This window comes from Babylonia areolata, chromosome 25 (assembly GCF_041734735.1).
Source record: "Babylonia areolata isolate BAREFJ2019XMU chromosome 25, ASM4173473v1, whole genome shotgun sequence".
Classification (NCBI taxonomy): domain Eukaryota; kingdom Metazoa; phylum Mollusca; class Gastropoda; order Neogastropoda; family Buccinidae; genus Babylonia; species Babylonia areolata.
Genome location: NC_134900.1, coordinates 17,424,344 through 17,496,432, shown reverse-complemented (window position 1 = coordinate 17,496,432; position 72,089 = coordinate 17,424,344). Strand labels below are relative to the sequence as shown.

The 72,089-nt window shown below is 41.4% G+C and overlaps 2 protein-coding genes, 1 long non-coding RNA gene and 1 pseudogene across 4 annotated transcripts; 2 read left to right on the top strand and 2 right to left on the bottom strand.

Annotated features, from left to right (window-relative positions):
* Positions 1 to 11,550: 11,550 nt before the first annotated feature.
* Positions 11,551 to 22,641, top strand: LOC143300061 (uncharacterized; annotated as a pseudogene). Its single transcript, XR_013057597.1, has 9 exons — positions 11,551 to 12,094; positions 12,184 to 12,745; positions 12,944 to 13,030; positions 13,373 to 13,510; positions 13,711 to 13,780; positions 14,745 to 14,997; positions 15,917 to 16,097; positions 18,191 to 18,410; positions 19,012 to 22,641. The product of XR_013057597.1 is annotated as an uncharacterized LOC143300061 (transcript).
* Positions 22,642 to 25,655: 3,014 nt separating this feature from the next.
* On the bottom strand, positions 25,656 to 47,595 carry LOC143299495 (mitochondrial carnitine/acylcarnitine carrier protein-like). Its single transcript, XM_076612736.1, has 8 exons — positions 47,500 to 47,595; positions 46,575 to 46,667; positions 43,312 to 43,439; positions 41,327 to 41,417; positions 37,095 to 37,291; positions 36,216 to 36,325; positions 32,701 to 32,825; positions 25,656 to 29,929 (listed from the first exon to the last, which is right to left on the bottom strand). Exons 1-8 carry the CDS (start codon positions 47,593 to 47,595, stop codon positions 29,867 to 29,869), a joined length of 903 nt encoding a protein of 300 aa, XP_076468851.1. The 3' UTR covers positions 25,656 to 29,866.
* A 1,204-nt stretch (positions 47,596 to 48,799) lies between these two features.
* LOC143299382 (mitochondrial ribonuclease P protein 1 homolog) lies at positions 48,800 to 62,846 on the top strand. The gene is made up of 6 exons (XM_076612554.1): positions 48,800 to 48,836; positions 50,323 to 50,785; positions 52,673 to 52,912; positions 55,128 to 55,585; positions 58,384 to 58,518; positions 60,281 to 62,846. The coding sequence occupies exons 2-5, from the start codon at positions 50,369 to 50,371 to the stop codon at positions 58,511 to 58,513; spliced, it is 1,245 nt and encodes a 414-aa protein (XP_076468669.1). The 5' UTR covers positions 48,800 to 48,836; positions 50,323 to 50,368; the 3' UTR covers positions 58,514 to 58,518; positions 60,281 to 62,846.
* On the bottom strand, positions 62,240 to 68,098 carry LOC143299383 (uncharacterized). The gene is made up of 4 exons (XR_013057524.1): positions 67,912 to 68,098; positions 67,150 to 67,229; positions 65,298 to 65,384; positions 62,240 to 63,529 (listed from the first exon to the last, which is right to left on the bottom strand). It is a non-coding gene; the product is annotated as an uncharacterized LOC143299383 (long non-coding RNA).
* Positions 68,099 to 72,089: the final 3,991 nt, after the last annotated feature.

The following is a 72,089-nucleotide window of genomic DNA, read 5'->3' as shown; positions in this document are numbered from 1 at the left end:
CGTCGGCGAAGGTTATGTCTGATCTTTCTATCAGGAATCTTTTCAGGTCCTGTCTGAGTGAGGGAGGATGCAGGCCATTGACAAACATGTTGCGCAGCATGACAGGTGAGAGGGTGTCGCTGCTGGCAGTTCGTCTTAGTCCAGAGGACGCGCAGGGCTGTAGCTTACTCTCCCACTGACTCCGCTAGGCCCTGCTGCCTTCTAAAGAAGACCCCAGCAAGAGTGGAGGAGTCATGCTGCTCCCCCCAGTGTTGCTCCAATATGGAGAAAATTTTCGTCAGGGTGTCGACGTCCCCTGCTTCCATGGAGAGGACCTCCTGTCGTGCCCTGCCCTCCAGTGCACTGATGATCCAGCCAGCAGCTGTGGAGTCTGTCATGGGCTGGAGCTGTAGCATCAGGGTGGCTTCCCTTATAAATTCCTCTGCACCCTCATCCCCAGAGAATCTCCGGAGCTTGTGAGGGCGCAGAGTCTGGAGAGGACGATCGCTGGGTCCTGAGTCCATCATTCTTTCCAGGCTGTTTTTTTTCTTTTCTTTCTTCTTCCTAGGCTGAGGCTCCCTTCTGGATCGTCTTCAATCCTGCTCGCAAGCGCCAGTTGTGACGGGGTGGTAAGGTGGAGTTAGAGAAGGTGAAGACAGGTAGGTGTTAGCAGAAGAGAGCTGCAGCCAGGCAAGGTAGACTCGGGAAGGCGGTGCGCCGGTTTTTCTTCTTTTATTCTCTCATTCTTCCAGACCAGGAGAGTTCTCTATTTGTCTGGCACTCGCTCACTCCTTATATTCTGTTCCGCTGAACCGCAAAGCCAGCGCCGCGAAGCGACTCACGAAACCGGCCCTCCGCAAGCCTTGAGGGGCCAAGCTTGTGTTTGTTTGACCAAATTTAGCAGCTTCTGACTTTCAGCTCGGGGAACGAACACAGACATATTTGATATTATATATAACACAAAACTACAAGAGACGACTGACGAGCATTTTCTTAAGCCAAACCATTTTCTACAAAAATAATGTAGTTAAAAACTGTAAACAAAAAGAGTCACTGAATGAACGAGCTTTTAACGAGTTCATGTATCATTTTTGTACATTACAACAATTAATACGTCGCGATATGTAATACATGATAATTGCAACAATTAAGTAACTGAACATCCTGAATTTCCAACTATATAAAAATCATCTATAGAATCTGCTTCTGGAGTAAAGATTTTTTATGTAAAAATTCGAGAGAAAACTCAGTGGACAGCTCCCGTGTCGGCACCGCTTAGCGGTGCTTTTGGCACTTGTGATCGACAATGAAATACTTCGTTTAAACCAACTACAACACAATTATACATGCACAATACTAATCTGATTGATAACAGAAATGCAAACATCTGCAAGACATGCTATAAAAATGTCTAGGTATTGTAAAAACATATTTTGCTCAAATCGGCACTGACGAATTCCAATGGCTTGAAGAAGAGATAGTTTTGTGGGGCCGAAATGCCGTCAGACATTTCGTACCATCGCATGCCTATAACTTAGGTGTACACGGAAAGCAGTACACGAAAAGAAGCTTAATCATTTACATTTTAATGCACAATCTAAATTCCACGGCAACTATACCGAGTTACAGAAAACGAAGGTATTTTGTATGTTTCAACTGAGTGGATTTCGAAGATCGCGCCAAAACTCTTTCACATACATATTAGTTTAAAAAAAGTTATAGGCTTCCTGGTCAAATGATATCATTACATTTGAGAAGTATGATCGTTCTGAAGTCCCATAACATAAAACTATAATCTCATCTATAAGGAAGTGTTTATAATTTAACAAATTGATGAAAATCATCATACGGTTCCCTGTAAAGGGAGATAACTTGTGACCGATTTACAACTTCCTTCCTCTTCTTATGTTGTGTAGCCACAATCAACTCGTTGATTATTTTGCTACATTTTGGGGGTGGTTCCGCAGACCGGTTGCAGCAAAAAAAAAAAAAGGTTTGCTCCAATCACATTCACTCTCCCTCCTGCCCACTAACTGGATCAGAGGGGGCGAGAAGTGACAGGCAGGCATCCTATTGATGGCCCCTGGCACCCCCTGCCGCAGCGCCCTCCCTCCAGCACTCCCCCTACCCACTACTTACCTAAACATTCACTCTCACATTCATACCCAACAATTGCTGTAATTTATCCTGTGGTTTTGCCTACTCTTAGAGTTTCGCAGCAGCGAGACTGTCAAGAGTGGCGACCTTGAGGTGAGAGGTGACTCTGCTTTTGAAGCTGCTGGGGGAGTCTGCCTCAACAGTGTTTGCTTGGAGTTCATTCCACTCACGAATGGCACATGGAAAGAAAGAAGAGAGCCAATACTGCTGTTTATGATTCACAAGCCGTTGGAACTGTTGGTCATGCGATCTTCTGTCTCTTGTAACTGGTTTTTGGAGGACACTTTTGTTGACTTGCACCAGGTCGTTGTGTATTTTATACAACATTGTGACCCTTGCTGCTTGACGTCGTTTCAGGAGGGGCGGCCACTTGAGCTTTTCAAGCATGTCTGTTACACTTGCACGCCGGTGGTAACGGTTGAGGACGAATCGAGCTGCTCTTCTTTGGATGTTCTCTAATTTCTTTATACATCCTGTCTTGTGTGGGTCCCAAACTGAGCTGGAGTATTCTAACAATGGTCTTACGAAGGTTAGATATGCTTTTTCTCTCAGCTCGTTGGAGGCAACTTTCAGGTTTCGTCTCAAGAATCCTAGAACTTTGCTTGCTTTCTTTGTAATGTTGTTATGTTCCTCCCACTCCAGATCTTTCTTCAAGGTGACTCCCAAGTATGGCGTTGACTGTACTATTGATAGCTCGTGTCCGTGCATTTAGTACCTGTCGTTGATTGTACTTTTACAGCGAGTGATTCTGAGCGTAGCACATTTGCCCAGGTTGAAGGCCATCTCCCATTTCCGTTCCCAGATTTGGAGACGTTCAAGATCCTCTTGCAGGTGGGCATGATCTTCTGTTGATGATATTGTGCGGTAGATGGCAGTGTCATCTGCGAACATTCTTGTCTTTGAGGTCAGGTTCTCTGGGAGGTCGTTGATGAAAACCAGGAAGAGGCATGGTCCAAGGACTGATCCCTGTGGAACGCCTGATTTGACGTCAATGAAGTTTGACTGGGCCCCCTTGACTACAACTGCCTGGCATCTGTTGGCAAGGAAGTCAGAGATCCATTTGTTGATCTTGGCTCTTACACTGTAGTTATGCAGTTTGTGCAGTAGTAGTGAGTGATTCACCTTGTCAAATGCCTTCGCAAAGTCTAGCACAAGGACGTCTGTTCTTCGCCCTGATGCCATGCTTGAGGTGAGCTCTTCCACTAACTCGATGAGCTGTGTTTCGCAGGACCTCTGCTGTCTGAAGCCATGTTGCTGGGGACACAGGATTTTACTCTGTTCCAGGTGCTTCATGGTGGCATGTACTATGATGTGCTCCAGCACTTTGCAGGCAATGCAGGTCAGTGAGACTGGGCGGTAATTTGCCGGGTTGTAGTGTTCGCCTTTTTTGTAGATAGGCGTCACCAGGGCTTTTTTCCAATCTGCGGGGACGCAACCAGTGTCCAGGGAGGATCTGTAGATGGTGGTAAGGATGGGGGCAATCTCACCAGACAGCTCTTTCAAGAGCCTGGCGCTGATGTTGTCAGGTCCACTCGCTTTTGCTGGGTCTAGTTTCATCAGCAATCACCTAACGCCCTCTTCCGTAATGTCTACAGAGTTCAGCACTGGGTAGTCTCCCTCAGTCATCTCGCACTTCTCTTGGAATTCTTCCTGCGAGTAGGTTTTTCCCTCGCTGAATGCGGACTGGAACTGGTTGTTAAGTACGTCTGCTTTTTCTCTGGGCTCCATTTTCAGTTGTCTGTTCACTTTCAGAGGGGCCACACCGACGTTGGCAGCTTTCTGGTTCTTAATATAGCTCCAGAATCGCTTGTGCTTAGGTGCATGTTCTGTGGGCTCCTCTGTCAGAGTGGCGTTGATGTAGTCCCAGTAAGCTCGGCGCAGATGTCGTTGGGCTTCGCGCCTTCTTGCTTTAGCCTCAGCTTTGAGATCTTCACCTCCTCCGTTTTTCCACTTTTTGTATGCTCGGTTGCGGCGGATGATCAGACGGCGGAGCTCAGGGGTGATCCAAGGTTGGCTGTAGTTGGGTCTGGATTTCTTGGAGGGTATGTGGGTCTGGACTGCTTCAAGTAGCTCTGTTTTAAAGTGAGTCCATAGGCTCTCAGTTCTCGCAGTGTCCTTCATCCCATCAACTTCTTCCCTTATTTTCTCTACAGCTTCCTTCATGCTGTTCCAGTCTGCCTGTCACAAACAGTCTGCGAGTCACAAACGTCGTCTGCTAAGATGGCCCAACGAAGATCGTAGCCAACCCGGCTACACCTCCAACTGTCTTGCTTGCACTCATTTTTCCAGCTGAGGATGAACCGAGAGTTGGTAGTTTCGTGGCAACAGGTAAGCCTGTATTGCTGAGCTAAAAATAGATCGGCAAGACCAAGTCTGCTTCGTACTTGTCCTTGGTCTTAATACGAAAGAAAAAAGTCACTCACCGACCAGATGATGCTTTGGATGTTAGTAATCTGCTCAAGGGATGTGGAATGGATCGAAAAGCAGGAAAAATAAATCAACAAACAAATTTGCTTAGGCCGGAAGTGGTAGCTAAAGCTGGGTGGGAGATCTGTCTTCAGCGGGTCCACCTCGGCGTCGATATTTGCTTTACAGTGTCAATCACCACAATTAACTTGTTTTTCCAGCTCCGGAGGCACTTTATACACTTTGCCAAATGACCTGATATTGTTTTCACAAAACTTATTTTACTAAATCGATTTAATTTGTGGTCTCGAGTTTACTGTCTCCCATCTTACACCACTGGCACGCATGCGCACACACTACTCGGAATTAAAACCGGGAACGTCTTCGATCACAAGATTGATGGTAACTTTGCGCAACCTTTCGTCATACTTGGACCGGTGAGGTAAGTGCTGCTGTCTTAAAGTTTTATGTTTGTAGGTCGGGCGTTGCTTACCACAGTGCATTATTTAATTGTACCTGAACTGGAAATAATATAGTGAAAAAGGGATATCAAATTTCTGGTCTTCTTGTGAGAACTATAACTAATAAATCTCCCGAAATTATGATTCCATTGTTCAAAGCTCTGGTTAGACCCATTATTGAATATGGAAACTCAGTATGGTGCCCTTACCTTAAAAAGCACATAAATATGATTGAAGGAGTTCAACGCAGAATTACCAAGTGTATAACTAGTAATACTAATAGTACTCGTGATCTTAGTTATGAGGAGCGCCTGGCTCTTTTTAATATGCCTAGCCTAGAGTTTAGAAGATTAAGAGGTGATCTCATTGAAGTTGACAAGATCATGCACAATATTTGTGATCCTTGTGTTAAAGGGGTAGTAGTGGTAGGGGTTGAGTAGGGGTAGGAGGTGAAGAGGTAGAGTAGGACAACAGGCAGAGGATAGGTGCACAATCCACTCTCTCCTCGTACCACAGCAGGGTCTTTTAGAAAGATGAATTGAGGTGTTTATTTCTCTAACTTAACAGCACACCTGGAACACACACAATATTAAAACCCAGGTTAAATCAGTACCAAAACATATGCTAGACATAATTGCACTGATGTAACAGAAACATCATTATGTTGTCTGGACAAGTAAACAATTCCACAGATAACCTTTCTCCATTCTGACACTTGATGTCTAGCCGTACACTCTCTTCTCAAAGAGATCTATGTAAAAATGTAAAACAAGCTTCATATAGCTTACCATCAACAATCAGTGGCACATAGGTTAATGTGCACCAAATATATGACGAACAAATACTAACTCCCAGTGTTTAAATCCTGTTAAACCACCATAGAATAATAGCTGTGGCACCAAGTATGTGGCAGACAATTACAAACTCCCAGTGTTTAACTCCAGTTAAATCACCATACAGTAATAGCTGTTTCCATTAAGACTGAACAAATCTGTACTTTGTCTCTGCAAAGTATCTCATTGGTAAATTTTTTACATGGGAATCATATTGTTACCAAGTAATTTGGTAAATATATAGCAGCCTGTGTGCACCAACATAGGACTGCCTGTCAGTGGTCTCAAATCTTATTGAACACATACAGCTATGTGTTACCCCACTGGCATATAACATATGACTACAGCACATGGTAATCACAACTACCAAGTCACACATGTTCCCCATGTTGCATTATCACTCATGTGCACACACACATGGAAACACATGAACATACAGTTAGCCTGTAGATTTGTTCACCTTGAATATAACCATCACCACCTAACATACAAAATAGGTATGTCAAACCTCAAAATAACTCCATCTGTTACAACCAAAACATTCTACACAGATGCAACCCACACATGATCTCTGTGTTTCTTTGTGACTGAATGCTTACATTGTTCCCACGGTATGTCAACAATTGACACACCACTGACATGTTACTGAACATTATCATTTATGTAAGCCAAGATGCACAACCTGTAAACCCAAACATGATGTCCAAGCATCATACCATAATATCAACCTGTAGGAAACAGGAAAGGGGGGGGGGGGATACCCAAATACCCTAAACCAGTACTCCATTTAGTCATGTATTGGCTACATTGTGTATTTTAACCACTTTTCCCTCAGTCACTAGCCTCAAATACATACACATGCTGGCTATGCTCTCTCACAAGTCATGGTATCTGCATCAACACATTCCAGTTACATTAACTGTGAAATACCACATCAGCTAAAAAGGATCTCTCAATGCTCTTGTGACACAACATCACAATTCTACAAACTCCAAACTGTTTCCAAAAACCAGAAAGTAAATTGCCAACAAAGCAAATTACCAGTACAAGCATTACTCACAGCCCCAAAGTTTCAGGGTTCACTTTATACTCATGTAGCAAAACACAGTCCCACTGAGCCAGTGTGTTAGTCACAGAATCCAAGTATACCATAAATCAACATTATCAAGCATTCGAATCAAGTCCGAAAAATAGATGCTAGTTTGACACTCACAGCCCCCATGGTACTGTCTTGACCGTCTGGCGCTCCTGGCCTGCTCCAAGCAAGGAAAAGAAAGAAACCCCACTTGCCTATTCATTTTATCCTCTTCACAAGCTGGCGCTGTATGCAAACTATCTTCCAAACCAGAACGTTTCCAATTCGCTGAAGTTAACAGACCAATCTGGGACCAGCAGTGCTAGACTTGCACATCAGCACTTTTCTCACAGAACCCAGCATTGTCAAGGAGAAGGGGAGGGGAGGGGGGTGTGATGAAAAGAGAGGGTATGGGGAGGGGCGTTGGTGGGGACAGATGCCATGGAATGTGTGGGGGGGTGGGGGGGAGAAGAGTAGGGAGGTAGGAAGGAGGGGTCCATCAGTGAGTAGTGTGTCTGAGAAAATCCCACGCTTCCACCATAGGCGCCTGACACACTGTAACACTTGCACCACCTCTTCCTTGTTTACTATGGCTAATTACGATAAAACTCGAGGGCACAACTTCAAAATAAACGAAACTAATTTCGTAACTAACCAGTTCCGCAAGTTCTTTACTAACCGTATCATAAATCTGTGGAATAACCTTTCCTATGACACCATCAATGCACCATCGGTAAACGCCTTCAAAAATCACATTGACAAAAAGTTTAAGAACCATGTATTTTCCACAGAGTTAAATCTTTATTGAGCTGTAGATAAATGTAGTATACACTATGCCAGATTTAAACAAGGGTCTGTTCGTGACAAGTGATCCAAAAGCACATAAATGGACACTGATTATGAGGGCAAAAGGCTTTTAGCTTATAGCCAAACATTTCTGTGATTCTGTGATTGTGAATGGAACATGAACTTGCAAACAGGAAAACAGAACAAAGAACAAAACAAGCAAAAAAGATGGACACCGGTGGTGGGGTGGGTTTACATTCTGAAATAATGAAAATGTTGATAGTCATATATTTATAATAGGGGAAGGGAATGAAATTTCATGTTCCAACAACAACAAAAATGTCCAAGTTATTAGTTTTATAATCCACATTATAAGTGTTATATGAATGGTACGGACTTGCAGGAGACTTCATCGGAGAGAGATCTTGGAGTCATTGTCGACTCTGATCTCTCTTTTGATGTTCATGTTAATGAAACCATTAAAAAAGCCAATAGATTGACCGGAATGTTAGTTGGAAATATACAGTGTAAAAGTAAAGACATAATGGTGCCATTATTTAAGTCATTAGTCAGGCCAGTCTTAGAATATGGGAATGTTGTTTGGAATATGGGTTTAGTGAAACATATAGACAGTATTGAAAATGTTCAACGAAGATTTACTAAAAGAATCATTGGCTTTGCTGATATGGACTATGCAAGTAGGTTGCAAGCACTTAAGTTACCTAGTTTAGAATATAGAAGACTGCGTGGTGATTTAATAGAGATGTATAAAATGACACATGGATTATATGACAGCATAACTATAAACTCTTTGTTTACATTGAATGAGAACAGTGCCACTAGAGGCCATTCCTACAAACTATTAAAAGTTTCAGCTAAAACTTCCAGATTTGCACATTTCTTTACTAACAGAGTAACAAATGTTTGGAACAATTTGTCACAAGATGTTGTTTCCGCAGGAACAGTGAATACATTTAAAAATTATCTTGATATTCATTTAAAAAATTTTAAATACAAAACTCATTTACATATTTATTGATTTTTCAAGCATTGCGCACTCAGTGTTGAAAAATGCATCAGACATATGTGGGGACTCGCTTTTTCTTCCCCACTTCAAGCGGGCCTTGATATTGATATATGATATGATATGATAATATTAATTTGAAAGGTGACATATGTTTTCAGTTTCAGTTTCTCAAGGAAATATAATAATATGATAAAAATGCACATTTATATAGCACCCTTTCTTCAAAGAGCTCAGTGCCTTTACATGAAAGAAAAATATTATAAGTTACATAAAACATTCATGACCACTCTTTCTCAACACCCCTCCCCCTGACCCCCCTCCAGTCACACTCTCCCTTTCCCACTATACATACATCCAAAGTGAGCTGACATGGGTGGTGTTGGAGAACAAGGAAGCTGAGAATACTTATAGGGAGGTTTTTAAAACGATGAGTTTTTAGTGATGAGCGAAAAGCAGAAATAGAATCAGATGCACTGATATGATGAGGAAGGTTGTTCCAGATGTGAGGAGCTGCAAAGAACAAACGTTCACCATAGGTTCTTGTATTGACACAAGGAAGTTTTACAAGGGAACAGTCAGAGGAAGAGCAGAGATTTTTTGTGGGAGTGTAAACACTGATAAGGTCAAGAAAGATATGTAGGTCCTGCGAAGTGGAAAGCAGAATAGCAGACACGCAACTTGAAATTTAATTCTCGCTTCAATGGGGAGCCAATATAGAGTGCAGAGGTGAGGAGAAATGTGATCAGTATGTAGGACTGTGAGAGTCAGACGGGCGTATGTTGCCATGGATTCTTTTTCAAAGTGCCAAGTGCATACTGCACAAGGGACCTTGGTTTATCATCTCATCTGAATGACTAGACACTCAGTTTGAATTTCCAGTCTAACTTATTAGAAAAGGTGAGACCATGAATTGAACCCAGACCCTTATAGACCCTGTGTAGGCAGATAAGCCCTTAAATAACCATTCTACTACCTCTTTTTGATAGTTGTTATATGATATGCAATTAACTGGTATTATATTAATAATGATTTAATAATGATATTGATAATGATGATAGCAATAACAATAATAATAAACCACAGGATGGTGGCTGGGAGAAAACAGAAAATGTCTCTGCATTTGTTGAATGCCTGAATTATGTATACTGAACACCAGATGGCTTTGTGTATGCTTTAAAAGGGTAGGGAGATGAGGGTAGATAAGAATGAGTGCAGGTGGGTGTGTGCCCTATGGCAATTTGAAATTAATGAAGTTCAGTGATAAATAAAAAGAAGCCCCTTTTCAGAAATGATTTTTTCAAAATGCATTTAAATATCTGAATGTGGGGTGGGGTGGGATTGGGGATAACCCGGATATATAGCGAATTATGTAATGAGTAAAGGTAACTTTCACACACAGACAGACAGACACACACACACACACAACACACACACACACACACACACACACACACACACACACACACACAACCCATTTGCAGAGACAGGAAGAGGAATAGAGATTTTTGTATAAAGCAGATCTAGGTCTGTATTAGATCTGGACCTTACATCTAATTCTGGATGCTTTGATTGCAAGGTCCATGTCTAATCCAGACCCCAGATCTGGGTGTATGTTGTTTTTTTTCTTATAGGAGACTTCTTTAAAAGTGAGACTACTTTTCTTCAAAGAATGCCATTTGGACAGCACAGTGCTGTAACCTGTGCATGCATTTATGAAAATGACTTGACCTTTCTAGATTATTATTAATATTAACCTTGACATACAGAAAGACAAGACCACAGGAACAATGCTGATGATGAATTATGTGCACTTGAGAAGGGAGGGGGTGAGAGTGTGTCTTCAACCCGTTTCATATGAAATATAGAAATCACCATCTTGTTCTTGTCTGTCTTTCTTCAGCTGGTTCCAGATCTAGTGAGCATTGAATCAACATGTCTAAGCTGTTTCACAACTAATGCTGCCTGGAGACCAGTGGTAGGGACACCAGTCAAAAGAAACAGACATTAAATAGATAACAGGGTGAAAGAAGCAACAAGAATGTGACATTTGGCAATGTTTTTATCCTTGAAAGTGATTGTATCAAACATTTACTCTGATACAAAGTATTTGTGTCCATCTGCTGATGAACGGCAGATATGGAGGATCCAGATCACTCTGACCCTGAATGGCCGCAGAGAAGAGCCAGCAAATAATCCAACAGAAGTCGTGTACGCCCCTTCCAGAAGGCCTGAGTACTTACATGAAAGGAAAATGTCAACCAACAATGTTTATGTGAGAATTCATGATGTCATCCAAGACATTAATTTGCTTGCGGAGTGCTGACCTCAAAGGTCAACGTACCAGGGTTAAAACTAATCCCCACTGAGACCTGTGTCCGAAGGAATGATCGCTACACCTTCTGCAGTCTCACATGTGAAAGCAAGTCAGATGCGGAGAAACTGAAGAATCTGATCAATGAAGGACAGGTCTCTGTTCAAGCCATTGATAGACTGCAGCTTCCGTGATTTTGTTTCAGCTGAAGTACAACGCCAGTTTCTTATTAAGACCAAGCTGATTTACAAAAGAAAGTGAAAATTGAATTTTACACCTTGTCAGAACCAGGTCTTAAAACAACACAATGACAAGCTTCCTGATACTCAGAAAGAATTCATGAAGCAATCAGTAAATTACATAATCTTTATACTGCTAAAAAGGCTCGTGAAGAGATCGAAGCTCTTGAACACAAGCAGGAGGAAACTTGAGCTCCAGCAAAAGGAGTTCATCACAGCTACAAGACGGTTTCAACAAAAGGTCGTTTCATTGCTGAAGGAAGACAGCTTACCATCATGAGAGTTCAGGAGTTACGGAAACAGTTTGGTGTGGAGTGTTGCCCGCCCTTGAGAAAGCTCTTGCCATGTACGCCCGTCGACAGGACATCATACACCTTGTTGAGCAGAACCCAGTTTCCATTCTGTTGGCAGAGACACGGATGGCAAAAGTACACAGGTGGTCCAGTACCTTTTAGACACAGCTCTGGCAGATCAAGGGACAATTGTCTGCACTCAACCTCGAAAATAGCTGCCGTGTCCCTGGCAACACATGTTGCACAAGAGTTGGCCCAGCAGTGTTGGGGAAAGAAGTTGGTTACAAGGCAGGGATGAGAGTGAAGACATCGTCCTTCACTATGGTGGTTTATATGGACAGATCACGCCCTTGTTGACATGAGTGTCTCACAGACCCTGATCTCAAAGCCTACTCCTGTGTGGTGGTGGATGAAGCCATGAGAGAAGTCTCTTCACAGACCTGCTGATGTCCATGGTGAAGCGCTCATGTGTGAGGGAAACGATCAGATCTCAGGGTTATCATCACTTCAGCCACCATAGATCACAGGTGTTTGTGGACTATTTTGGTGCTGCCCCCCATCATGAAAGTAAGTGGCAGGGCTTTCTCCTGTCTGATTGTCTATGTCGTTCTGGCAGGACTCCTCCACCACTGAGGAGAATGACTTTGGAAAGCTACATGGATCAGGCGGTCAATAAAGCCGTAGACATTCATGTCAACCCAGCCTTCCTGGAGACTTCTGGTTTTCCTCACATCAGCTGCGGAATCCAAAAGTGCTGTGACACGTTCCAGCAGAAGATGAAGGACCGAACTGACATCAGGTGTTTCCAGCTTCACGGTCAACAACTGCCGGCAGCTGAACAGCAGAAAGTGTTTGAACCCCTGGACAGAAACAAACGTAAGATTGTTTTTGCTACGAACTGTGCAGAAACTTCAATCACCATTGATGGCATCAACTATGTGGTGGACACAGGAGTTGCCAAAGAGATGCGCTACGATCCCAAGAGGAACATTCGATCCCTTGAGGTGACAGTCATCAGCCAGAGTTCAGCAGAACAGCGGAAAGGGCTGGGCTGGACGCACAGCTTCAGGAACATGTTACCGTTCTCTCGCAGCGCAGCTTTCGTCCATGCCCCCTCGTTGCCAGAGTTTCTCAAGACTCACCTTGGTCACGCTCTTTTAAAGCTGGCTGAACTGGGAGTCAGGCCTGCCGTTGATTTGTTCAATCCCAGTCCAAAAACCAAACAATGCAGCATGCGGTTTTGGCCCCAGCTTGGAGCGATAAAAAAGTGGATCTTCTGATTTTGGAAGGGGGTAGAAAAGTTGCCATTTCCCCAAAATTTGGGACTATGCATTGTATGGCCTCAAAAGCAATTGCGTTTGAACATTGTTTTGCAGCCTCATCGGTGGTACACCCTGTTTTATCGGGGGCCAAAAATGAAGAAGAGAAGAGAATTGAACAAGTCCAAGCTGAAGTTCTCCCAGGTGGGGTGACTTTTTTCACTTCTCTTCAGTGTAAAAGCATGGAGACGGGGTGAGAGCAGAAGAAAAAATGGTGTGCAACAAACTCTGCATCCCAAAAAGCCATGCGTGGTGTCAGAGATACTGTCAGTGAAGTCTGCAAGGTACTCCAAAATGACAAAGACTTGAAGATTGTGCATCAGTTTTCTGAAGCTAAAGACACTCATGACAATCTGAGAAAGATTCTGTTCAAGTGCAATGCCTCCAACCTTTGCCATTACCTGGGTCACCCAGAAAGTGGGTACTTTGCAGCGCAGGCTCCAGACAAGTGCATTTTCACCCTTCTTCGGCTCCTCTGCTTCCTAGCAACAGTCCAGAGAGTGGGTGGTGTCTGATCAGCTGCTGCACACATCACGCCACTTCATCACAGGCATCACGCCTGTTGACAATGAATGGGTAAAGGATCTAAGCAAAGGACACTGTGGATTTGATGTGGATCTTATCGTCAGAAAAGCTGAAGAACGTCTTCACCCCAGCCAGCTGGCTCTCACACATATTTTGCTATGGTGGGAACAAAACTACACAAACCTTTGGCAGCTACAAGTACAAGAAAAATGGGGAGCTGTGGAGTCTCACGTGGTGGTCCATTGATGCCAGCCAAGAGACAAGAGAGGTGAAGGTTTTCTGCACTGGGATGGCTGCAGGACTTGATGAAACTGACAGAAGAGCTGAGGCAGGTTGCTCAGAATGCCATCAAAGAAAGTGCAGCAAGAGGTGTGGGAGGTTCCCATTGGAGAGGAGCAGTCAGGACTTAGAGTACTGTTGGGTCAGGGGCTTCCATCAATGATATCCTCATGCCACATGAAACGAGGAAAGTCTTCATTCTCAAGCCTTCAGATGTGGCCTCTGAAGAAGTGATGAGACAGAAGTTCGAACAGTTTGGGAAGATTGTTCAAATTCGCCAGTTTACTGACAGCAACAAGTGGGGCTTTCTGATGATGTTTCAACTGCAGGACACGCAAAAGCTGCGGTGGAAGCCACCAGTGAAGATGAGAATGATGTGCTGCACAGCTTGAGCACCGTCGTCATACCAAACACAATGCTGTGTTCAGAGCACGCTTGTCCTGGATTCGTCGAGTGCTAAGGGAATTGGATTTGTCAGCATATCTCCAGTTTATATGGCAAAATGTCTGGCAATGTCCAGCTTGTATATTGGACAAAGCCTTGTTACTATGAAAGCGGCAGGAATAACCCATAACAGTTTATTCTTGACAAGGCTTCCTACAGATGTGACAGAAGACTTGATCAAGAGATCCATTCTGCATGCACTTGGGCAAAGAGAAGATGCAAAAGACATTATTGAAAGTGTCGGTGTTCCCAGAGAGCCTGTTAAAAGAACAGATGAACAGGAGCTGAACCGACTAAGAATGAAATCCAAAGAAAGATTGATTCATTGCTGACACACTCGAGGGCACAGGTTACAGTTTACCGACCAAAATCTGACAAAGACAGCTGAATTCAAAGCGGAGGCTAGTTTCAGTGACCCCACTGAAGGATTAGCTGCTTGTAAAAACAAGTGTGTGGACTTCAGCCTTGATGGAGCCAAAGTGTCTGTGGAACCAGTGTTTTCTGCATCACTGCGAGTATCCCGACTGGTTCATGATGTTTGTAGGACAGAACAGAATGAAGTGAAAAGCAGACTGGACAAGGAAGTAGAGGTCACAATCAAACCCACAAGGGTCAGACCACTACATGATTTTCATCAAAGCCAATGACATGGAAGACCTCATCAAGGCCAGGACCTGTCTGAATGATGGTCATCAGTGGTGAGGGTCTTGGAATGCAATGATGCTCCTGCCATTTCCCATCTGCTGTCTTCCTCAGGACGTCAGATGCTGAAGGAAGCAGAGAGAGAAACATTGCTCACATCATTGTGGACAATCGCCAGAGGACTGTGTCGATCCATGGGAGTCCTGAAGACTGCAGAAAAGGTCAGTGCGTTTGATTCAGTTCTTGGGTCATTGTAATGATTTATTGAGTTTAGATCAGCCCTTGTTTCAGAAGTGTCCTGTATATTATTTTTGCTTCTCACTTTGTTTTGTTGAAATTGAAAAGGTCATAAAACTGTATATCATACATGTGTGTGTGTGTGCGCGCACATGAGATTGGATAGTGTGCGTAGGGGGATGGGGGGTTGGGGGTGATAGGTAGCATTTAGCCACAACTCGGTATCCATATTTTGATGTGGCTCGCACTGATGCATGCATCATTTTAAGGTCAATGGAAAACGATTTATCAGGCTGACATTGGCCTTTATTCTATGTAACAGAAATGGTAAAATATATGTGTTTTCTTTTCTGCAGAACTATTTAATTTAATTTAACTTAGATCAACACCGTAATAGGAAATATATGATTCATATTTAACCTTTACCTGTGGTCCAGGAGACAGAATGCTTGATGGTGCATGAGCAGTTAATGACTTATGTCCCTTTTGTAATGGGGTGGTGTAAGGGATTGTTTTGCACCTCCAGTTTTAAACCCTCCTGCATATGTCTGCAACATTCAAGCAAACTTATCTTTTAAAACATTACTGAAAGAACATTTGTAAAGTTTCACAATCAGTTCCTTCAGTGGATGGATAGAGTAGCTCATGCTGGACTTGGAAGTCAGAAAGTGCTGGGTTCAGTCCTGTTATCACACCTTGTTAATGAAGGATGGGCATTTTTCTAGTCTCCCTGCAGTCATACAGTTTTACTTTTGTTTCTTAAGAAATAGGTTTTGGACATTGAATTTTTTTTTTTAAAGCAAAAAAAAAAAAGAAAAAAGCAGACTCTGTTTCTTTGTAGGAATGGTTCTGTTACTGAAAAGGCTGTTTCCAAACATGGTTTTCTCTGCTGGCATCACACAGTTCGCCAGAAGATTGATGACTACCTTCAGGAAGTGAGGAGGGGGACGGAGACAGAGGTGTTGCTGTGTGGACATGGCAAGCCCCCGGGACTGCTCAAAGCGCTGTATGAAAAGCATGGTGAGGATCTGGATCTACTGCGTCAGGAAACAGATCTTCACAGCATCAGCGTGGACTACCGCAGGTACCACATACAACAATGCTAATAATGGTCATTTTCTTCCTTCCTTTCTCTCCCCCCCCCCCCCCCCCCCCCCCCCGCAACCCCCCGTCCCTACACCATATTCATTTGTTGTTTATTTACAGAAAAGCTGATGATAGTGAAGGGAAAGGTGAATTTAATGACCAGTTGGTTTGTGCCCTTTAAGATAAAGTTATTCAATGCTGGGGTCTTGCATTGTTGGGATTCTGGATCAGAAAATTTAGTTCTTAGAGAGAAAAAAAAAGAGAAAACAAATCCAAAAAATGCATCTGTGCTGTTCACATCTCTTAAATGTGTAACCGTCCTCAGTTTGAGTGTGGGTTTGTATGGAATTATTTATAATAATGGTGGAATGATGGCCTAGAGTAATGCGTTCGCCGAGGAAATGAGAGAATCTGGTTCGAATCACAGCTCAGCCGCCGATATTTTCTCCCCCTCCCACCAGACCTTGAGTGGTGGTCTGGACGCTAGGTCATTCGGATGAGATGGTAAACCGAGGTCCCGTTTGCAGCATGCACTTAGCGCATGTAAGAACCCATAGCAACAAAGGGTTGTTCCTGGCAAAATTCTGCAGAAAATACCACTTTGATAGGAAAAACAAATAAAACTGCACGCAAGAAAAATGCAAAAAATGGGTGGCGCTTTCCCTGGGGTAAGCAGCCTGAATTTCACACAGAGAAATCTGTTGTGATAAAAGAAATACAAATACAAATGCAAATGTTTTCTCGTAAAAACCAGCAAATCAGAGCAATGGTTATTTCAACACTTTATTTAAAATCCAATTTAACAGTGAAGTGTGAAAATGAGATGTGAAAGCAAAGTCATTGTGAAAATGCGGGCCTGGTTTAGGACAATGTTACACACAACAAGTTGACACAACAGTGTGGCCTGGTTTAGGACAATGTTACACACAACAAGTTGACACAACAGTGTGACCTAGTTTAGGACAATGTTACACACAACAAGTTGACACAACAGTGTGGCCTGGTTTAGGACAATGTTACACACAACAAGTTGACACAACAGTGTGGCCTGGTTTAGGACAATGTTACACACAACAAGTTGACACAACAGTGTGGCCTAGTTTAGGACAATGTTACACACAACAAGTTGACACAACAGTGTGACCTGGTTTAGGACAATGTTACACACAACAAGTTGACACAACAGTGTGGCCTGGTTTAGGACAATGTTACACACAACAAGTTGACACAACAGTGTGGCCTAGTTTAGGACAATGTTACACACAACAAGTTGACACAACAGTGTGGCTGCTAACCATTCGGTTCTCCCACCAGAAATACACAGGTCTTATCAAAAATAGGAATTGAGGTGAAAAACATTGCTTGCAAAATCTGTCCACAGATTCACAGAGTAGTTTCCTAATAAATGATATTTTGTACTGAAAGAGTTTATGTTATAAGTAATTTTATACATAATAAAGTATTTATTATCTTACAGTTGAAATATGAAGTATCAAAAGTAAAAGCCATGAAAACTGAGATCAGACAAGTTCAGGACCAGATCATATTAACGGTTTCTTCACTTACCAATACTAAATCTTTTCTGCTGATTACTGTTTTCAAAACAGCATGCCTTAGAAATCAAAATTTAGTAATGAGATTTAACCAAAGAACCTGAACACTGTATAAAATATAATAATAAACAATGACAGATTTTGTGAAGGACTATGACTCTCAAACTAGGAGGCAAAATTGCACTGGCTCTTAGTGCTGCAGCCTTGGGGGCTAGCTGGCCTTTGGGAACCATCCCAGTGTCGACTGTCTAAAAACCTTTTTGGCTGAGAGAGTGGGGATGTACTTGGGCAAGACATTCTCCACTATAAACAAATTCTAGTCCAGATAGTTGGGACAGCAGTTGCCTCCTCTGCTGTTCTGATGATCATAGCTGGACGTGACTATCAAAAATACAAGCAACTAAATCGGTAAAGAAGAGTTAATGAATATCGATTCCCTATGACCACAAACAAAACACAGTTAGTTTAAAGTCTGGTAACCCAGGATTACTAACACATGTGCAGGCAGCTCTTTATTTTGTGATGATGATTGTTCCAGACATAGCCTGAAGCTGAGGGGGCCGGTGGCCAGTGTGCAGAAAGCCCAGCAAGCTGTGGAGAGTGTGGAGCAGTGTGTGGCAGCAGCCTGCAGCTCTGGGACAGCTGACGACAGTGATGGCGTTGACTGCGCCGCCTGTCTCTGCCCCATAGACCAGGGCCAGCTCTATCGTCTGGAGGCCTGCGCTCACCCTTTCTGCAAAGACTGCGTCGCTCGACAGGTTTGCTCAGAAATGAAGCGAGCATTTCTTTTTCTGTCTGTTAGAAAAACATGGACACATCAGCAATCTGATTATAACAAGGAAAGGACTATTTATGACTGTTTCTCATGACATGGCGTTTGATGGTCAGATTTTCATCAGGGGTTTATTTGGTAATTCAAAGGTGCATCTTTCAGAAATAATTCTTTGTGATCAGTATGTATAATTGTGGATTGAAACTATTGTGAATCCTTTTGAAGTGGCAACAAGATTCTTATGGCAGTTTCAGCTAACTCTTTTCATTGTCTAAGCATTTTCTTTACACCCCAACAAAGCATTCTTCTGCTTTGCAGTCATGTACCAGATTCCAAAATGTGTACATAATAATCTGCATTGGAAAATATATTAAATCCCCAAGTTAGATTGTGGATTTTGTGAATGACCTTAAAAACCTTGAAAATTAAACATAATTAGCTCTTAATTCCAGGTGAAAAACTTTGTTTCCAGATAGTGCTGGAACACTAAGTAGTCCATTTCATTCAAAGATAATAAAATGTTGGCAATGTAGGTTTTGCATTATCACCCATGAACCCTCACGGCCTGACTTCTCTTTGTTTAACAGGTCATTGTTGCCATCAAGGACCACCAGTTCCCTGTCCTCTGCTGCCAAGATGGTTGTAATCTCCCTTTGGCGTGGCGAGACTTCCGGTATCTGTCAGGTCAGGGACACATCAAGATTCCGGAACTGGCCTCCAACTCACTGTCTGCTTTTGTGCTGGCCAATCGGGACAAAGCTCAGTTCTGCAACACGCCCGACTGTCCAATGGTGTACCGTGTGACAAGCGAGGACAAAGGAGAGATTTTCCTCTGCCCTGTATGTAACGTGCGTACTTGCACTGCGTGTCACCAGCATGCCCATGACGGCATGACCTGCGCGATGCTTCGCAGCTGTAAGGATGTGGGTAAAGGAGTGGAAGACTGGGTGAGGCAGGACCCCAAAAACCGCAAGGCGTGCCCAGGGTGCAAGAGTCCCATTCAGAAAACAGGGGGCTGCAACAAAATGCACTGCACTGCCTGTGGTTCCATCTTCTGTTGGCTCTGCACTCAGAAGTTCAGCTCGGATGGCCAGTGCTATGATCATCTGACTGAAAATCACAATGGCATTTTTGCTGAGGCAGATTTGCTGTACTTGTAGTGTTCTTGGTGTGATGAAAGCAGTTACCAGCAATGCGTAGAGGGACAAAGCACAGGAAGTCTTTTGTATGCTTGTGTCATATAGCTACTTTTGTAATGACATATAACAGAATTTCTTCTCTCCTTTTTTTCTAGTTCGAAGGACAAGATGCAGTCTAAATGTTCATGTATTATGCAGTGCATAGAGCTTAGGATAAAGTATTATTTCAAGTGGAAATGTAACATGCTGTGTGCATGAATACTTTACACGTATTCCAGTGAACAGTGACAATTAAAGTGTATTTTGTTCAACTTTGTTAGTACAGGTAAATGATGCCATTAACTGTGTGGAAGGATTTAAAAGTACAGTTGGTAAGAGAATGAAAGAATGAAAAGAGATGAGAAAAAGTTCAGGATCAGTAGAGAAGTGTGTGAAGGAGATGTTAAGGATGGCGGTGTACATTCTGTCCGCCAAAATGAATCCACTTCAGCTGTGTCAGTGTGAGATGAAAGCTAGGCAGAGAAGAAGAAAGTTCTTGCATTTGTATCATCATATGCTAAAAACTTACTTCTAAATGGCCATTTTGGTGGGGTTTGATGTCATATTTTTTACTGTATATTTGTTATGACCCTCTATTCCATTGTTGTGTTTGTTGAATGCTTTCAGGGCATTTTATCAGTGTTATAATGTCAGGTTATGGTTGGGTTGTGGCATCCCCAAGCCACAATACACTACACCTTGTTTACCACCTCCCCCCTACAACCCCCCCCCCTTCCCCACTCCTTCCCCACTTGAGACCTGGTCACAGGAAGCCCCTTCCTTCTCCACCCTCCCTCTCTCCCAGCCCTCTCCTCCCTTGCTGAGCCCACTTGCCTGCTCTGTTGCTAAGCCACTTGCAGGCACCTCACAGTCTAACATAACCAGAACAGTTAGCCTCTCAGACTGTTTCAACTCCCTCCTCCCCCACTCTCCTCATCCCTCCCCCCACCTTTCCCTGCTGAAGTGTTTGTCGGGATTAGGACAGTGTGTGTGTGTGTGTGTTGTATCCCTGCCATCAGTCATCTTCTTGTGACCAACCAGAGGTGTTCGTTTGCAACATTTTATACACATGGTGTGTTTACAACTAGTCAGGTGATGTGTCTCTAATTCGTAGACACAGACTAGAGTGTGTTTGGACCATTGGTCCCTTGGTTCGTACCAGTTGGGAAAGCATGAATATAAACAGCAAGCTCACATGGCTACATCCTTTTTCCCTGCTGTAAGCAACTAGGGAGCCAGAGCGAGAGACAGAGGCTCCACTGAGAAAGACATCTGTTGACCAAGAGGGCTTAAGTAGTGAACTAGGATCTATTTTTTGGACTTGGTTGAATGTTTGATTTCAAGTATTGGGTTCTGTGACTAACACACTGCCCCAGTGGGGTTGTGTTCTGTCACAAGAACATGAAGTAAACTGTGATGTTTATCACATAAACACTGAGAGACCATTGAGCTGATGCGGTATTGCACGCAATTATAAGTGTAACAAACGTGTGTTTGATTCAGAAACCATGAGTTGTGTCAGAGTACATCCGGTATGTGTGTGACTTGTTGAGTGAAAGAAAAGTAGTTAAGGTATAACATGTAGCCAATACTTTGCTAAATGGAAGTACTGGTTTGAGTCTTTGAGTATCCCCTCCCCTCCCTTGTCATGCTATTTTGCTATAGGTATTATGTATGATGTTTTGAAATCATGTTTGGGTTTAATTGGTGTTGTATCTTGGCTCGCATAAATAACAATGTTCAGTGACACATCGGTTGTGTGTCAGTGATGTTTAGCATATGTTTTGGTTTTGTTTTGACCTGGGTTTTGGTATTGTGTGTGTTCCAGGTGTGCTGCTAACTGCAAAGTTAGGATGTGCTGATAAGTGCTGTTTTAGTTAGATAAAACACCTCAATAATCTTTCTAAAAGACCCTGCTTGTGGTACGAGGAGAGAGTGAAGTGTGCACCTGTCCTCTACCTGCAATCCTACCATTCTGATACCCTACCCCTACTTCCTTCTATCTTTAATCCCTCCACCCCTTTTTACATTATTTTCTATTAAGAAAAAAAAGATTAAAAAAGAAAGGAAAAAAGGGGAAAAAACAACAAAAAACTGACGTTTAATGTTAATTTTGATTTGTTTGATGTTGTGCCATATTTTTGCTGGATGTCACTGGAATGTCTTTTACAGAGATGTGAGGTAGTGCAGATTGGTTTGCTCTTCAAACCGCTGTCAATAACAAATGCAGTTATGTCCTGAATGTCTAAATTCATGAAGAATTGATTTCATTTGGTAATAAGATTTTTTTATATTTCATTTTTGGTTTTTTTATATTTTTTATTGAAGTTAGTTGTTTCTTGATCGAAGATATTTGTTCATGTAAATTTGTTAATGGAATGAAGATATTTTATTCTGGAGTGAAGTCTGAAGACATGTCTTCTGGGAGTGAAAATATTAGTTTTTGGAATAAAGGCATTTTTTGTTTTTGGAGTGAAGATACTTATTTCTGGAGTGAAGATATATATTGTGAAGATATCTGTTGCAGGAGTGAAGATATTGTTGCAGGGGTTATGTTTTTTTAGGTGCTTGTACAGATGTGGCACTTATTGGTGTTCTTTTCTTATTGTATCTGATTGTGTGTGGTGTGTGTGTGTGTATTACAAATTGTGATATTTTGAATTGTATTTCTGTTATATATTGGCTAGTAAGTTTGTCGGCATATGAAATTGTCTTCCATTGAATTTTATTGTATTGCATGGCATTGTTTGGTAAGGCTAGGTTTGCTATTGGATCTTTTAAGTTTGAAGGGTTTTTTTTCTGTGTGAAATTTGGATTGCTCTCCCCAGGGACAGGACATATGGTCACTTTCAAGCTTGTCTCTGGAATGAAGATATATATATATATATATTTGTTTTTGTTGTAGAAATCCTTTGTTTTGGGGGTGAAGATATTTGTCACTGGATAAAAGATATTTGTATCTGGAGTGAATATATTTATTTTTGGAATTCAAGAAATTTTGGAGTGAAGATATTTGTTTTGGGAGCAAAGATGTATGGTGCTGGAGGTGCTGTAATAAATATGGCTTTTATTCACATTTTTTTTTTTTTCTAACTGTATCTGGTGTATTTGAACATGCACATGTAAATGTGTTACGAATTGTAATACATCGTAATTGTACTTGCCTCTGTCATACATTCATAGTAAGTTTGTCAGCCTATCATATTGCATTGCACAGAATTGCATTACATTGGATTGTGTTGTATTGCATTGCATTGTATTGCTTGATAAGGCATGGTATGGTATAACTCTTTGTGTGAGAAATTTTGATTGCATGCATAAATCCATCACTGCTTGTCACAAAGGCATGACCACACTGGTCAGTTTGATGTGAATTTAGCCAGTTGGGAAGGCTCTAAATTTGACCAGTGAGCTTACTTCTTGTAGGAAAGAATAAAATTTAGAATGCTCAAATGGTTCTTCCTTTTTTTTTTTCTTTTTTTTTCTTCTGAAGAAATTTAGGAACCTGAGATATGCTGAAGAAAAAGCATTAGATCAAGAATTCTGAAACTGACTTACGTTATGCTGTCAATTTATATATATATATATTATAGATGATAACATAATCGTCACATTGTCAGTGGATTTTTTGTGATTGGTACATTTTTCAGTGGAATTGTGTTTGGTTCATTAGTACATTGTCAGTGGAATTGTGTTTGGTTCATTAGTACATTGTCAGTAGAATTGTGGTTGGTACATTAATACATTATCAGTAGAATTGTGGTTGGTACACTGGTACATTGTTAGTAGAATTGTGTTTGGCACATTGGTACATTGTTAGTAGAATTGTGTTTGGTACATTGTTAGTAGAATTGTGGTTGGCACACTGGTACATTGTCAGTAGAATTGTGGTTGGCACATTGGTACATTGTCAGTAGAATTGTGGTTGGCACATTATCAGTGGAATTGTGGTTGGTACACTGGTACATTGTCAGTGGAATTGTGGTTGGTACATTGTCAGTGGAATTGTGGTTGGTACACTGGTACATTGTCAGTGGAATTGTGGTAGGCACATTGGTACATTGTTAGTAGAATTGTGGTAGGCACATTGGTACATTGTCAGTGGAATTGTGGTTGGTACATTGTCAGTGGAATTGTGTTTGGTTCATTAGTACATTGTCAATAGAATTGTGTTTGGTACATTGTTAGTAGAATTGTGGTTGGCACATTGGTACATTGTCAGTGGAACTGTGGTTGGCACATTGGTACATTGTTAGTAGAATTGTGATTGGTACATTGTCAGTGGAATTGTGCTTGGTACACTGGTACATTGTCACTGGAATTGTGGTAGGCACATTGGTAGAATTGTGGTAGGCACATTGGTACATTGTCTGTGGAATTGTTGTTGGCACATTGGTACATTGTCAGTGGAATTGTGTTTGGTTTATTAGTACATTGTCAGTAGAATTGTGTTTGGTACATTGGTACATTGTCAGTAGAATTGTGTTTGGTACATTGGTACATTGTCAGTAGAATTGTGTTTGGTACACTGGTACATTATTAGTAGAATTGTGTTTGGTACATTGTCAGCATCCTTTTTGAACATTGCTGATAGAATAATTACATAACTTGATTTGACCTGACAGTGTACTGATATTTTTTTTTAATGAGCCTTTCATGGCAATGATGTTTAACATAATTATGGGGTCTTTTGTGTTTGACCTGATTTTTTTGTAGTTCATATTCCACACATCTGGCTTTATGGTTATTGCTATTGATGCTTACTGCTGGTAAACTGCTAAATGGTCCGTGCTTATAACCAGGCTTATAAAACATCCTAAATAAAATCACTTAAACTTATCTGGCTTGTGGTATGAAGTGAGAGTGAGAGTGCCTACACTTATCATGCACCCACCTACCTACCTATCCTACGCTACTCCCTTCCTTACCTGCTACCAGCCCTTCATATCCTCATAAAGGTTTGAATTTTTGTTTTAAAGGTTTATTATAATGCTGAAGTATTGTCTCCAAAAATTGATATATGTTGCAAATCATATATAAAATGTGTTGGGGCAGTGACCTGCAGGTTATATGAATGCAGTGTAAGATGTTTCATCATGGCAGTAACACCAGAAGAGGCCCAATGATGCTGTTGACTTTTACTTCACCAGGTACCGAAAGATACTGTCCTCACTTTAAGGGGAAAGAACATGAATAGCTTGATTATGCTGCTGACTTTTACTTCACCAGGTACCAAAAGAAACCGTTCTCGCTGTGAAAGACAAGAACAGGAATACAGACCACAGGACAGAACGGATGTGTCAACTGCAGGGCCCTTCAATAGGCTCAACAAAAGTAACAGTTTCAGTTTTTTGACGAGGTGTCACAGCATTTGGACAAATCCATACTGCTAGTCAGATGCCTGGCCAGCAGCATAAACCGACATGTTAAGCCAGGTCTTGAGTGCAAGCATGTATATTGGTGTACCTGTCAAGAGTAGATTTCTTCTACAGAATTTTGCCAGAGGACAACACTTATGTCGTTAGGTTATCGGTTCTTTTTCAGTGTTCCTAGTGACTGCTGTACATAGGACCTTGGTTTGCCACCTCCTCCGAATGACTATAGATGCACTGTTTGATTTTGTAGTCAAACTTGGGAGAACCCAGGCCTTCCACGGACACTTTCTTGGCAGATAAGCATGTTAATCATTCTGCCATCTTCATCCCTAAACAGCTTTGTGAGTGCATGTATATGCATGCATTTGTGCATGTAAATATGCGTATAACTGCAGGCCTGTGTGTGTGTGTGTGTGTGTGTGTGTGTGTGCCTGCATATTTATGCAGACTTTGTGCATGTAAGAGTGTGTGCATGCTTCTCTGTGTGTTAGTGTGCATGTCTATGTGTGTGTGTGTGTGTGTGTAGGCATGCATGTGTTTGTGTGTGAATATTTGCAGTTGGATGAGTGGATGTATGACTGAAGGCAAGAACCCAATCAAAAAGAGAGAATGGCAGAACGCAAACAACAAACAGCCCTTTAAAAAAAACAAAAACATTTTAAATAATTTTCTGTTTTTACTTGCTATGAAACTTATTCATTTCAAAATAATAATTCCAAAAATGTTGTTGTGTCCCTCCAAAAGATGCTAATCACTCCTTTGTTTAAAATGATTTGTACATCAGGTTAATCAAAAGATGAAGATCACTTGTAACAAATCCATAAAACTCCACCCAGTCAACATTTGATATGCTGAGACAAAGGACAGTTACAAAAAAAAAAAAATTGTAACAGTTCTCTGAGGAGGAATAACACAGTTTAAAAAAGCAAAAACCAATGAGCAAATTGAAAATATATGGTCCACCTAAGTATTTGTGACAAAACCAGTAACAGACAACCAGTAAAAAGCTAATAAGCAGAGGCAAAAAAATGCAAATGCTAAACAAGAAACAGATCTCTGATTATAAATGGGATGTAAAGAGTAAAAAAAAAAAAAAAAAAATTACTAATTAAAAAATGCATCAATGTACCATCAAGCATGGACCAACAAATTAAAAGGCAAATGAAAAAAAAAAGTTTTAACAAACTCCACTTCAAAATTGTGAAGCAAAAAACACACAAGGAGCAAGAAAAAATACTTATGAACACAGTGATAGAGATCACTAACTGACAAATACCAGCACCAAAATGTATTGAATCAGTGGATCTTAATGTCCATTTCACTAACACTAAAAATCCTGGCATACTCTGTAAACATGACTGTCTCGCAGTGACAAGAAACTGAGTAAAGAAGGAAAGAGATGTAGTATACGCACTCTCCAATATCACTCACAATGTCAAATATCCATTGTAAAGATGTATACATCATGACATTAAAATGCACAGCATAAAAACAAATAAACAAAATTTGAAAAAAAACCCAACCCACATGGAATCAAATGCTTTATCTGCCAGCTCAAAGTTTTGATCGGCGGTGATGGGGAAAAAATGCCACCTGTTTTATTTGCCAGTTCCAAGTGTAAAACCTGTTGTGACGGAATTGGAAATTTTTGAAACCACAATGAAAAAAGTTTAGATGCCTGGGTGTCGGAGTCACCACATACGTCAGCACGGAATGGTCAGGGGTATTGCCTAGATAGGGGTCAGGGAACAAGACTGCCTGAAACATAGCTTTTAGTTCACTTGCTTGTTTGTTTTCTTTGAACCAACATGATATTTCATCAAATTCCCATCTATCTATTCAACATCCTTCAGAATGAAAGTTAGTCAATCATTAAACTACTTAAACTCAACTCTGTGAAATGTCCTCAAGAATAGAAGCTGAGAGGTCGTTAAATTTACCTCCATCCATGTAAAATCCTTAACAATAAAAGAGAATTCATCATTAAAAGGAACTTTTTCTCTAATGAACTGAAACTTTCTCAAATATCTTGTAAGCTAACTGGTAGCTAAACTTATCTGTGACTTAATTTTTTTTTAAAGAACAAAACTAAAAAAACAATTCTCTCTAACATCCTTAAGAATAACAACAAACAACACCTCTATCGATTCAACAGCCTTAAGAACAAATGCTATTTCATCATCAAACTCAAATCGTCTCTATCATCTTTAAGAACAAAAGCTAACAGGGCCCGTATGCATGTCGATCCGGATAGAGGGCTATCCGCGAATAGCGCCTATTTGGGTGGATAGGCCGCAGATTTTGGTATGTACGTCAGAACGCATAAGCTATCCGACTGGGCTAAACGCGGATAAATTTGGCGGCATTGATGTTTTTCCAAGTGAGACAGCGACGGCAATTGCGAAGAAACCGCATCTTTCGTGACAGAAAGAACCCGTTTGACCTGTACGATGACCATGACCTGTTCCGAAAGTTCAGGTTTAGGCGGCAACATATTTGGGAGCTGACAAACGAGGTGGAAGGTGAGATACGGCTGGAGAATCGTGGGTTTACCTTGACACCCTTGCAGCAGGTGCTTGTTACACTGCAGTACCTGCATCTCTTCCAGAAATACTAGAATTTCATCAGCACTGAAATTTGGCTTCCTAGTGCGCTTTGAATTCTCCATGGCAAGTAATACAAACAATAAAAACTGGGACTGATGAAAACCGACGAAGCACGTACCAGCGGTAGTTCCACGAGGGAGGGTATGTCTAAACCGAAAGCAATGCCTGCTGCACCGCGGTTTTCCAAAGAATCTATAAATAGCGCGCCGTGTCCTGCCCCGTAAACGCGGAGAGCTATTCAATCGCGAATAGGGCGACGTACATACCAAAACTGGAGAGGGGCTAATCGCGTTTAAGCTCCGAATAGCTAACCGCGTTTAAGCCCTAAACGCGAATAAGCTAATCGGGTTTGATGTGCATACGGGCCCAGACCATTAAACTCAACTCTGTGAAAATCTATCATTCATACCAAAGGCCAACTGGTTATAAGGACCAACTGAAGACTTGATTAAAAAGAAGAAAAATAATTCTGAAACATTGCTTATGTGCAGATGATACAAACCAAAAATGACCTCTGATGTTTCCAATTTTGTATTTAAGGAACATAGATTAGAGTTTATCCACACATTCACCAAATACTGAACCCCCTTACCACATGAAAAATGGAATGGAAAAGGTTTTAACATAATTATCTGATTATACAACATATACAAAGCTTGTGCTGACAGGTTGCATTAAAACTGGACATGAAAAACATGTAAGGTCACCTTTAAAACCATTTCAATATGTATAACTGGTTAATGCACTTTTAAAGCACTTAATGAAAATTGAATCTTTCAGTAATATGCGAGAAAATCAAATATAATTCTATAAAGCACTTTATGAAAATTGAAACTTACAGCGAGATGCAAGCAGTATAATTCTATACAGGCATTCACACATGCACAAACACACACAAACACAAGCACACACACACACACACACATGCACAAACACATGCACATCTGCACACAGTGGTGGTTTTGTACACTTTATAAAACATGGCACATAAGGGGGAAAAAAAGATGAGGTAGAAATTTCACACTTCCATGAAGAGCGCTATGAAACGTTGCTGTCAACATGTAAGCAGATACAGTAGTTGGAAAAAATACCACAGATCATTTTTCCTTGGTCTCATAGCTTGGTCATGCTGGCTGTAAACACCAAGGTGGTAAGGAAAACAAAGTGGGAAGGTTCAGAGTGTGATACTGACAGAAAACCTGGAAGTTAAGAATGATGGCTTCATTCCTTACTGTCTTACATCTGAAACCAAACACGAGATGGAATCGGGTAAAATGATAATGATGATGATAATAATAACCATCATCATCATGAAAGTTATTAAAATAATAATAATAATAATAATTCAAGAAGGCTAGCATCCTTATCATCTTACATTCAAAATATCAGAAAGGTTCAGGTATAGTGTGTGTGTGTGATTAAAAAAAAAAAATTGAAAAAAAAGTCAGAAAACAGGAAAGCTACCATCCTTATTGTCTTACATTTTAAATATCAGAGTGGATCAGGTAAAATATAATAACAATGATATACTAAAAATATCATAATAATAATAATAATTATAGTCAACATCATAAAACAGAGGATTTACATTGTATGGTACCACACACAGTGTAAGCACTTAGTGCTGTACAACAACAAAACATGCAAGCAAATGGTTGTGAGAAAAAGAGAAATATACCAAAATATTTATTCTCAACCATCTCTTCCTCCTAGCTGTGATCAGGTTGGAGTTGTGGTGTGTGTGTGTGCGTATGTGCGTACATGGTTGCATGCATGTATGCTTGTGTGTGTGCATGTGCATGAGAATTCACATGTGCATTTGTCCTTGTTCATATTTAAGGCATGCATATATGTGCAAATGTTCGCACATCAGTGCATGCAAGCTACATTTGCTATTACACATGTGTGATAATAATGTAATATACTTTTCTACGTAAAGTCCGAATCAATGTTCTGGTGATCACCCATTCACATGCAGCCAAGCCCCCAAAATGACTAACCATACACACACACACACCTATCAGCAGAAAACAGCTCTAAAATGAACAGCTCCAAAACACAACTGTGAATAAGAAAGAAAAAAAAATTGCACTGCCTATCAAAGTGAAGTAAAAAAAATGTGCGAGTTCCTAAAGTCATATCATTAAAAAAAAAAAAAAAATTCAAGGCAAGAGACAAGTATAAGGCATCTGAAAAGCAATGCCATCAGCAGACAGCAACCTCATCACTGTTTCCACAGCACACAGCACGATACCTACAGCTGCAGAACAGTGGACGGAGGAATCATAAGCCTGGCAGGAGCCAGTGCAACAACTTGATTGTCAGCTCATAGCCCACAAAGGTTGCCTGAAAAGGAAAAGGAAAGATGATCAATGCTGTATTCTCACAAGCACACACACACACACACACACACACACATAAACTCACATAAGTGCACATGCCAACACACATACACATGTAAATGCACATACACCCACATACACAGAAACGCATAGAGCTTCAAGAATATGCACTATAGCAAGAAGTCTTAATAAAAAAAAAAAGAAGAAGTCTTAATAAACGTGCACACACGCATACTCCAAACCTAATCCCCTGCCCTCTGTCGAAACCTGTTCATCAACACAAAAGCAAAGGAATGTAGACTGAGTACAGCAAGAGGACTGGAAGAGTTTTGTTTGGATTTCAATTTTCTTTCGGGGTTGGAAGGGTGGGGATGGGAGCAGATATGGGGAAAGCACATTAATGATCCTGCAATCCATGGAGCATTCAAAGGGAAACAACAACACACCCAGCATGCGCACCCTCAAAAACAGGAGCACAGCTGCCTACATGGTGGGGTAAAATAGGTCAAGCATGTAACTGCCCACTTGTACGTATATAATGAATGTGGGAGCTGCAGCCCATGAATGCAGAAGAAGAAGAAGAGGAAGAATAATCTTATCATCATTCATTCATGGGCTGCGACTCCCACATTCACTCGTATACAGGAGTGGGCTTTTACGTGCATGGCAGTTTTTACCCCTACCATGTAAGCAGAGTGGGCTTTGGGGGTGCAGGCTGGACATGTTCTTGTTTCCATAACCCATCGAGCACTGACATGGATTACCGGATGTTTAACGTGTGTACTTGATCTTCTGCATGCGTATATACACACGAAGGGAGTTCAGGCACTTGCGGGTCTGCACATCTGTTGACCTGGGAGATCGGAAAAATCTCCACCCTTTACCCTCCCAGCACCATGATCAGGATTTGAACCTGGGACCCTCAGATTGAAAGTCCACTTAGTTGTTGCACCTGTCAGAGGAAGAAGAGGAAGTAGAAGAAGAGAAAAAAGAAAGGAAGAAGAGGAGGAAGAAGAGGAGGAAGAAGATAAAGCAGCAGAAGAAGGAGGAGAAGAAAAAGAAAAAGTAAGAGATGAAGAAGAAGGGGAAGAAGAAGAGGAAGAAGAAGAAGAGGCAGAAGAAGAGGATGAAGAAGAAGAAGACAAAGAAGAAGAAGCAGATGATAATGAAGAAGAAGAGGAAGCAGAAGAAGAAGAAAAGGAAAAAGAAGACAAGGAAGAAGGAGAAGAAGAAGAAGATGAAGAGGAAAAAGAAGAGGACGAAGAAGGAGGAAGAAGAAGAGGGAGAGGAAGAAGAAGAAAAGGAAGAAGGAGAAGAAGAAGAAAAGAAGAAGAGGAAGAAGAAGAGAGAGAGAAGAAGAAGAGGAAGAAGAAGAGAGAAGAAGAAGAGGAAGAAGAAGAAGAAGAAGAGAGAGAGAAGAAGAAGAGGATGAAGAAGAAGAAGAAGAAGAGGAGGACGAAGAAGAAGAAGAAGAAGACCAGCTGCCGTGGCGAAGTGGTTAGTGTCGCAGACTGATGGCTGGGAGGACACAGGTTTGAATCCCAGTGGAGGTGGGTTTTTCGGCTTGTGGCTGGCTCCTACCCAGAGTTGAGTGTGCTGTGGGCTTAAATGGGGAGACTGGGACCACACAGTCCAGTGTCATCCACTTCAAGGATGCATCTTTGGGTGTGTTGCTCTAATTACTTGACCAACACTGCAAGTGTCTGTATCTCTCGGGCCTGGTTAACACCAGGATATCATTATGACAGGAAGCGTAGAGTACAGCCTTGTCACGCAGTCCTAAACCAAAATGGACCTCCATAACAACATCATTATCGTCATCGTCATCCTCCTCCTCCTCCATCATCATCAATATAAACAAAACAGTCTCAAAGTCTGTGGCCTTTCATGCCCTGCTCTCATGGTGACCTCAGTTTCGATACCCCTCCACTTCTGTGCTTGGGGTGAGTCCTGTCAGTGTCTTCAGTGTTGGCAGATTCATGGGGGGGTTGTTGTTTGAGGGACGTGGTGGTGGTCTCCACTCTGGGAGGGACGCTCACTCAGTCTGGCTCCGCGACTAAGCCATTATTGTCGTTAGTAGGGGGCTTAGTAGGTGGTGTCATAAGTACGTTGAATCAGAACAGCCACCACTGAACACCACCGAAGTGACTCAGCAGCAGTGCAGGGTCTCCTCTGGTGTGTGGCCTCCTGGCGACCTAACATTGATAGTTCCATGCAGACTGCCAACGCTGGAACTGTGAAGGACGAACCTGGGTGTGGCCGTGTACAGGGAAATCTAAATAAGTGGTGTGAGAGTAATGCCACTGAAATGGCGCAGATGATGGGGCAGCAAAAAAAAAAAAAAAAAAAAAAAAAAAAAAAAAAAAGAAGAAGAAGAGAGAGAAGAAGAAGAGGAAGAAGAATAAGAAGAGAGAGAGAAGAAGAAGAAGTGAGAGAAGAAGAAGAGGATGAAGAGGAAGAAGAAGAAAAGAAGAAGAAGGAGAAGAAGAAGAAGAGAAAGAAGAAGGAGAAGAAGTTTCAGTTTCAGTTTCAGTAGCTCAAGGAGGCGTCACTGCGTTCGGACAAATCCATATACGCTACACCACATCTGCCAAGCAGATGCCTTATCAGCAGCGTAACCCAACGCGCTTAGTCAGGCCTTGAGGAAAAAAAAAAGAAGAAAAAAAAAGGTGAATAAATAATAGATAAGCTTACACAAATAAATAAATAATAACTATAATGAAGAAGAAGAAGAAGAAGAAGAAGAGGAAGAAGAAGAAGTTCCACAACACTCACGGCACTGGCCGGAAAGGCTCTGAGCATGATGGGGGTCACACCTCGGTACAGGGCCAGAATCCCGTCCTCTCTTAGCAGCTCCCGGGCCACGTCTCTGATGCCGTTGGGGTACTTTCCCTGCGGGGCTGGAACAACAGCAATAATGATAATGATAAAAATGATAATAATAATGATGATGATGATTATAATAATAATAACAATGACAATGATAATGATGGTGATAACAACAACAACAACCACAAAAATAATGATAATAATAGTAATAATAATCATAATGATCACAATAATAATCAAATTCTTCTTCTTCTTGAAAACAACAACAAATAATAAGAGAAAGGGATAGAATAGAAAAGAATATGTCTTTATTACCAAGTGTACCGGGGTCACAAGGAATATTGGGGGTTTGGGGGGTTGGGGGGTGGGTGGGGGGGGGAGATAGTACTTAAAAGGTACGAACATAAATCGAAAATCATACAGATACAGTAGAATTTAGGACACATACAGGTGCATATCGATATAAGAACTTGCACACACACACACACATACACACACCCACACACACATTTAAACATAAGCTGCGCATCACATGTGGATGGGGCTGGTGACTAGATCTTCATGGTAAGTGGTTGTTATTTGCACAACTCTCTTTAATCATACTGGATTTGTTCCAGAGACAGGGCATTGACTGCTTTGGGAAAAAAAGCTACTGGCAAAGCGACTGGTTTTCGTCTTTATACTTCTGCACTGACGACCAGCATCTCAAAAATCCCAAAAGCTGAATGTGATTCATCCTGGCTGATTGATTTTGCTTTTTTGAGTAGCCGCTTATAATATATGTTGTCTAGAGAAGGTAGATCAGCCCCAGTAATCTTGGTAGCAGTTTTTACGATTCTGTTCAGGGCTGCAACTTCTGCCTTGGAAATAATACTAATAATGATAACAATAATAACAATAATAATGATGATAATAATCTTCTTCTTCTTCTTTCTCTTCTTCTTCCTTTTTTTCTTTCTTTTCTTCTCCTTTTTCTTCTTTCTTTTCTTCTCCTTTTTCTTCTTTTTCCTCTTCTTCTTTCTCTTGATCTCCTTTTTCTTCTTCTTCTTCTTCTTTTTCTTCTTCTTCCTCTTCTTCTCCTCCTTCTGCTGCTGCTTCTTCTTTTTATCAATTGTGGTGGTCACCAAGCGTACTTGACAATCAAGATTGATTTCACATGTATGATTCAATCATGTCTCAGGGTGGGTTGCAGTGCTGCCATGTTAAATGCTAGTGTGGAGGGAATGGCATCACTACCCTTGACCTTTCTTAACTCACTTAGTACTGCCTGTTAGCTACTCTGACTTTGCCCCACAGACGACCCATTTGTGTGGGTTAAGAAATAAGATCGCCAAAAAACAAACATTAGAATTTATGAACTGAAAACTTCAAAACCATTCAGTAAGATAACAAGTTAGCTGGGGACAGAATATAAAACTTTTTCCTTCCGTATGCTGTCATAGAGTGAGATGATGGAAGTATCCATATTTTTCGTGTGAAATTTGCACACACTGATGACCTGTAAACGAATCCAGAAAAGCACAAAAAGTTTGAAACAGATCTTCTTCTTCTTCTTTGTTCATGGGCTGCAACTCCCACATTCACTCGTATACACGCGAGTGGGCTTTTACGTGTATGACCGCTTTTTTACCCCGCCATGTAGGCAGCCATACTCCGCTTTCGGGGGTGTGCATGCTGGGTATGTACTTGTTTCCATAACCCACCGAATGCTGACATGGATTACAGGATCTTTAATGTGCGTATTTGATCTTTTGCTTGCGTATACACACGAAGGGGGTTCAGGCACTAGCAGGTCTGCATATATGTTGACCTGGGAGATCGGAAAAATCTCCACCCAGGCGCCGTCACCGAGATTCGAACCCAGGACCCTCAGATTGAAAGTCCAACGCTTTAACCATTCGGCTATTGCGCCCGTCTGAAACAGATCAAATTCATAACGTAAAACAGCCACGTAGGGCCCGTTTGTCTAATTCGGTTGTCTGCCTTGTGACTGAGATGAAAGTGGACCAGACGCCATTGTTGACATGTACTGTTTGCGTGAACCCTCGGCCCCTTCGTGGCCCTTCCTCTGAAATGGTTGTAAACAGCTGGGCCCAGATCGAGGCCTTTCGTCCAGAGTGAGTTAAGATGGTGAATGTTGCAAGGCTCATTATCTTCCCTTACATCATTTGCTGTAATAAACTATCATTCCAATAACAATAGTGATAAAGTTGTCATGAAGTAATTATAAAGCGCTGAATCTTGAGCAGAGACAAATCAACACAGAGATGCCAACCATCGAAGAATTAAAAAAAAAAAAAAAAAATCTGATAAAATGAATAATGTAAATGGATTCTGCCCTAGCAAAACCTGTGTGTATGTATCTGTGTCTAAAACTTTGATATATTTGTTTTAAACACATTCTGCCCCAACAAGACCTGTGTCTGCATATGTGTCTAAAAGATAACTGTATTTGTTTTGGTATATGATTTCATAATTTATGCTTGTACCTTTTATACATATCCCCCAACCCAACCCAACCCCACCCCACTATTCCTTGTGACCCTGGCACACATGCTAAAAAGGACATTCTATTCTATTCTATGCTGTGCTATGCTTTGGCCCAACACTCAGCTTATATCACAGATTGACATAAGTTTACAGTTGGGCCAACAGCAAAGACAGAGCTGTGATATCAAAGGTTTCTCTATTGCAATGGGAAATCATTTACAGCTTAAGGCTTTTGTGAAGGACTATGACTCTCAAACTAAGAGGCAGAATTGCACTGGTTCTTAGTGCTGCAGCCTTGGGGGCTAGTTGGCCTTTGGGAACCATCCCCGACTGTCATAAAACCCCCTTGGCCGAGAGAGCGGGGATGTAACTTGGGGAAGACACTCTCCACCATAATCAAATTCTAGCCCAGACAGTCGGGACAGCAGTTACCTCCTCTGCTGTTCTGATGGTCACAGCCAGCTGACCATCATACAATAGATGCTATGCTATGCTGTGCTGTGTTGTGCTGTGCTATGCTATGCTATGCTATGCTATGCTATGCTAGCCATGCTATGCTATAAGTCAGGGTTCTCTCCCCCCCTCCCTCCCACATCACTTGGGACTCTAGCTGTTCTTGGAGGTGATGACGGGCGCAATAGCCGAATGGTTAAAGCGTTGGACTGTCAATCTGAGGGTCCCAGGTTCGAATCACGGTGACGGCGCCTGGTGGGTAAAGGGTGGAGATTTTTACAATCTCCCAGGTCAACATATGTGCAGACCTGCTAGTGCCTGAACCCCCTTCATGTGTATATGCAAGCAGAAGATCAAATACGCACGTTAATCCATGTCAGCATTCGGTGGGTTATGGAAACACCCCCGAAAACGGAGTATGGCTGCCTACATGGCGGGGTAAAAACGGTCATACACGTAAAAGCCCACTCGTGTGCATACGAGTGAACACAGAAGAAGAAGAAGAAGGAGGTGCTGACCTGTTTGCAGGCGCGACTTGAGCACATCAGGAGGAATGGCGACAGTCCAGTTGAACACCCCAGCCATGCCCCCAGCAAACAGTGTGCGGCTGATGCTCAGCTCTTCCTGGCTGAAAAACAAAAAAAAACATAAGTAGTTTAGCTGCCATCAGTTGTCGCCCCCTTAGTTAAACAACGAATTCATTTCATGTGAGTGAATGAGTTGTTTTTTTTTTTCATCATTGTATTGAGAAGTGCTTAGAGCAAAATGTATTTGATTAGATATCATATAAGTAAACTTATCATTAACATTATCATTATTATTATTATCATTATTATTACTTACCTGTGGCCAGTGGATCTCAGAACATGCTGTAATCACTCATAGAGCAATTATCATCATTATCATCATCATCATCATTATTGTCATCATCATCATTACCTGTACTTGTACTTAGTACAGGTATTGATGTGCTGTCCTGGGAAAGCCTTGTGGACTCACGTGGACCCTGGAAATCTGCCGTTCAGAGAGGGGTGAAACAAGCAGAGAGAAGCCACACTGACTCACTGAGGAGAAAAAAGAGCCACATACAAGTCAAACTCTGTGAAACCCCAAGCAGGATCTACCTATAACTGTCCCACATGCAGCAGAGATTGTCACTCCAGCATTGGTCTACACAGCCACAGCAAGAAGTGCAACGCCCGGCAGTGACTAAATTTCTGGTGCAGCCATCGTCTCTTGAGACGGAAGGAGTCCGACGATCATCATTAGTAGTCATAGCAGTAGTAGTAGTAGTAGTAGTACTAACCTCTGGCCAGCAGCTTCAACACACGCTGCAGTCACTCACAGAACAGTAATCATTATCATTACTATCATTAGTAGCAGAAGTACTAACATACCTCTGTCCAGCAGGCCTCAACACATGCTGCAGCCACTCATAGGACATGAAGTACATGCCAGAGGCGGGCACGTCTCGCAGGAGCGTGGCGGCAGAGCCGCGGTACACAGAGCGCACCCCGCCCTCCCTGTACAGCTGTCTGGCGCAGTCCACCATGCCGGAGTACTTCCTGTCCTTCACCTCCGCCGCCTGTTGGATCTGTGCACAGACACACCATCACTTCCTTCATCACTGCAGTGTACTGTATCATACATAAATTATACATTATTATTCTTCGTTCGTGGGCTGCAACTCCCACATTCCCTCGTATGTGCACAAGTGGGCTTTTACGTGTATGACCGTTTTTACCCCGCCATGTAGGCAGCCATTCTCCATTTTCAGGGTTGTGCATGCTGGGAATGTTCTTCTTTCCATAACCCACCAAATGCTGACGGGATCTTTAACATGCATACTTGATCTTTTGCTTGCATATACACACGAAGGGGGTTCAGGCACAAGCAGGTCTGCACATATGTTGACCTGGGAGATCGGAACAATTTACACCCTCTACCCACCAAGTGCAGTTACCAAGATTTGAACCTGGGACCCTCAGATTGAAAGTCCAACACTTTAACCAACTGGCTATTGCAACTGTCAATACAACAATAAAGAGAGGATCTGTCCACGGACACATGATCACTTTTGTCATCGTGCATTGTACTGTACTTAAACAATTAAGAGTGGTAACATCTCTCTCCATTTACAAGGTACAAGGGGTGCAATAGCTGAGTGGTTAAAGCACTGGACTTTCAATCTGAGGGTCACGAGTTTGACTCTTGGTAACGGTGCCTGGTGGGTAAAGGGAAGAGATTTTTTCCATTCTCCCATGTGCAGACCTGCTTGTGACTGAACCCCCTTTGTGTGTATATGCATGCAGAAGATAAAGTACACACGTTAAAGATCCTGTAATCCATGTCAGCATTCGGTGGGTTATGGGTTATGGAAACAACAACATACCCAGCATGCGCACCTCTGAAAAATGAGTATGGCTGCCTGCATGGTGGGGTAAAAAACAACAACAACAAAACAGTCATACATGTAAAAATGTTACATGTTTGAGAGTGTACATGTGTGTCTGCCTGAAATCTGACTGAATGAGAGAGGAAACAAACAATGGTAGCCGTCAGTCGGCTCTACCCAGGTAGGCAGCCTGTTGTGCAAATGACCCCCTGCTTGTAAAGCGCTTAGAGCTTGATCTCCGACCGAGGATAGGCGCTGTATAAGTATCCATATCAATCAATCAAGGTACACAACTTCATGTCAATGTTGTTTATGCTACCGATTCAGCTAGCACACAGTTATAAAAGGTTCCTCAAGAAAAGAAAAAGAAAAAAAAAAGAAAAAAAGAAACTCTGAGCTTGTCCTTACACCAATATTTGACATGTGCACACAGCAGCAATGATAGAAGAAATGTGCATACACAAATTAGCTTTTATTCAAGACTGGCATAGGCCTTTCTAGTCCCAGATATGCTACACAGAATATATGGACAAAACAGAACAAAAACATGGTTGCCTCGATGGCTTTTTGACTCAAAAGAACAATGAGGCTAGGAAAGTAAATGATTATACAACAATGAGTGGTAACTCCCTCCACATACAAGGTACACAACTTTAAGTGAATGCTGCTTATTGCTACCGATTCTTTCATTTCATTGTTCTGTAATTGTACGAAAGTCAGTTGTGTCTGACTTTGACCATCAAGAACAGCAGAGGAGGCAACTGCTAAAATCCAGTCACCTGGGCTAGGCCTGGAACAAGTTAGTGGCCTGGTACAGGACTGTACCCAGACAGGTGAGCTACACTAAAAGACTGCAAATGTATGATTGTCACACATGTCCAACTATGACCATCAAGAACAGCAGAGGAGGCAACTGCATGCTGTCCCAAATATCTCGGCTAGAATGTGATTACAGTGGGGTGTGTGTGTGTGTGTGTGTGTGTGTGTGGGGGGTGTCTTGCCCAAGTCACATCCCCACTCTCTCTAAGAGAGCTAAGAGGGCTTTTGGTCAGTCAATGCTGGAATGGTCCCCAAAGGCCACCTAGTCCCCAAGCCTGCAGCATTAAGTAAATTACCTTGTAAATGCCCGGCATCTTGTGAACACCTGCCCCACATGTGGGGTTAGTTAATAATTGTACATCGGATAAAATACTTTGTACACACCCATCACCCAATTTAAAAAAAAGAAAAAGAAAAAAAAGAAAAAAAAAATGTCAAGAACTAATCATAATGTCGATGTGTCATCGAAAAAGTGAGAGCATGACTTTACCCCATGACACAGTGCCTTGTTTCAGCAGCTAGCGTTCTGTTCTCACTCCAAGCCAAACCAGAGCTGTGTACTGAAACTAAGTAAGGGAATGGACTCCCACAAAGGGAAAAGTACCCAGTCAATGCCCACCCCCACCCAACCTTAGGGTGAAATTTGTGTTAAGTAGGGGGGGCATTTACAAGGTAGTTATCAGTATTTGTGTTGTACTGCAATGCATTGCATTGCATTGCATTGCATTGTACTGTACAGTACAGTACTGTGCTGTACTGTGCTGGGCTGTGCAGTGCTCTGCTTTGTTGTGTTGTTTTTTGTCATGCTACAAGACTTCTCAATATCTTCTATTCTGACAGAAAATTTACCAACATATCGCACAACCTTCCTCAAGAGTAATTAGAAGATACAGTGCATTCCACACAAATACAAATACAGAAGAAGAAAAACCATGCGTAGGCTTAACTAAAATAAAAACATTAAGAAACTTCAGACTTCAAGAGAACTGTCATCTTGCCATTCACAATCAAAGGGAAGCAACCTCAGTGATCCAAACTACTGATTTTGGTGGTGGTTATAAAGTGAAACCGTGACTGAAAAACTGTTCGCTGCTGGTGAAAGACATTGTCAGTTATCTGTGTCATCTCTACACTAACTCGTGAATGGGAAGTGCAACAATAGTGCTAGGTGATATTAGCGCATGTATTCTGGGTTACTTCTGTCTTGTTTTGTGCTCTTAAGTCATTTGGATGAAACGATAAACCATGCTGCCATGTGCAACATGCACTTTGCGTATGCAAAAGAACGCACAGCAAAAAGGGCTGTCCGTGGCAAAATTATGCAGAAAAATCCATTTGGACAGTAAAACACATACACCTTGCAGACAGAAAGAATAAAGAATAAAAGGTTGGTGCTGTACTGTGGTGGTGGTACTGTCCTCCTAGGGACAGCAGTCACAATTTACACACAGCAATCAGTTGTGACAAAAAGTAATACAGTACAGTAAAGTATAGTGCAGTACAGTACAGTACAGAACAGCACAGCATAGTGCAGCACACTACAGTTCAGTACAATACGGTACAGTACAGTACAGTACAGTACCATACCATACCATACCATACCATACCTCTCTCTCTTTCTCTATCTGTTTTGCATGTTGATCATTTCAGCTGGATCGTTTTGCATTTTTGTGATTTTATTTTTCATCATGGCAATGTGTAACATTATCAGTTTTAAATCACATCGATTCCAGCAGTTTTCATGGAGATATCACATATCTTCTGGCATGCCCTGACAAACAATGCCATAAGGACATCTGAGGGAGAATTCCGCCAGCACCTTGCGTCTGCAAGAGGCTGGTCACACAGAGCTGTGTCTGTCCCTGTCCTGCCTGCTGGTGTTCCATGCCCCACCTGAAACTACACAGGTGCTTTGGACTTTGGGACTCCAGAGCCACATACACCGCATGTGATTCCACAGAAGATGCACACTGTATTGTCATCCTCAGCTTCCAAGAGACAACTTTTTTTTTTTTGCTGCCCCATCATCAACACTGTTTCTGTGGCTTTACTCCCACAACCCTCATTCCAAGTCCCCCATGCACAGCCACAACTGGTTCATCTCTCGCCGTCCCAGCACCGGCAGTGCACAGGGAACCATCGGTGTTAGGTCGCCAGGAGGCCACACACCAGAGTAGACTCTGCACTCCTGCTCAGTCATTTCGGTGGTGTTCAGTGGTGCCTGTTCTGATTTAACGTACGTAGGACCCCACGCACTAAGCCCCCTAATGACAACAGTAACACCTTAGTCACGGAGCCAGACTGAGTGAGCATCCCTGCCAGATTGGAGACCATCACCACCTCCCTCCAATGAGACAGTCCCCCATGAATCTGCCCACACCATGACGTTTCTTTGTTTACAACCATGAAACTCACCTGCAGAAGACACTTGATACGTTCCCCTGGAGCCAAGATAACTGTGGTGAACACGCCAGCCAACATGCCCGCTTTGAACACACCAGCATACCTGTCATCAATCACACAAATAATGAGCGAGTTTCAGTTATCACAGAGGCATCAATGCATTCTGACAAATCCACAAGAGCAAATTTGATTAAAGAGTGTTTATCTAATGTGGCAGGTCTGTGTTCTTCCATGTAAGCACTCACCTTTTGGACTGAAATATAATTTTTTAGGTTTTTTGTTGTTGTTGTTGTTGCTGTTGTTGTTGTTGTTGTTGTTGCTGCTGCTGCTGCTGCCCCATCATCTGCATCGTTTCAGTGGCATTACTCCCATGCCACTCATTCCAAGTTCCCCATACATGACCATGCCCAGGTCTGTTTGTCATAGTCCCAGCGTTGGAATTCTGCAGAGAACTTTTTTGGGCTTTTAGCTGCACTATAGTGATATAACATAGTGATAGGCTCTCCATGCCTGATCAGCCGGAAGGGTTCAATGCGAAGGTCAGGCATCTTTTGTTGCCGTTTTCTTTTTCTTTTTTTTCTTATTATTTTTTCCGGCAGATGTGGTCGTAGCGACTGTCGATCTGTCTGCACAGTCTGACTCGTGTGCTTCAGCTTGATGTGCTGATGTGTGCTCCCAATTTTCTGGTGTAAGGTACACAGTATGTATGTGCTGATGTGTGCTCCCAATTTTCTGGTGTAAGGTACACAGTATGTATGTGCTGATGTGTGCTCCCAATTTTCTGGTGTAAGGTACACAGTATGTATGTGCTGATGTGTGCTCCCAATTTTCTGGTGTAAGGTACACAGTATGTATGTGCTGATGTGTGCTCCCAATTTTCTGGTGTAAGGTACACAGTATGTATGTGCTGATGTGTGCTCCCAATTTTCTGGTGTAAGGTACATAGTATGTGCAAGTTACACGCACTGGCTCACAGATCCAGTTTTCGGACCACTACCCAGCAAAACACAGCCACCCCACGCACTTTAAAATATCAACGTAAACACGACTGATTGTGACGCCTTTTTCAACCGCTGTACAGCATTGCTCGTACAAAACGCTACTTCAGCTCAATGCCACTGCAAAAGCCAAAGAAACCAGCAATCAAAATGCTGGGTATTGCACAATGAATTGAGCATACCTGGCAGACGTGCCTCATGAATGCCACAGATGTTCAAAAGCAATAAAAGGGTGTTTACCCTGTAGCCCCTCCATGGCCACCCCCCCAACTGGAATAAAATGGAATAGATAATGTCCTTATTATTACCATGTGTAATTGGGTCACAATGAATAATGCTGGAAAGGGGTGGGGGAGGGTAGTACTTCTAGGGTACAATCATGAATCGAAACTTTTTACAAACACCAAGACAATTTTTGACACATATGCACATATCAGAGCAAGTACATCCACATGCTCATACACATACATGCATAAACACAAACACAACACACCACACACACACACACATACACAAACAGACGCGCGCGCACAAATTGGAAATCATATACAAATATCAAGACAGTAGGAATTGTGACACATGTGCACATATCAGAGCAAGTACATGCACACACTGAAACACACACACATGTGCATACACACACACACACACACAAACAAAAAAACCCAACACACACACACATGAATACAAGCATACATACACATGCACAAATGTGCACACACAAATACACGCACACACACACACACACAGCCCCCCCACTCCCCCCCCACACACACACTTTCAGATCATATCAACAGATGTGCTTCAATGGAATATATGCCACAAATTATACTTTACACATAGACCAAACTGACGGTTAGATCAACAGTTAATCAGTAGCTGATTGCACAATTCTCTTCCATACTTTTTGGGTTGGTTCAAAAGACAGGGCATGTAGAAGAATTCTAACTGTATTCAGTTCTCATATATGTATATCTACCTGGTACTGTGCAGACTTACGTTAATTCCTCCTCAGGATGGGTTTGCTGCAGACGACGCCCAACACCATAACCAAAGAAACAGATGGCAAACATAGGTGCCACCGCCGCTAAGGGTGCTGACATTCCTTTGTACAAACCTCTGACACCCTGCAAGAACGTAACACAGCATACTAGTCAAAAGAATTGATGGAACGCAGCAAGAATATAATACAGCATACAAGGCAAAAGAACTGATGGAACACTTATACCAATCAAAAGAATTAATGGAGCACTGCAAGAACAAAACACAGCATACCAGTCAAAAGAACTAATGGAACACAGATGAATATAATTTAGCATACCAGTCAAAAGAACTAATGGAACACAGATGAATATAATTTAGCATACCAGTCAAAAGAACTAATGGAACACAGATGAAGATAATTTAGCATACCAGTCAAAAGAACTGACGCAGCACTGCAAGAATATAACACAGCATACCAGTCGAAAGAACTAACGAAACACCAATGAATATAATTTAGCACACCAGTCAAAAGACTTGATGCAACACTACAAGATATAGACAGCATACCAGTCAAAAGAACTGGCAGAACAATGATGAAATCCAACCTAAAGAATGAGAAAAAAAACAAACAAATCAAATAGTATCAAAACTTAGTTTATTTCAACAATAAACTCAATTTTTTCAAAACCACCAGGAAATTAAACAACAAAGTAATGAAACAAACAAACAAATAAAACAAATCTGTTGCACGATGGGTACCGTGGGGCAGGAGGAGAATAGATATGGTGGCCCCAGTGGTAATGTGCCCGACCAAGTGTCCTCTGGTTTGTATACCAGCTGGTAATGAACAATACCATAAACCACACTTGCAGGCAAGAATTCACATGTGTGTTCAGCTGACAATTTTTATCATCTGCCACAAATCTTTTTTATCTGCATACTAATGTTGCTGGTAATTAACCCCCCTCACACCCTCCCCCCCCCCCCAAAAAAAAAATCTTGCCATAGAAAATGTGGGTGTGACTAGTCATCAAACCACAAGCAGAAGTAAAACGCCATTATGGTAATGATCAGAAACATTGTGGAAAAAATGATTGCTTTGTTAGATTTGGTTTCACGTGAGTCTTTGTATGGTATTTGTTGTTGTTGTTGCTGTTCTTCTTGATTTAAAATATGTTGACTTTTTCATGATTTTAGATAACAAAACAAAAAAAACAACAAAACAAAACAAAAAAGCCAAAACAGACATCTACAAGCAATCACCAACAGGACTATTTTGATGGAAAACAGAAAAATTCATAGATGAGTTTTGGCAACTCAAACAGTATCCTTCAATTTGTAGCCTAACTGATCAGAAGGGGCCCTTTCTGGGTTTGTATTCTTAAGTAACAAAGAGAAACTGTTTTATAATTATTGTTAAAAAGAAAGAATATAATACATACATTTATTTGTCTTCTTTTACTGCTTTTTTTGTTTTGTTCACTGTGTGTGTGTGTGTGTGTGTGTGTGTGTGTGTGTGTGTGTGTGTGTGTGTGTGTTTGCTCGCACGCGCATGTACACATGTAGGCTTGTTCATGTGTGTGTGTGTTAGTGTCAGGGCTTCTTACAATTTCATGTTAAAGTCCTTGGAGGTGCAAGCAACTCTTTTCACCATTATTCACAGGCTGCCTTTAAAGGGTCTCTCTGATGCCACACATTTGTATCAGATATGCTTTGCTGCACACGTACAAAGGCAAGCATACCTTCTTGTCATTATCATCAATCTAGGTTTCTAGGCCAAGCAGTCATGATGGGAAATAGCTCTTTCATAGCAGATGACCCCCTGACAGACTGCAGCTGCCGAACAGAACTTTCTTTGTGTATGTTCAGTATTTCCTGAAATTTTCAGAGTATTGCAGGGACACACTTTATCTGCATTTTCATTATAGACATACATTCATGGTGATCAGAAGCCCTGTGTGTGTGTGTGTGTGTGTGTGTGTGTGTGTGTGTGTGTGTGTGTGTGTGTGTGTGTGTGTGTGTGTGTGTGTCTATGCATATGTGTGTGTGTGTGTGCATGCGCACATGTGTATGTGTGTGCATGCACACATGTGTTCATGTGTGTGCATGTGCATGTGTGTGAGTGTATTTCAAAAGATACAGAAAGACAGACAGACAAACAGATAGGGAGTGATACATTCATAGATAGAGAGAGAGAGAGATCTTGAGTGTGTGCATGTGTGTGAATGCATGAATGTACAGTTGCGCGCACGCATGTGTGTGTGTGTGTGTGCGTGTGTGCGCATGTGTGTGAATTTGTCAATGTACAATTGCATATGTGTGTGTGTGTGTGTGTGTGTGTGTGTGTGTGAATTCATGAATATTTGACTGCATCTGTAAGTGTGTGTGTGTGTGTGTGTGTGTGTGTGTGTGTGTGTGTGTGTGTGTGCATGAGATCATGAGATAAGAGAGAAAGAGAGAGAGAGAGAGAGAGAGAGAGAGAGAGGAGAGAGAGAGAGAGAGAGTGTGTGTGTGTGTGTGTGTGTGACTGTAATTATAAACAGTAAATGCATAACCCCTTCGTTAAGAGGTCACATTCAGCTGTATGCCCTCTTAAACATATAAGTTAACACACACAAAACCAAAATTTCTTTGTATCAGCATCCAATAAATACATCTATGCATATGTGTTGATGATTTTAGAAACTGCAAATGATCTAACTTAATCAAGTAACAAACTAGCTGGGCATCGATCCTCGATGGATATGAAGCTCGGCGTTTTGTGGAGTTCCCAACGAAAATGTCACTGAACAACATAGGTAATTGGTACATATGATGATTCTGGTGGGAGTTCGTCAGTAAACAATAAAAATAGTGGGAGTTCGTTGGTTATTTTGGTGGGAGAAATGGCGAGTCAGGAAGATGTGCTGAGGGTCACGTGACCAATCTGTGGATCAAGAGTTTGATTTCTGTTCGGACTTTTCTGTGCGCGGTTCTATCAGCCATTGGTGAAAAGTTCATGCAGGACAAACACAAAAATCAAGAAATGTCCGCATGGACTTTCATTGACTGAGAATTCAGCTTCACATCCTTTAATTATTCGGGACCGACGTCAAGCTGTTCACTACACATCGATCCAGCATCGATGCCCAGCGGAGGCCATGAGGTCAATGACACATCAGACACATTCATCTTTATATGTCTATACGGATCAGACTGGAAATCACATGAACGGGGATGCACCATATCGCCACTACTGCACTGCTGCACACAATCACACTGACAAAGCCATATCATACCTCATGGACCACAGTCTGTCTAGCACAATCAAATGTTCCAGAATACAGAGGTTTCTGGCCTGCAACTGGTTTGGGCATCGTCTGAAGCCGGACCTGTCAAAATACAGAACACATCAAAATTATTCTCAGACTGTCAATGTTTTAGGATCAAGTATTGCACACATATGTACACTCATGTATATATGCATACACATATCTTTCTCTATGTCTCTCTTCCATGCGCACACACACTTACACATAAACACACATCAATGCACAGCTAGAGACACTCACACATAGATACTCAGATGATCACACAATAATATAGGAAAGAAACAGAAACAAACCATGAAATACATATTCATGGTCATATAAATTCAAACATTTAGTCACACACACACACACACACACACACACACACACACACACGTGCGTGCGCGCAAGCACGCACGCACACACACATACACACACTGCAAGAGAAAGTGGGGGAGAGAGAGAGAGTCACTCTGTGTGTGCATGCATGACTGAAAATGAATAAAACTAAAAATATTTCACAAACTAATAAAGATTACAGTTCTCATTAATTTTATGATAGCATCATTAAGATCGGTAATGGGGTGAAAGAAATAAACAATTTTCAGCAGATTCTGATATTTTTGCATATTCATGCTATGCCTAAAAGACATCAGTGTATATACCGGGTACGCAGAACAAATACAACAACAAAGACACACAAAAGAACGTTTCGAACCTGCCGGGGAAAAAAAAAAGAAAAAAAGAAGAAAAAAAAGAAAGAAATAACCTGCCGGCACAGTTACCGTCCATGAGAAGCAGACGATGTTAATAGTTCAAAGGTCAGCACACTGGCAAACCAGTTGCTAAGTGTTACACATTCAAAAGGATAAGTTTGGATGACTAAACAAAGCATCGAAAGATGAACAGTAACCTTGATCGTGTCGAGTGGGTGTCCAGCAACAACACAGCAAACCCCCCCAATCCCCCCAGCGACGAAGTCTTTTGCTGGACTTGCTTTCTTCGGCATGGTTGCACTCAAAATGACACAGAAAGGGAACCTCCAATTAGTCTTTTATTCCCACGCGGGGCAAAAAATATATCACTTGTAATTCTTTTCTTTATATTCACAAAATTTATTGATCACTAAATGGTTCTTATCCATCTACATTTGTTATAAGCTGGATTATATGAAAAAGGGTTATAAGAAGATTAATTTGATAAATGTTTTAGGACTATTTTGTGGTACATGGCTGGCGTAGAAAAGGTGTTGTGACCATGGGTCAGAGGTCAAACTACAGAAATGAAATGGAGGCGAGTCACGGACTAGTCAGTGGAAGAGCGGTTGAATTGTTTATACACAAAGTATATGCGTCTTTCTCTCTCTCTCTCTCTCTCTCTCTCTCTCTCTCTCAGAATCTCGACACTGTAATTATTTGATGTGTTCGTATTGATACGATGTGTATCGATGTTACATGCGTAAATATTTTTTACATGTTTTATCTGAAAAAAAAGGGCAAATTACCCCCTGTCACATGTACTTTTAAGCTAATGACAATGTGCCAAAGTGTCTCAAATCTATTAGTAGTTTATGTTGTTTCAATTCTGGTTTGTTTTTTTTTGGTTTGTTTTTTTCTGTTCCATTTCATCTATTTGCACCATTTTATTCTGATTTGTACAAACTATGTCACCAGAGCTTTTCAGCTAATGACAAACATTTCAGTGTTCAGTGTTCAGTGTTCCCTCTCTCTCTCTTCCTTTTTTTCAGGCGGTAGGGGTGGTGGCTGTGGTTTGTTATCTTTGTTAGTTGTTTTTGACGACGACATTAAGAATAAACTGATGTCAACTGCAAAGTCGGTTTTAAGCTGAAGTTAACAGCAAAGTTAATCGGTTGATGCCGATTCAATGCTTTAAAATTGTGAGAAAAAAGCGAACTTGCGTATGCTGTATTTTACATTAAGTTTTAAAAATTCATGTAACTTTTTTAAAAATAATCTGCATCAATATCTACATTTCGGCATGTCTCAGTTCTTGTTTGGATTCTGTACCCTTTTAGCTTCCAGCTTTTAGATAAAGCAAATCTGTGGGAAATGTTCTATATAATACATACTATGAATTTACATTCTTTTACAGTCCTCATGTGCATAATCTGCCTCCGTTTTCATCCCAGTGTGCGAACGACTCCAATCGTCTCTAGTTGTAAACCGCACGGCTTCTGTAGAAATGATCACAGCTTCACTTCCGTTCAGCAGAAGACATTTTACGAGCGAGGTAGGCACATGTGAGTGAATGCGCGTAATGTTGATCCAGTGGATTTCTTGTACAAACACTTCATTCCTTCTCCCCGAACAATAGCTTAGTGACAATCAAAGAATAAAGGTATCATGTCCTTTGCATTTGCCCCCCAAAATGATGTTAATATCATTACCGGTGTCGGTGCCGCAAAATCAAAACACAGTGTGACCAACACTAACTCTTCATGCAGACGTGTTGAATCTTTTGGAAAAGAACGAATACGCTTGAATTGATAGTGTGTGTGTGTGTGTTTGTTTGTTATGGTAAAAGAGTGGATTACAGTTAGTTAGATGGAGTATCCACTGTGTACAACGCACTTTTTGATTTCTTATGTGAATATTTTGAAGATGAAGATATGAAGGTCATAAGTTCAACAGGTTGAACTTGTAAGATATTTTTTTGTTTTTGATATTAGTTTTTTATTACCGTACAAGTACATGTGCTTATATCAAACTGTTAATTACACTCTAATCATTCTGTTCATAAAAAATATACAAGGTATTCCGTTTTGTAAGCACAACCGAAAAAAAAACAACCTTGAAATTACTATTGTCTCCACAGTATCTGGATCAGTTGAGTTAGTTTGTAACATTACCTTTGCTGCATTGTTTCACTGTCCGTAAAGTTTGTTTGAGAGACGAGAGAGAGGGGGGGGGGGGGGGGGGGGGGAGAGGAGAGAGAGAATGTGCACATATACATGTGTGTTAACATGAAAATATATTCCCAGTTAAAAGATGTTTTCATGCATTGCCATTTACTCGGTTTAGACTCAAGAGTCCACTTGACTTTGTATATTTTTTTATTGTCTTGTCAGATGAATAAATCACATCACCGACATCTTGTGTTATGTTACAAACAATGTTGTTTATCATCTCATATTGTGAGACCAGGTCTACAGATTATGTCAACACTACACACATATGAAAAACCATAAAAACTGAAAACTGTAACATTGCGACAGCTGGTACTGTGGGAATGGTTGGGAAAGGCTCCCAACAAATGTGCAGTGATGAACATTGATTTTTTTGTTTAATTGTTGGCAGTTCTTGGGCTGGAGTGGAAAGGTTTTGAGATGGAGACAGTGGCTGAGCTGTAATTAGAAACACAATGTGCTGGAAGTGGAAGTCTTTTTTTCTCTTTATTTCTTGTGATTTACAGATATGAATTAAGGTAATAACCATCTTCAGAATCTTGGTACTCTCCCTACCTAAATCTGTTCCTGATTACCACACTTTAGCTGTTAATGAAGAGTGCAACATCATGGTTCATAATTTAGAATATTACAGATTTTACCTGGGTCAAAAGGAACATTTGGCAGGGATTGTTCAGAAAATCTGAAAAGGTATAAACATGAATTGGAAATCATACACAAATACAGGAGGAGTTTTGACACATATGCATTTATACCCATAAGTGTTTGTATATGTGTATGCTCACACACACACTTTATGTTTCCTTTCAGGTCAGTACTCGAGATAAACGAAACGAAGCAACCACATGTACAAAGGATGGCTTCTTGGGTGACTGCAAGAACAAAACTGTCAGCCTTGATGAGGCTGCTGCCACTGACAACGGACAGCTTTCTTCCTTTCTACAGAGCATCAGTGTCTCATAAACTTCAACAGGATGGCTTTCGCTTCATCATTGATCAGCCAAGAACATTTTTCCACACAATGAAGACATCACCACAGATCTTGACCGCAAGTAAACCATGCTCATGTTCTCGAAAACCAAAGTGTAGCAGTGCACCTTTGCGTGTTCCGCAGGTTGACTTGGATTCTGAGGTGGAGAGGAAAAGAACTTCAGAGATTAAAGTGGGTGTACAGTCTGCAACTGAAGTTTTACAGAACCTGAGTCCAGAGGATGCTCGGAAACTTAAGATTATCAAGCTGGAGTTTGATGTTACAGAACAGATGAACGGAAAGGTCAGCCATGTCTGATAAAATTAAATCTAATTGATGAGTTTCAGTGTGTGTGTGTGTGTGTGTGTGTGTGTGTGTGGATGACTTCATCAAATAAACGTGTGTAATTCAAGTGATGTGTGTGGGTATGCGACTCTACAGGAATGCTGTTTCATGGTGAATGGGTGTTGTGTGAAATTGTGTGTGACTGTAACTTGGAAGTCTGTGTGTGTTTGTGTGTGTTTGTGTGACTGGATGACTTCTTCAAATAAACATGTGTAATTCAAGTGATGTGTGGTTATGTCACTCTACAAGAATGATATTTTATGGTGAATGGGTGTAGTGTGAGTTTGTCTATGAGTCTGTGTGTTATTATAGTGTATTTGAAGCTTGAAGGATTGTTGTTTTTTCAAAATCAAATGTACACGTGTGTGTTTGGGATTCAAATGATGTGTTTTGATGTGAGTATATGGGTACTATGTATGTGACTTTCCAGGAGTGCTCATTCAAGGTGAATGTGAGTGTAGATTTGTGCAATGTGTGCAAGTGTGCCTTTGCAGTTTTGAGATTTTGTGCATGTATGTTGCATGAAGGAAAATTAGGTATCCATCCATTACTGTACTCCATGGCGGTGAGGCTGATGGTCAGATGTTTGTAATTTTTGATTCACTTGTGTAAACAAAGTGAGTCTATGTTTTAACCCAGTGTTCGGTTGTCTGTGTGTGTGTGTGTGTGTGTCCATGGTAAACTTTAACATTGCCATTTTCTTTGGAAATATTTTGTCTGCCATTACCAAATTTGGCTTAAACATAGTATGAAAAAAATCTTCACAGTCATACCAATAACAGCTTGTAAGTCTTCTGAATTAAGCCGTATTTCCGAATCATTATGGGTTTATTTTGTTGAGATTTCTTCCGAAATCCGAAAATTAAAAAACGACCTTCCCACTGAGTTTGGCCTACAAGAACGTAGGTTGTGTTCGAAGATAACACCTTGTTTTTCTTGTTCACAATTAAAAGGAAAGAAATACAGAACACATAACAGTGATACTAGCTACACCAATCGATCATTTCTTTCAGCCTATTGTAGACTGGTTCGTCAGTGCAGATCTAGAGATCTACCATGTGTTGTGGTGTGCTTGAAGTGATGGCAACGTCTCCTTTACCGCCAAAATACAAGAATAATTGAGATATAATAAAACACAAAAAAACATGATTTAAATGGCATTATCATGTCCACAACAATTACATCTATTTGTCGCACGAAGAGGAAAACGTTAATATCGTTTTAAGTATTGAATTTAGTTGAATGATGTCAGATGCGCCGCAGCAGTGGGGATTTGTCTGCTTGCTTCAGAACTGAACATGCATGGTTCGATCCCACTAGCATGCCTTTTTTGCTTCATTTTTTTTTAAATTAATTTTTTTTCTTCCAAGCTTATTTGATATATCATATTTAATACAGAGCACTTTTCAACGATTTTTTAAATCTCTTTTTTCTTCTCCTTCTCCTCATGATTCCTTTACTGGATAAAGTGCGAAGCACAAGTGAGTGTTGAAGGCTTTGCCTCTTGTTTTTATTGTAATTTGTATGAATTATGGTGGGAAAATGCAACCACGTAACAAGTCTTCTGTTAAATTGATGAAATTAGATTGTTTGATCTTATGTTTATGTCAATGAAATTATGTGAACAGAAACAAAGAAAACCAGGATTCACAGCCCCATGAGATGTTAGTATAGAATTTGTTTCTATTGTCTCTGATTCTTTCCTCCAGAAAGATTTGTGTGTGTGTGTGCAGTTGCACTATAAACACAATTTCTTCTGTTATGTTTGCGTTAGGATCACTTTTCATAGTTTACAATGCATTTCCTTTTGTAACAATGAATATTGATCACATTTTGCTGTGTCAGGTTCCTGAGGTGATGACGGATGAAAACTGGCTGCATGCCTTGAAACTGGACAGCAAGAGCCAGAGGCTGCGCTATTACATCTTTCTGCGGAAAGTGGAAATGTTGAAAAAGTCCAGGAAAAGGAAGCAAGAGACGAAGCAGGAGTTAAAGCAGCGAGAGAAAGCTGAAGCCGCCGATGAAACAGAGCCTGTGTATAAAAACACCATCTTTTTCACCATCAGGGAGACAACACTTAAAAAGGTTGGTTTTTTGTTGTTGTTAAGAAATGTTATTGTGTGTTGTGTGTATTATAATAGTAAGTCAAGTCCGTCCACATATTCTGGAAATACATCTAGACACAGTCTATGTTCTGGTTTTGTACTTTGAAAGCATTTTTGATTGAGCCATTTTACTTTTAAAGCTAAATTGTTTTTATTTTTATTTTTTTCTAAATACTCATTGAGGGTAGCAGAATTTTATTCAACTGAAAATCCATCAGCCACTACTATTTGTGGCTCTCAGCTATGATTTAGGCACTTAGAGAATAGATCAGTCACAATGCTTTGATGTGAATACATTTAGTTTGTGTGGTGTAGTATACATGGATCAGTCTGCATGCTGTTACACCCCCTTTAGACTGAAACTGTGAAATGGAACACAAACAAACAAACGAAGGAGTCTAAATTACACAGAATAAAAGTATGAACATTTCAAATAACTGACACATTTTACATCTTCATCAACAGAGTCACCTTCATTTGGCTTTGGTGTGTAGTGGTCTGTACTTTGTTACCAAGATCAGATTATTCTTACAGTGAGAATGTGGGTTTTGTAAACAAGATAGGGTTATTCTGACATGGACAGATGAAGAGGGTGGGTTTTGTTTTAAAAAGATCAGATAATTCTTACATCGAGAGCATGGGTTTTGTGAAAAAGTTCACATTGTCCTTACATTGAGGGCATGGGTTTTGTTAACAAGTTCAAATTATTCTTACATGGAGAGCATGAGTTTTGAGAGAACCACTTCAGCCAAAACGGTTAGTAGGCATAATACAATTTTATAGACGTAAGTTTTCCACTATCCCTTTATATATGTCTCACTTGAACACAGGCCTTATTTGAACTTAGTTTACCAAAATGAATGTAAGTACTTCCCATCTGTTTTAAAGCACAGTACCGTTCACAGATGAAAGTTTTCCACTGTTGCCCTGTATGTTTCACTTGAACACAGGCCTTATTTGAACACAAGTTACCAAAATGAATGGAATTCAGGACTCCCTATCTGTTTTGAAGCACAATTCCGTTCTGTACAGTAATTATCAATCCTCTACATTTTCCAGGCAGTTTTGAAGCACAAATCCGTTCAGTACAGTAATTATCAATCCTCTACATTTTCCAGGCAGTTTTGAAGCACAAATCCGTTCAGTACAGTCATTATTAATCCTCCACACATTCCAGGCAGTTTTGAAGCACAATTCCGTTCGGTACTATCATTATTCATCCTCTCCACTTTCCAGACAGTTTTGGAGCACAATTCCGTTCAGTACAATCATTATTCATCCTCTCCACTTTCCAGACAGTTTTGAAGCACAATTCCGTTCAGTAGAATCATTATTCATCCTCTCCACTTTCCAGGCAGTTTTGAAGCACACATTCCATTCAGTACAAACTACAATCATTATTCATCCTCTCCACTTTCCAGGCAGATTTGATGCACAATTCCATTCAGTACAGTAATTCTTAATCCTCTCCACTTTCCAGGCAGTTTTGATGCACAATTCCATTCAGTACAGTAATTCTTAATCCTCTCCACTTTCCAGGCAGTTTTGATGCACAATTCCATTCAGTACAGTAATTCTTAATCCTCTCCACTTTCCAGGCAGTTTTGAAGCACAATTCCATTCAGTACAGTAATTCTTAATCCTCTACACTTTCCAGGCAGTTTTGAAGCACAATTCCATTCAGTACAGTAATTCTTAATCCTCTCCACTTTCCAGGCAGTTTTGAAGCACAATTCCATTCAGTACAGTAATTCTTAATCCTCTACACTTTCCAGGCAGTTTTGAAGCACAATTCCATTCAGTACAGTAATTCTTAATCCTCTACACTTTCCAGGCAGTTTTGAAGCACAATTCCATTCAGTACAGTAATTCTTAATCCTCTCCACTTTCCAGGCAGTTTTGAAGCACAATTCCATTCAGTACAGTAATTCTTAATCCTCTACACTTTCCAGGCAGTTTTGAAGCACAATTCCATTCAGTACAGTAATTCTTAATTTCTTTTGAAGCACAATTCCCCCCCGAAAGCGAAGTATGGCTGCCTACATGGTGGGGTAAAAACAGTCATACATGTAAAAGCCCACACGTGCGCATATGAGTGAACATGGGAGTTGCAGCCCATGAACGCTGAAGTAGAAGAAGAAGAAGAAGCAGAATTCCGTTCAGTTCATTAATTGTCAATCTTCCACACTTTCCAGGCAGGGAACTACCGCCTGGCCCATGCCCTGCAGTTCGGCCAGCCCCTGGTGTTCGACATGGACTATGAGCAGTACATGCGCTCCCAGGACTGCCAGAACCTGGTCTTCCAGTTGCTCCTGAGCTACAGCCGGAACCGTGAGGCCCGCGAGCCCTTCCACTTCTTCCTCACCTCCTTGGACCCCCGCGGCCGGGTGCTGAGGATGCTTCAGCGCCAGAAGCTGGTGGGTTCCAACTTCCTGGGCACCATGACGGACCAGAGTTACTTAGACTTGTTCCCGCGGAAGAACCTTGTGTACCTGTCACCGCACGCCAGCGATAACCTGAAGGATGTGAGCGCGGATGATGTGTACATCATCGGGGGCATCGTGGACAAGATCAACACCTCGCCCTTCTCCCTGGCCAGGGCCAAGGAGCAAGGGATCCGGGTGGCCAAGTTTCCCTTGGACAATTATCTGCTGTGAGTTGTGATTTTGTGTATTTGTATTAATTGCTGTTTTTGTCACAACTGATTTCTCTGTGTGAAATTCAGGCTGCTCTCCCCAGGGAGAGTGCATCGCTTCACTAACAGCACCACCCATTTCTTTTTATATTTTTTCTGCCTGCAATTTTATTTGTTTTCCTACTTGTGGTTGATTTTTTCTTGTTTTGTGTGAAATGTGACTGTGAGCATGGTCATTTGCGTTTAATATGTGTACCTTTACATGTGCGTGTGCATGTGCAGAAACGAGAGATAGAGAGTTTTTGATTTGTTGTTGCAGTGTTAGCATTTGTGTGTATTTGTAAATCTGAAACGTGTCAGTGTAGCTGTGCAAGTGCTTATGTGTAAGTGTGTTTGTCTGCAAAATACATTTGACAAAGGTCTTTTGACCAAAAATTTGGATACTTCTTTTATTGTGTTATTTCAGTGTTTGTGTGTGTGTTTTTTGGTTTTTTGTTGTTTTTGTTTTTTGGGTTTGTTTTTTTTTTTGGGTGGGGGGGGGTGCGGGGGGGGGGGGGGGTGTGTGTTGAGGGTGTGTGTGTTGTTTTTTCAAACACACAAAATATTTTTGGGTGTGCACATTGTGTGGATTAAGTGTCTATCCCCCAACAACCAGCAGTAGTTTCCATTATGTGGGTTCAGATTATCACTGCATTCCTCCAGTAACAGCCCCATTATGTGGGTTCAGATTATCACTGTATTCCTCCAGTAACAGCCCCAGTAAATCCATTATCTGCCAGTGCCAATGGTCTTGATACCAACAAAGCATAGACACTACTGGAGGGGAAAGGGACTTGCGTAAGCATGAGAACAGACAAAAGAAGCATGAGAAAGGACAAAATTATAGAAAATTTTCATTCTTTGAGTTGATTTACTCTACAAAGATTTTTGTTAGTCAAACTGTGTATACATGCTTTGTATTTCTTATGTATGTGCGTATTCATCTGCTTTCATGGGCAGCAACTCCTGCATTTTTTCGTAGTCATGTGCAAGTGGGCTTTTATGTGTATGACTGTTTCTTACCGATGCCTTGTAGGCAGCCATACTCCCATTTTCAGCAAATGCTGGGTATGTTATTGCTTCTGTAACCCATCAAATGCTGAAACGGATTAAAGGATTTTTTTTTTTTTTTTTTTTGCTGCCCCATCATCTGCACCGTTTCAGTGGCATTACTCCCACCATGCTCATTTAGATTCCCCCATACTCGGCCACACCTGGGTTCGTCCTTCGCAGTTCCAGCGTCGGCAGTCCACAGGGAACCATCGATGTTAGGTCGCCAGGAGGCCACACACCAGAATAGACCCTGCACTGCTGCTGAGTCACTTCAGTGGTGTTCAGTGGTGCCTTTTCTGTTTTAACGTACTTAGGACACCACCTACTAAGCCCCCTACTAACGACAATAATGGCTTAGTCGCAGAGCCAGACTGAGTGAGCGTCCCTCCCAGAGTGGAGACCGCCACCACGTCCCTCAAACAGCCCCCCATGAATCTGCCGACACTGACGACATTGACAGGACTCACCCCAAGCACGGAAGTGGAGGGGTATCGAAAGATTAAAGGATATTTTGTCTTCTGCATGTGTATACACATGAAGGGGGTTCAGGCAGTAGAAGATCTGCAGATATGTCAATGACCTGGGAGATCGGAAAAATCTCCAACCTTAAACTGCCTTGTGCACTAAAACTGGAGATGCAATGCTCTTATCATTCAGCTACCATACCAGTCATATGTGTGTGTATGACTCGATACAGCTGCTGAACTGGTATATATAAGAATATGAACCCCACACTTTCTCACAGGCGTGTGCATGCATGAACCAGCCAGCTGTCATGTCTTTGTATGAATTGATATTTGATACTTCTGCTGTCATTGGCTGCAACTCCCATGTTCACTGCCATGTGCAATGTTAGGTCTTTATGCGTATAATCGTTTTTTACTCCACCATGTAGGCAGCCTTACTCTGTTTATGTGGGTATTTGATATTTGTATTTGTATTTCTTTTTGTCACAACAGATTTCTCCGTGTGAAATTCGGGCTGCTCTCCCCAGGGAGAGCGCGTCGCTACACTACAGCACCACCCATTTTTTTGTATTTTTTTCCTGCGTGCAATTTTATTTGTTTTTTCCTATCTAAGTGGATTTTTCTACATAATTTTGCCAGGAACAACCCTTTTGTTGCTGTGGGTTCCTTTACATGCACCAAGTGCATGCTGCACATGGGACCTCGGTTTATCGTCTCATCCGAATGACTAGCATCCATACCACCACTCAAGGACTAGTGGAGGGGGAGAAAATATCGGCGGCTGAGCCGTGAATTGAACCAGCGCGCTCAAATTCTCTCGCTTTCTAGGAGGACGTGTTACCTCTAGGCCATCACTCCACATTAACCCAACATATCAAAGAATCTTTTTTTTTTTCTTTTTTTTTAAAGTTTATGTCTTTTATAGTCAATAACTACATCATTTTGGTAAAAATAAAAGCAGGCCAACAGAAATGAAAAATACTGCTCTGTGCAGTATGTGTGTGTGTGTGTGTGTGCGCGCGCGTGTGCGTGATTTCTCAAAATTCCACAAATACTTTTAATGTTTAAGGTACTTTCCAAAGGAAAGAAATTACAAACAAACAAAAAGCCTAAGCAATGTATGAAGGGTTGCTTTTTAAAATGATTTTCTTTATAGTCAATAATTGCATCATTTTGTTAAAAAATAATAGCAGGACAAAGTAACTGAAAAACATTGCTTTGTGCATGGAAACAATGATGGTGTGACTGTGATTTCAGGTGGGGCAGTGGCTCCAAGAGTTTGACGCTGGACCAGGTAACGACCATACTGCTGGAGCAGCAGAGGTCAAAGGACTGGAACGAAGCCTTCAAGGCCATACCTCGGAGAAAATTGTACAGGGACGATTGATTAGGGTATGTGAGTAGTGGGAACATTACTTGGGGCGATTGTTAATGTTCTGTGAGTGGTAGAGGTTTTCCTTGGGATGATTGTCAGTGGTTTGAGTGGTACTGGTAGGTTTTTCTTGGGACGATTGTTGATGGTCTGTGAGTGGTAAGCGAGTTTACTGGTGACAGTTGTTGATAGTCTGAGGTTTTGATAGAGACAATTGTTGATGGTCTGTGTATGGTGGGGGTTTTAACAGGGACAATTGTTAATGTTCTGTGAGTGCTAGAGGTTTTGATAGGGACAAATTGTTAACATTCTGTGAGTGCTAGACGTTTTAATAGGGACAAATTGTTTATGTTCTGTGAGTGCTAGAGATTTTAATAGGGGCAGTTGTTAACAGTGGTGTAGATTTGAAAAGGGAGGATTTTTGTTTGTTCTGTAAGTGGTAGAGATTTTAATGGGGACAATTAATCACAGTGCTAGAAGTTTTAAGAGGGAGGATTGTTAATGTTTTGTGAGTAGTGGAGATTTTAATGGGTACAATTGTTAATGTTTTATGAGTGGTAGAGATTTTAATAGGGACGATTGTTGATAACAGTAGATATTTTGATAGGGAGGATTGTTAATATACTGATTGCTAAGATATTGTTGATAATGGTAGAGATTTTATAAGGGAAGATTGTTTATGTTTTGTGAGTGGTAGAGATTTTAATAGGGACAATTGTTAATGGCGGTAGAGATTTTGATAGGGAGGATTGTTAGTATACTGCAAGTGGTAGAGGTTTTGACCGGGAGTGTTGTTAATGTTCTGTGAATTGTAGCGTTGTTAACTGTGTTAGAGATTTTAATCAGGATGATTTCTGACTGGATTAGCAACATTCTGTGGACTACTAGTATTGGGGTGGTTTTTTTTAGGTCACAGTTGTCAGTTTCCTCCCTGTTCCTCTGGGTATTCATTGGAAAACAAGTTTTCCCATCACAACATGAATCAGAACAGGGATTTTCTGTGTTAATCCCAGAAACTGTCGTTTCTTCTCAGGCCAGGTTTGTCTTTAATTTGAATTGGCTAATCCAGAAAGCAGACATGTCTGCTGCTGCAGAAAAAATTCTGACTTGTTGTGGAGCTGCAAGCACTGTAATGTGTGCAGAGGATGTGAATTCAATGCCGCATGGAGTACTGGTATCAGCAGAATGCGTTCTGTGCCAGGGGCATAAAAAATTACATATAGCTACCAGTGGAGACATCCCCGTATGGGGTATTGGGGATTGTTCAATAGCAACTGTGTCCCCACCTCCTGGAAATTCTGTACTGGAGATTTCCTTTCTATCATTCTCTTTGTCTGTGGTCTTTTCCTTATATATGCACTTTGATTTGTCTCTGCACAAGATTCAGCGCTATGCATGTATAAATATCATTATTTTTATTCCTTTTGTATTTTCTGTGTTGGTCCATTCACCTTTAATCTCTCTTTTCTTTGGAAAGCTATGATTTTTGGTCTTTTTCTGGACTGGAAAATTGGGTCTTCTTACTATGTTCTGTTGTTCATCATGCCAAGGTCGAAGAATGTGTTATGTTTCAGGTTGGCATTTCTTGATTTTGTAAGCTTAAGCATAATTTTGTGTATGATTATGCTATGTTCATGTTTCATGTTGTGTTTTTTTAATCCTCTGGTGTGAAAATTGATGCAGTGGTCAGTTTATAGAGACATGTCCTAGGTTTATGTGCATGAGTATGACTGTACTTATGCCTTATTTGTTTTCCCACGTGATTTTGTTTCTCTTTTTCAGATTCTGTGGGATCAATGTTGACAGTGTTTTCATCCCTGATTTGGCCCTGTGTGGTCAGGTTGACTGGACTGTCAGCGACAATTATGCATGAATGGTAGCATTGGAGATGGCTGTTGGTTCTGATCTCCACACCTTTCAGTTGAATGAAACTACATACTGCTTATGTCACTTAAAAATAAATAAATAAAAAGTGTGTTAGCGTGTGTATGTGCAAAATGTGTGTGTGTGTGTGTGTTCAGCCTGCAAACCTGTGCAATGCCAAAACAAAAAAAAATCAGTTTTCATTGTGGAAGCTGTACAGATTACTGGCAGTTTGACAAACACTTTTTCTTTCCTCTTTGTTTAATTTTGCCCCAACACATTTTGATTTTCACACACCATCTGCCCATCATGGATGGTTTCTGATCAAGTGATGCATGTGTAGTCGTGTCTAAATAAAGAAGTGTTTATGGGCCTGAATCATTTCAGCCATGTTGACTGTTACTTTGAAAGTGCGTGGCTGCTAATTTAGAAGTTGAATGTAACCCCAGAAATGAGACAGTGCAATTGTCACTGTGCCAGAAAAGATTGCAAGTCTTCCCTGAGCTGTGCGCATGAATGCTTTGGAGTCGAAGAACAAATTCCATGATAGAATAGTCTGCAGTCCAGTAGTTGATCAAGAGAGCTTGCAGATTACTGAACTTTGTGTTTCAAATAAAATGAAAATAAAATATTAATTGTGGCACTGCTTCAAACTTGTTCTGTATGCGATTGATTGGGTGCTTCGTTTTCAGTTTTGAAAAAAAAAAAAATGTGCTTTTTCATTTCTTTCTATAACTGTTTATAATCTGATCTCTTTTTCTGTCTTTTTCACTCCAACACACATAATTCAAACTCACACATGCAAACACAGAACAGGTGCGTCATGTTCACAGGTATATACCAGCTCTGAACACTCTTCTTTTCATACCACTGATAAGTCTACATAGTCTGGATGATACTGTCATTCTGATTTGATGATAAAAGATACTGTGTGGAGCATGCACTTAGCGCATGTAGGAGAACCAACGGCACCAAGTTGTTACAGGAAAAACTTTGTAGTAAACTCCGTTCTGATATACGTCTGTTTGTGTGACTAAAACCAGACTGAATGACACAGCCTGCGCTGTGTTCATGATGGGTGCAGGCATGCACAGGACACTCCATTAAGAAGTCATGGGACGTAACTACTCCCGAACAGAGGCAAAAGAGACCACAGGATGCAACTCGCGACAGCCTTAAAAGAAGTATCCCCATGGGTGTACCATCCAGTATTTCATGACTGCAGAGCCCACCGGCTAAAGACACCACCCTCCGGCTGCTGAGCACACCCCACAGACCAAACCGCCCCTGCCTGCAGACAGATGAAGACAGTGCCACTCCAGACACAGCCATACGGTGTTATGTGTCCTCAAGACAGAATCCCAAGTTGTAGTCTTTCCCACTGTCAACAGGACTTTCCCTGTGGTCAGTGGGTCTTTCCTCACTGTCACTGGATCTTTCGCCAGGGTCAGCCTAGTCCAGGCAAAGAAGAAAGAGAAACACGCGTAGGTGCTGGGGAGGACCCAGAGAAGCACGGTCTCCACCCACACTTGGAACAATTCTGCACCACCCTTGGAGGCCTGCGCTGTGTTCACGATGGGTGCAGGCACGCACAGGACACTTCATTAAGAATTCAAGGGACATAACTGATCCTGAACAGAGACAATAAAGACCACAGGATGCAACTCGCGACAGCCTGAAAAGAAGTATCCCCATGGATGTACCAGCCAGTATTTCATGACTGCAGAGCCCCCCAAAAAGGTATGTTAATGGGCAGTGTCAGGCAGTGAGTGGGGTGTATGCTGTCACAAGAGTTAGCATTTTTTCTTCAAGTCTTTTATTCACACACACAAACACACACACTCAAACATGTATATGTACGATGCTGGACAGAAAATATTAATATGTATATATAATTTATTATTCAGTCAGAGAATTCCTTGCACTTTTTTTTTTCTTTTTCTTTTGTTGCGTCTTTTTCTGCTCCATCACAACAACAATCACTGTGAGATGGTGTTCAACAAACAACAAAATCAACAGAAGCCCCTACATCTTGTGCCAAGATAATGTGCAATAATAACTCAATTTCTAATATAGTTGCCCTTAAGTATTCTCCGGAGGAAAATAAAACAAAAAAATGTTTTCCTCAATCCTGAACTGGCTACCATATTACCTTCTCAATTTTTGTCACAGCCGATTTCTCTGAGCAAAATTTGGGCTGCTCTCCCCACCTGCACCTACCCTGAAACTAATTTCTTCCCCCATCCTCTTCCAAAAAGTCAATTTCAGTGTTTTCTTTTTCTTTTTCTTTTTTTTTATTTTTTTAATTCAAACTGTGTAAAATTCCTTTTTGATTAAAGATAAAAGTTAAAAAGAAAAAAACAACAACCAAAGATCCCTTTTGAGAAATGACCAATTCTTTACTCCTATACTTAATTGCAAAAAAAATGTTCTTGTATTTCTTTGTACTGGTAAGACTTGAAAAAAAAAAAAAAAAAAAATCAAAGACTATACTTTCTTTTTAAACACATGATTCACGGAAAAATTGATGCATCATGTTCTGAAAAACTGTATGCAATGTATGAGAATGTCAGCTAACTATCTTTAACATTTCAGAAATATGAATCAAGGTAACTGGTTTTTAGTTTACAATAATCAGCACACCCATTTCACTCTAAACAACTAACACTCAACAGTCCTTTATGGAAGTGATCTTGGCAAGAAAAAAGGTACAAATGAGTTCAAACAAACTTTGTCTAAATTCCATTATATAATACAAAGATATTGCGATGGAATGTTTTTCTTCACACTGAAGCCTGCCTACATATTCATATGTTCATGAAGTCATTTCATCAAGATAAGACATCAACTAACAACCTGTTTGTTTAATGCCCGATTTTTGTCAAGCCATTTTGATAAGACATCAACTAACAACCTGTTTGTTTAATGCCCGATTTTTGTCAAGCCATTTTGATAAGACATCAACTAACAACCTGTTTGTTTAATGCCCGAATTTTGTCAAGCCATTTCTTTGAACACCTGAGATGCATTATGCACCAGTAGCACCCCCGCCCCTTCCCTTACTTTTGATTATGAGGCAAAACAAAATGACTGTAACACATTTATTTTATCTGAGTTTGAAGTTTGTTGATGTGCACAGCATCCCTTGATGTGATCGACGCTCATATCCTGCAACAAAACAAAACTAATGTGAGCAAATGTCTGGAACAATGTGCAATAAAATTACGTCTGAAACATTGTGCAATCCCCCACCCCCACCCCTTCTAAGAAAAGATACATAAAAATGAGGACAATAACAACATTGAACATCATCATCATCATATAACCACCCATAAGTCTAAAAAAAAAAAAGAAAAAAAAAGAAGGCAAAACTATACATCAGAACATCAAATCTGAAGCTGAATCTCAAGTGGTCTCATTTGGGGTCAGAAGACAGAGATATAGCAATAAATTTATTTAATATAGCGCCTAATCCAATGATTCTGCTCGAAGCACTTTACAATAGTTCCAATAAAGATATAAACCATCAAAGCATGCAGGTTGGTCCAGCTTGGTGAGCAAACATGACAAACTTTTACAAGACTGCATCAAGTACATACTATACTCTATGTCCAAACTATATAATCATCACACATAAAAATGTACATGTCTACACACATGTACAATAACTTAATCCATACATTGCCCCTCCATGCAAAACATGTCAAACCACACTTCACAACATAAACATTTATGTGCAAGACATGCATTCAAATACCAAAACAACAGCTTCTATACGCACAACCCCACACAGACATCAAACCAAATGCCAACAGTAATCCATGCATGGTGACACACACAAACATCCCAAACAACAAAAACACCCAAATACAAACAAAATACCACAACATCCAAATGATACAATCTCACACCACATTTGACACCAACATCACAACAGCAAAAATCAGACCACAACACCAAAAAAAACCCCAACCCAATCCAAACACCCATATAAAAACCAATTGCGTACATCACAACACACAAACAATGCACAACCTCTCCCTCCTCTCCACACAACACCTCAACAAGACACACACAAAAAAAAAAACACAGAGTCACGGTTAAGTATGTGTAATTAAAAACAGAATTAAGCACACACCCACACTGTTGCAGGCATCAGGAGATCAAATAAAGGCAGTTTTAAACAGAAGTCTTGAGGCTGGTTTTGAAGCTGGAAATGGACTGGGAGTGTCTTGATGAGTTAATTCATATGGGAAGGAGTTCCACTGGATGGGGGTGGTGAATGCAATGGATCCTCAATTGAAGGACCTTGTAACAACAGAGGGAATTTGGAGACTGCGACTGATGACGAACGTAGCTGTTGTGATGGAAGGTAAACAGTGAGGCGATCAGAAAGATAGGTGAAGAACCAGAGAAAGCGTGAAAGCAATGTGAGGAGAGTTTGTATTCAAGTCTGAACCATATCGGCAACCAGTGGAGTTGTTTCAGAAGAGGCCTAATATGGTCGCTCAGAGGGTGGGTGTTTCAATACAAAACAGCAGCTGAGTTTTGGAGTTTCTGGAGTTTCTGAATAATGTAATGAATATTAAAACAAATTCAAGTATATTAATATATATATTTGTTTTAGTGCAGTTTAGCATGAAGGCAAAACCAGAGAGATGAAGCTAAGATGCAAATGTGAGTGTGAGGAATCCAAGTGCACACTGAACAACAGAAGAACTCAAAATCAAAAAATTAACTGAGTGGAACAATGTTTTTGGGTGCAATTTTCAAATGATATATTGTTGTATGCTAACAAAAAAAGAGTACATCAGTGAATATATACATACATATACATATATGTATGTATGTATGTGTGTGTGTGTGTGTGTGTGTGTGTGTTGATTTTTTGTAAGCCTAAAATAATGTAAAACTGGAGTGAAGGCTTACAACACACATTGCTTGCTTTGTTGACCCTTTGGACACTTGCATCTCTCATCCATGGGAACATCCTTCAACACTTTCTCAGCGTGCATGCCACAACCTGCGACACAAAAAGAGTTTACAACATAAATACATATGTATGTATGTATATGTTGTTGTTGTTTTTTCATGATAATTATAATAATAATAATAATTTATTTTTATATAGCGCTATAATACAAGCATTAGCAAGTTCTAAGCGCTTTACAATCCAGTACCTAAAGTGAAACAAGAAAGCATATTATTATAAAAAGTAGTAGAAACATAAAAGAGAATCATTAATATTATAAAAACACAACGCATAAAACTCACAAAGTAACATACACTCAATACTACAACTATTACACTCCAACACACACACACAAACACACACACACACATGATTAAACGGCTGAGATAACAGCAATTTTCACTTAAAATACACCATAAAAAAGAAGCATAATTGTAATTTGCATGCCATAGATTTTGTAAAAATTGTAAAATAAAGTTTTGGATAGAAAAGGTAATGGGGTAAAAATCGGCAGTCATTCTCCCTTTTGAACCACACCACCACCATCCATTTACCCACCCCCATTCTGTCTACTCACCCATCACACACACTCACATTGCCATGAGCCTGGGACAACAGTACTATTTGAGTTATGACAAGTATTTTTTAAAGAGATAAGTTTTAAGATTTGCTTTAAAGGTAGATAGATGAGTTGTCTATCTGAGAGCAATAGGCAGAGAATTCTAAGTTGTTGGGCCGAAGACAGAAAATGACCTCTTTCCACAGGAGTTATGGAAGTATCAGGGAACAGCTGGGAGGAGTCAAGAGATCTCAAGGTTCTGTTTGGCAAGTACAGGTTAACTCACTCAGTACGGCCAGTCCTCTCTTCTCCTCTACACAGACCCCTCGGATGTCCAGTGGGTGTCTCAATGACCCAACCTTTAGCTTCCGTCGTCAGAATTGTGGTATCTTTGTCAACATTCACCTCTTCAGTATAAGAGCTTTCCGCTTGCAATATTTTGATGGTGGTAATTGGGGTGAAACGCGGTTAACGTTGTCTCTTTCGCCGTTCGTATGGAGAGAGTTAATAAGCTCAGAAAGATATGAGGGTGTGGTATTATAATTCAGGCACTGAACGGAGGTATGTTAACTTCTTTAATATTTGTGTGTGTGTGTGTGTGTGTGTGTGTGTGTGTGTGTGTGTGTGTGAGAGAGAGAGAGAGAGAGAGAGAGAGTGTGTGTGTGTGTGTGTGTGTGTGTTCTACCCAAGTCTGTATCTTGGCACTGTCACCAGTTTATAGTCCTGTTTCTTTCCATATCTTTTTTCCGTCCTAGAACTGCTGAAGGAAACACACAGAGATAGAATGGGGATGGAAGAGAGGAGTACAACTACAGCCAAAAAAAAGGTAAGTAGGCAAAATACCATTAGTAGGTACCTTAAGTAGGCATAATACCGCATACAGATGTTAAGTTTTCCAGTATTCCCCTTCAAACATTCTTATAACTCCCTTGAATACAACCTACCAAAATTGATGAAAAAAACTCCAGTTTCTTTTTGAAGCACAATTCAGCTGAATTCAAATACAGTAATGCTTTATCAAGCTACTGTTCTTATTGTAGGGATAACAATGCCTCTACACTATAATCCACATTACATCAACAAACATAGAAACACCGGTAATGACATCAACACACCACCACCAACTCCCCCCCCCCCCCCCCCCCCCCCCGCCCACCCCCCACATACCTCTCTTTGGAAAGCGCACTTGACAGCATTGTGATATGGTCAATAAAGAAATATAGCACTGACACAGGCACAGGCCTACACTTTACTAACCTGCCCACGTTTTCTTGCCGCAGGTTTTGCAGTCAACTTTGTAGCACATGCTGATTCACCTGTGAAGCTGCCAAGAAGTGCTGCAACAAATAAATTATACAGTGAATGAAAATATCAATGCAAGAGCATTAGTAAAAATCGGACAAAGACACTCCCAAAAGCATAAATGGATCTATCTATGCACACAGCAGTGAGTCTGTCGCTTTGCACAGTCACAACTCCCTTAAGACTGGGGGGACAACTTTTGATTAACATTTAATAAGAGATTTCCCATAATTAAAACACTAGCATCCGATCAAAATCCGCCCCAGGTCCAGGTTCAACAATATTCAAACTAGAGACTGGTTATTTCTTAGTTTCCATCAAACACGGGTCATTTTTTTTTAGTGGAAAACCACCATGCAGTCTGTGTGTTGCTCATTTGCCTCTTGTGCTGGTTACATTACTTTCGATTATGCAAAGATCTACGCAAACTTGAAAAAAAAAAAAAAAATCACTTTATATGATCTTTTTGCACTGGATTATCTTCTCTCTTTAGAACTCTCTTTTCTTGCGTTTCTTCTTACCACCAATTTGAATTCGATTAAACATATTTTTTAAGTTTCCTAATAAGCGCGCTGGCAACGCTATATGATCATCAAAGTTGATTATTCGGATTCTGCCCCCACCGCCGTCGCCATCATTTCCCAAAGCGGATTTAGATTAACTCTATCAATGACGAGGGGAGCAATACGTTTTTTTCTATCCAGGTCAGAAACTTACTGTCTGTGAATGTTTGTCCCAAACTTGCCAAGCAGAGAACAGCCCGTATATTGAAATGCGAGTGAATCTGAAGACCACAGCTCGCGTGTGTCGGTGTGTGGAATGTCGAACACGAGCTGACAGGCCCAACCCACTTCCCTTTTATTTCAACAACAACCACGTTCGATTTGTTATGATGACTAAACAGATTTCGTCAGGGAACGTGTTGGTGCTAGGTCTCTGCGCATGCGCCCTGTTCAAAGCCTGTTTATAGAGCAACTGGCCTTGACCTTCGCTGCCATTATCCAGAACTGGGTGAGCATGCGTCGTCGGTCGATTCTTTTGAACGCCAACGCTCTGAGGACCAGCTTATTTTGAACCCCAATACAACTTATTTGGGTGCCCCCTTCACCTCGCTGGTGTAAACATTAACCAAAACACGTATATATTGCGAGTAAATTATATTTACTCAGGGGGGTGCGGTTGGGGTGCGGTTCTATCCTTTTGTTGTCCCAAATAGACTTATTTTTGTTATGTTCAATCTTACGCCTCTGCGGACACAGGTCAACAATGGTCAATGATGACGGCTGACCTTCCAAATTCAAAATTGAAGGTAAACGCTTCATAACTCATAATAAAAATGTCTGTTGTGCCCGCGGACGTTTAATTTAAGTCCGTGGTTGTGCCTGACGTGACAGGAGTTAAGTCCTCGAGTGAACTCGCGCAACCATGATGCCGTCCACAATAATCTTTAGGAGACAGCCCTGATAGATATTATTACTTAATTAATTAAACAGCTGTTTAAAAACAACAACAACACACACACACAAAAAAAAACACCACCACCAACAACAACAACAAAAAACAAAACAAAAACAAAACCAACCCTACTGTACAGACCTGATTCTGTGTGCAGATTTGCTACAATGTCGTGATCGTCTGGCGTATCAGTATATATATAGTGTGTGTATGTCTGTCTGTCTGTCCGTCCGCTGTGTGTGTGTGTGTGTGTGTGTGTGTGTGTGTGTGGCGCGCGCGCGCGTATATCAGTCAGGGCGCTTGTTTGTCAGTGCGAGTGAGTGAGTGTGCCGTGTGTGTCCGTCAACTTGATGATGTGTGTGTTTGTGTGTGAGCGCATGCACTGATATGTTTGTGCCAGTGAGCGGCGGCTCGTGTGTACAGCACCGTGGTACTGTATATACTTAATACACATGTACATGGCAAAAGAGAGTGGGTCGCACAGAGATACCCTCACAACAACTGATTAAACTATTCATCACTGCGGCTTTCGTCGACTCGCGGTCGTTCCCCTAAAAAATGTATACAGACTCGCTCTACTGTACTTGTTGTGAGTGTGTCCGTCAGCGCGTGCTCGCCGGTAAAATCCATCGACGTCGTCTCCGACAGTTCAGTTCGTTAAAAGCCCAGGGTGCTTTGAAGTTGTAGTCAGTGTCACGTTGCAGTGTCATATATTTCAAACTGATCAGTTGGGCCGTTGATTGAATTATGGGCCATTATCATTATGCTACTTAAAAGTCAGCGCTGGTGTCCGGTTGCCGTGCACGCACTCAGTGGAATATGTAGGCCTAATTAACCGACACTTCAAAATAAAAACCACTCTGGGCTTTTAACGATCAATTGACTGAGACCACCTCATCGATTTCGAGCGGCCGTGGGTTCACTCAGAGACAAGCACTGACGCACATACAACTGAGTGTGTGTGTGTGTGTGTGTGTGTGCGCCGGTGTGTGTGTGTGTGTGTGTGTGTGTGTGTGTGCCAGTCAGTGTGTGTGTGTGTGCCGTGCCGGTGTGTGTCAGTGCTGCCAGTGTGCGTGCCGTGCGCGCGCGTGTGTGTCAGTGTGTGTGTCATGTGTGCCAGTGTCACAGTGTGTCGTGTGTCCGAGTCAGTGTGTGTGTGCGTGCGTGCGCGCGCGCCTTCGCGTGTGTGCCGTGTGTGAACTTGTGTGCCAGTGTGTGTGTGTGTGTGTGTGTGAGTCACGGTGTGTGTATGTGTGTGTGTCACAGTGTGCCGCGTTCACGCGGCGTGTTCCCGGTGTGTGTGTGTGTGTGTGTGTGTGTGTGCGCGCGCGTTCGCGTATGTGTGTGTATGAATGAGTGTGTATAGGACAAACAAAAACAGACGACAACAACAAAAACGAAATCCTGTCTTATGTGTGAACATTATCATGTCATCGTCATTTCAAAGGCGAAGAAACAAACAGTCTCAGCAGGACCCTGACAGGAAACCAGTCGAGTCCTACAGTAGGACAAAGGGTTGGTCACTGATGGTCAACTGATGCCAGCTGTAGCAGGCTGTAGACACCACACTCTCACGGTAAGCGCGGCTCCCGCCGGGCAGTTCCGCTCTCTGCAGGGCCTCCTCAGTCAGTGTTATTTCTGTGTCTTAGTCCTGGTGTTATTTCTTATCTGTGTCTCCGTCCGGTCAGGACGTATCTCTCCAGTGCTGTTTCTGTGTCTGTCTCAGTCCATGTCTCGTCACTTTCTGTCTCAGTCTGTCCCTCTCAGTCTGTCTCTCCTTGTTTGTCTGTCTGTCTGAGCATGTGTCTCTCAGTGTCTCTCTCCCGCTATATATTTTCTCAGTCTCTGTCTCTGTCTCAGATCTATCTGTGTTGACTCGGATTGTGAACGGGTTGTGGCCTATTCAGTAAACAACTGAAGTGTCAGTCTCAGTCTCTCTCTCTCTCTCTCTCTGTCGATTGTGAACGGGTTGTGGCCTATTCAATAAACTACTCTCTCTCTCTCTCTCTCTCTCTCCCTCCCTCCCTCCCTCCCCGGCACCTCTCTCTCAGTCTTCCTCCCCCTCCGTCCTCCTTTCCTCCTCCTATTCCTCCTCCTCTTCCCTCTCTCCTCACCCTCTTCCTCTCTCTCTCCCTCTCTTTCTCTCGATCTGTCCCGCCGGCTTTAGTTAGTACGGCTTCACCCCCACTGGCCCATCCCTAACTGATTACATAACTATGTACTCATAATCTGTTTCCTATTATGCACTTTCCTCCCTTTTATCATGCACAATTACACACAATACGAAAAACGTGTTCTATTATGTTCACTGGCCTCCCGTGATTGCAAGGCAATAAAACTATAATTTTAGGAACATTAATTTCAACTCACGTTTAGGACTTTCAAAAATCGATTTTGTCAGTTAGATATAATGTAAGTGGGCGTATTGAGCCCTCAGGCTATCAGTGATAATTATATTTAACCATGCAATCACACTTATGCAAACACACACAGGGCACACACCCACCCACACACACAGGGCACACACACACATCTCTCTCTCTCTCTCTCTCTCTATATATATATATATATATATAAATATATATATGGTGTGGGCGTTTGTTATGCAGAGACCACCTCAGTTTAATGACGGTCGGTTTCTGCATCAGTGGAAGGCTCTTTCTATAAACATTATAGTGCGTCAGGTCAGGTCACTAGATCTGCTACTGGTAACCTGAAATCCAGTACAACCTGTTCAGGGTCGGATTGCCGGCGACTAAACCGGCACTCTCACCACTCCCTTCCGGGACTGGTGAGGCGGGTGGCTAGACACCCTTATGGAATTAAAAACGAGATCCATAAAAGGGCGTCGGCTCAGGAGAGCCACCGACGGCCATCTAGCTCCACCGTGCTGTGTGCATGCCACACACACAGTTGGCCCCCGGGGTGTGTCTACCCATGCATGCGAAGTCTGGATCCGGTAGAATCTGCGGAAGAAACCTAACGGTTCAACGGAGAGGAAGGCGGATACAGCAACGCACTGTGGAGTGCAGAGAGCAAGATGAGACACTGAAAGGATATCTTGGTCATCCACTGCATCCGTGCTCATCCTCCAGTTGTCTCGACTTAGTCTTGCCACTGGAAATTGGTGGACCCGGACGAGAGAGTGAGGTCGACGTTGCGCAACTCCTCTTCACTTTAAACAAACTCATCGCGCAAGTCATCAGTCATCCATACTGACCTTTCATCCTTCAGAATAGATTCATGAGCATCCCCCCCCCCCCACCACCCTCCCCCCATCCCCCAGCTGGATGACAACGATGGTCATCATCGATCTCGATGGACACACACCACCACCACCATTTATGCTATCCCAACTGAAGTTCTGTGCCATGTGTATTGTCAGTATTACCGGTATTGCCACTGTATGGTATGTTGTATCGGGTGGGTAAAGTCATTTA

Bases quoted from the DNA above. Each gene is read 5' to 3' on its own strand.
- LOC143299495 (XM_076612736.1), bottom strand. From the start codon at position 47,595: ATGCCGAAGAAAGCAAGTCCAGCAAAAGACTTCGTCGCTGGGGGGATT. The intron at 37,292-41,326 runs GTGAGTTTCATG...GTCTGTGCACAG, and splicing joins GTATCAAGTGTCTTCTGCAG to ATCCAACAGGCGGCGGAGGT. The intron at 29,930-32,700 runs GTGAGTGTTGTG...TTTCCTTTTCAG, and splicing joins GAGCCTTTCCGGCCAGTGCC to GCAACCTTTGTGGGCTATGA.
- LOC143299382 (XM_076612554.1), top strand. From the start codon at position 50,369: ATGGCTTCTTGGGTGACTGCAAGAACAAAACTGTCAGCCTTGATGAGG. The intron at 50,786-52,672 runs GTCAGCCATGTC...TTGCTGTGTCAG, and splicing joins CAGAACAGATGAACGGAAAG to GTTCCTGAGGTGATGACGGA. The intron at 55,586-58,383 runs GTGAGTTGTGAT...CTGTGATTTCAG, and splicing joins CCCTTGGACAATTATCTGCT to GTGGGGCAGTGGCTCCAAGA.